The 72089-nt window shown below is 37.2% G+C and overlaps 3 protein-coding genes and 1 long non-coding RNA gene across 4 annotated transcripts; 2 read left to right on the top strand and 2 right to left on the bottom strand.

The window, feature by feature from the left end:
- Nucleotides 1-18318: 18318 nt before the first annotated feature.
- Nucleotides 18319-27219, bottom strand: LOC145766832 (microfibril-associated glycoprotein 4-like). The gene is made up of 8 exons (XM_082578535.1): nucleotides 27065-27219; nucleotides 26624-26775; nucleotides 25983-26051; nucleotides 23967-24103; nucleotides 22692-22788; nucleotides 20706-20802; nucleotides 19355-19422; nucleotides 18319-18941 (listed from the first exon to the last, which is right to left on the bottom strand). Exons 1-8 carry the CDS (start codon nucleotides 27217-27219, stop codon nucleotides 18691-18693), a joined length of 1026 nt encoding a protein of 341 aa, XP_082434661.1. The 3' UTR covers nucleotides 18319-18690.
- A 19451-nt stretch (nucleotides 27220-46670) lies between these two features.
- Nucleotides 46671-48152, bottom strand: LOC145767653 (uncharacterized). Its single transcript, XR_014288826.1, has 2 exons — nucleotides 48082-48152; nucleotides 46671-46862 (listed from the first exon to the last, which is right to left on the bottom strand). It is a non-coding gene; the product is annotated as an uncharacterized LOC145767653 (long non-coding RNA).
- A 17938-nt stretch (nucleotides 48153-66090) lies between these two features.
- LOC145766831 (uncharacterized) lies at nucleotides 66091-67284 on the top strand. Its single transcript, XM_082578534.1, has 2 exons — nucleotides 66091-66242; nucleotides 66543-67284. The coding sequence occupies exons 1-2, from the start codon at nucleotides 66091-66093 to the stop codon at nucleotides 67282-67284; spliced, it is 894 nt and encodes a 297-aa protein (XP_082434660.1).
- A 1266-nt stretch (nucleotides 67285-68550) lies between these two features.
- LOC145766829 (uncharacterized) lies at nucleotides 68551-69324 on the top strand. Its single transcript, XM_082578533.1, has one exon. The coding sequence runs from the start codon at nucleotides 68551-68553 to the stop codon at nucleotides 69322-69324; it is 774 nt and encodes a 257-aa protein (XP_082434659.1).
- The last annotated feature ends 2765 nt before the right edge of the window (nucleotides 69325-72089 follow it).

Genomic DNA, 72089 nt, shown 5'->3' with positions numbered 1-72089 from the left:
TGGATATAAAAACAAACTGAACTGAACAAAAATCCACTGATTGGAGACGTCAGCACCCCTCTTTTTTAACTCGCATTAGTATCACTATCAACCCCTTGATTTATGACACGTCCCTTCCTCTGGATACTTTTAACCTCAATTCTATCTCTTACACCCATGTTAATTCTCCTTCGACCTCTAAATTTACACAGACGGTTCGACTTACGAAGGCACCTCTAGCGGTTACGCCGATCTTGTAGTCCCACAAAATGATGAAGTAATTTACGAGTGGCACGCCCCAACGCGCATCCACATCAACTTCCTCCAGCTGAAAAAAGCTGCCATCTCTTAACCCTATCTGTCATCATCTTTAACATCTTTTACGCCTTTAACTAGCAATCGTATGACAACTGATCGCCCGCACATACTATCTGCGACTCCAAATTACTGGTCAAAGCAGTAAATAACTCACACCCGGATGATGCATCTATCATTGTCATGCAACAAACGGTAGCCACGCTCTCCACCTACAAAAAAACTATAATCACTATCTCCCTTCTTGGCCACTGCAACCTGTTAGGAAATGAGCGGGCAGAATCGGGCAGATACAGAGCGGTGCAAAATGTTCAGTTGCCTGCGATGATTCAACCACAGCAACAACCGCAGCGGTTTAGCTAAAAAGCAGCTTTAATGAGAGGATTTACAAAATACTACATAAAAAAAAAAATACTTTGCTTTGCGTGGACAGTCCGAGCACTTACATAACAAAGTAAGTCATACATCATACTGAAAAAGCATTGTTGTATGCAAAACGCAAATGATTTATGGAGGATGGAGTGTAATTACAACAAAGTTATGTACATAAAAAGAAACACATTGCGCCTGAAATTACACGTTTTAAGCAGAATTTGAGCGCTCAGAAAGGTTCTGGCTTGATTTATTTTCAACACAATAAAGGTTTGTCTGCTCATGTTGCGTCATCGTTGGGTGTCGTGTTGGTATCAACTCTCAGATATACAAAATGTCCAAAATTATATTTTCTATTGCTGCAAGGTAGAAATCCCTTTTGAAACTTGGACAACTAGTTGTTTTGGGATTTCTGAAGATGTTGCATAAAGAAGCAACTATCAGTTTCGGAGAAGAAATGCAAAAAATGATTACTCAAATCAGAAAAGGAAAATCTACCGTTAGAAGAGTCACTCATGCCGCGTCTAATGGTCATTAAAATACAAGCGAGAGTGGATTTCTTCAGATGCATTTTGTGCATTATCCCTGTTAAAATGCCAGCCTTTTAACCCTTAATTTCCGTCTTCATCCATTTGGACGCATATCCACATTCTTATTCAATTTGCAAATCTCATGATGTTTCTCCACGACGGAGGTAAAGAAGAAATCATGGCTGATCTTGCACCTTCATCATGCTGTGCTCAATGTTGGAGGAAATTGTTAGTTGCATCTACTACATGTTGCAATGCAGTAGTAGAAGCATTACATCTCCATTGAAATGAAAAGTTGTACAGAATGTTTGTAATTAAAAATAACAATATTATTAACCAACTTCTACTGAGAATGCTATTTTATTTGCTTTTTAGCACGAGACAGAAGTGAGTACAAATGCGTAAATAGACATTGACATCCTGCATATATTCCAGAAGAGATTGGCAGCAGCAAATAATCTTGCTGGTTTCAAGTCTCGGTGCTACCCGACATCAATTTAAAGCAATAATAATTTTATGTCAAATTGACGTACATTTTAATTAATGCAGACAAAAGTAAACAAATTGGTAATGCCAATGCTTTAGCTTTTACGCAACCAGATCATCAATTACGCAAACATCATCATATCGTTAAAATTGTATGTTATCTGTAAAAGTTAACAGAAAGCAATGATGTGTGCTCTAAAGAACATAAACAGCCTATCAACTTGTCAAGTGAATAAAGAAATAACAGTAACCTCTCAAGTACATGTAGCTCCACACAAAGGGAAATTTACATGACTTTAGACTCTTTTTTTTATTTGTTTAAAAATAATGTCTAAAAAGACATTTTGACTCTTTTATGTTTGTTTAAAAATAATGTGTAAAAAGACATTATTAAAAGTAACTACGGACAGTGGCCAGTGTTTCGATCTTCCGATCTCTTCAGCGTAGTAATTTATTTAATTTTAATGATGTAATTTATTGTCGCTCTATAACAGCTGAGGTCTTTTAGCGACAGGACTCATTTTTAATTTTGTATTGGGTTTACGATTTTACCACATTATCACCTGACTTACTCTCCCTGCCTTATGCAAGAAAGAACACAATCGGTACCGTTTTTAAAGTTTTCGGTTTGACCCGACCTGGAATCGATCTTAGATCTACCAGCACCAAAGCCGAAGGCGAAACCACTCTGCCACTGAGCTGGTTTGCGTTTTGTTACGTCGCTTTCAGTGTTTGCTGTTGTCGAAGTGTTTGAAATGCAATCGAGTAATCGGTCACACTTTTGCCGCCAGAGCATCGGTGTTTGCGTTGCCCTTCTGTTGTATGCCGCATTGCACCAATCAGTATTTGTTGTGCCTGAAAGTTCTAAGCAATGCCCTTGTAATCGAGATTGTGGCTGCCTTCCAGCGTTCTCTACCGGCGCACCCATCGTGTAGTCTTACATTTGTAACTAATATCGTCATTGTATGACATTTTCTTTACACTGCCTAAGTTCTTTGAAGTTCACGTGTTTACGAATGGCGATATATTGATAAATGTCCTTTTTGGCGGCATAGCAGCTTTCTCCTGACGATTCATCAACTGCAATTGATTAACTGGAAAGTTTTTTGGTTCGAAACAATATAGAAAAAACACTTTGTTTTGGAAAATATTTTGGTAATTTCATACGCCCTTGCAAAACATGGCGGTTTCAAGCTTTTGTGACCTAACAATTTACTGAAATCATAGCCCCTTGGGATTTAGTTTATTGCGTGCAGAAACAACACTCCATAATTTTATCGAAAATATTGTTTTTGATTTATTTCTTTTTTATTGTAACTTGGAAACTTCAAAACAAGTAAAAATTTATCTTAAATAAGCGCACTTGGGCCTGAAATATTATCAGAAAGTTTGTAGCCATATGTGGGGCAAGAGTTATGTTCATTTGTGAACTTGGTTTGTGACAAGCGTTTTGTCAGCCAGTTCGGACTTATTTACTATTTAGTAAGTCGAAATTTGTAGAATTCGGATAAGCAGCTTTAAAGAGATTGCTTCATGTGAGTACAAATTGATTGCTAGTTTGTAAATTTAGCTTTTGCTTTGTGTTAAACGTCCGACATATTTATCAGCTGTGTGCGCGCTGTGTCCACTTGGAAAAGGCTTACTTGATGACACAGTTTTATTGCGAATGATCTACCTATTTTAGACGTATCTTAGCGCGTTATTTTCATTTGTTATAGCTGAATTGCAGAGATGTACGTATACGCCACAGACTTGCGGCGTATACTTTTTGTTTACGCTAACGCTTGCGGCCACATTTTTTTGGATAGTTTGCGCTTGAGGCTACGCCGTAAAGTTTTCGCGGTTTTTTAGCGCATAGCGTCAACGCATACTTTTCAATGTCTTTTTTTCGCTACAACACGCCAATACCTTCCAGCGCTGCAGTTGAAAGAATGTTTTCAATGAGCAAAGACATATTGGAACCAAAACACAGCAAAATGTCAGATGAACACTTTCAGATGCTTGTGTTTCTTCGTGAAAATTCAAAATAAAACTTGTTTGTTTCAAGTGGTTTATACCGTGTAAATGTTTGGCACCTAGCAAACAAAATTACTTTACGCTAGTGTATGTGCTGACGCTGACGCCGCCAACTTTTTTTACAAGTTGCGTTGACGCATACGGCGTATGGTTTTTCGAACGTTTTGCGTTAACGCTGACGGCGTCAATATTTTTTGTATGCGCGCACATCACTGCTGAATTGTAACCGCATGGGAATCTTGTGTAAAGAATTTCACACTGTAGCTGTTGTCGAAATTCCACCGACTTACTTGGCAAAATTTGGTATGGACATTTTAATTATGTGAATTTTATTGCTGATTTAATGTTGTTCACGCAATCTGCTTCGTAAAGCGCTAAGATCGACGCATATTCACGATGGATGTAGCAATGTAAAAACTCACATTAATCATTATTGCCTTGTAGCAGGGGTCACCAAACTTTTTTCTCTGAGGGCCGGATTGCTGCGAGATCAACAGCTGCGGGCCGAATGCAAATTGCGAAAAGATATACAACTATTTAGAATCTCCATTGACTTGAATTGAGCACATATTAATAACAGTCAGCGGTGGAATAGCAAAGTTGTGATGAAAATCGAAAGGTTGCTGGAAAAGTTATCCCCTGCTGTGATACACTACAGGGCATCGTGTTCTTGAAAAAACATTACATCTTTCCAAATTTGGCCTTGGCTGTCCCCATTTGTGGTGGCTTAATGATAAACAGCAATGTCAGTCCTTTACAAAAACTTTGGTAACTTTTTTCCTTAACAGTTGTAGTGCGGCTGTTATTTCCGCAGTACGTGGCGGCCGCATGAAATCAGTTTGCGGGCCGGTTCCGGCCCGCGGGCCGTAGTTTGGTGACCCCTGCCTTGTAGTTTTAGGCAAAAACGTGATGTTGACAAAAACGTCAAGTGTCATTGCAATTTTGCTCCAATTCAATGAACCATTTACATCTATTTTTGACAACAGTCGGATTGCTCTTGGGGTCGAGCCTCGTGATATGGGATAATATCACAGTCATTTCGCAGCCTTGCTCTGCATTCAGTTGGAAACAGTATAAAAAGTTTAATTTTGGTGTAGGTATGTACCGGTGGACCTTTGCTTTTTACCTGATGATATCTTTACTTTGACAATAATTCTGTGGTTTTGTTATTTTTGGATTAAGCTGTGCTGCATCTCACGTGACTGCTTGGACTTGCAATAAACTCATATATGAAGGATTACAGGCTCTGAACTCAGATCATCCCCACCACCACTGTGCAAGGGATGTCTCAGTCATATTAAAGGGCAGCATAATTTTACAACAGTAACAGGCGGCATAGGTAAGTTGTACCTTCATGTATGTTGTATGTACATCAGCGTAGGTATAATTTTATTATGGTTTTTATTTGTTTGAACGTTTCAATATACTATTCACTATTCAGACATATTCTATTATGATTGTTGAAAGTTGCTATGTTTGCCGAGACCAGAAAAGGAAACAACGTAAAACTAGGAAAAGCTGTGTGGTTTGCGTCCAACCTGTTTGCGAAGAACATTCACATGCAAAGACAATAAGTGACATTTGTGAAAATGAATAAAAAAGCTTCCTAAAGCATCGTTGAAATTGTAAAAGTGTTTTGTATTTTTTTGTTATAACAAAAAAATTGTCCTTCAAATGTAAAAGTTAAGTATTTTTTTTGCATGAAAATTCCACACAAAATATGGGAAGTACAATTGTATCTAAGCCACCTGCTAAGGGTGTAGAAACAACTTTACCTCCTATCTCGAGAACGTGCAGAGATTTTTTTGTGAAATTCTGCCTAAGCATTCTAACTCAAAAATGTAGACATGCCAGATAATTTCAGGTGAATACACGGCTTGCAGTAAAAAAAAGTTGTCACAATTTAAAAACACAAAGTTACAATTGTACCTTTGCTGCCGGACAGAGGTTAAAGAAAATGCTCAATGTTAATGTAACGTTTTCATGGTTTGATCAATTTCAGTCCCAACTTTGGTTTTGTGCAAAACCTTTGACGTTTTTGAGAAAAAATAAAATAAACATCACAGATTGCAGCTTTGCTCGGTCTTTATTGAATCGATGTCTGTGAATGTTAAATCAACAAAATTATATTGATTTAACAAATTTAACATACAAAGATATAATTTTTTGGATGCAAAACGAGTATTTTTTTTTGTTCGTTTTTCTTTGATGAGGTCTGGGAGACTGACATAAAAAAAACGAAGTGCTTTCCCAGTTATTATAGAAAAGTATGTAGCGATCAATTCATAGTCATTTAATTTTGAAAAGTGCATCAATTTAATCTTTTTACTTCTTACATTTAGCAAAGTCAGGAAAACGCACTGTAGTAGAGTCGTATGGTGCGCAACTCCCTAAGATCAAAACAGTGAGTCTCTGTGCCTCTGTTTGCAGTTAGTGGGCTATTTAGTAAGCTAATCCTATTCGGCATTTTCTTTATAATCATAAGAAAATAGGCTTACGCTGCTGAAATCATGTAATTTTTACTCTGTGTGAAGCTAGATGTTCTTGGGGGTTGTTAATCTTTTTGTTTTAACACTAGGACTGTCTAGAATTACCCGGTTTTTCCACAACCGATTTTTACTGGGTGTCCAATAGAATGCCTTCTACTTTTCCTGATTTTGGATTTACATTACTACTAGATAATAATTTTAATTACTCAGCCTTTTCAAAAAACCTGCACAAATGCTATTTTTCATTTAACGTGGATTTATTCAACATTTACGTCAACAATAAATGCAGTAGTGCATTTGACATAGGTTAAATTGCTGCACTTTAGAATTATCTTCAGAGCAATTTTCACAATTTTTGCAACATACACAAATAAAGACAGTAGCATTGTTGCAATGATACGTAAAGCATTGTTTGCATTTTCATGTTTTATTTGCACATACATGCGCCACGACTACATTATCATAAATACAAGTTTGCACTTGATCAACAAGTAGACATTCAATCAACCGCAAAATAAATTTGCGTTTTCCTGTTTTCCTCCCTGTTGTGTTCATAAACAATATGCGAGCGTTGATTGCAGGTAGATTGCAGCTAGACCGGGCAAGATCTTTGATAAAATTGATAAATTTCATAACTTGTTGTAAAAGTGAGGGTTTGTGTTTCTAAAACTTGTTAAAGCTGTCAGCTACTTCTCATTAATATTCTGCTAAAAGTCCAAAACATTTGTGTACACTGTACAGTAACGTTAACAGGGGGGTCCAGGGGGTACTTTTGGGCCCGGGCCAGGAATAATTTCAGGGGCTTGTAACCTTTCTAAAGGGCCCAGTAACATGAAGAAACCACCGTGTATTTTTTGGATATAGTGTGTATTTCTTAGATGTGTCTTGATTTGAGACCCAAAGATCTCATTGGTGAAGGCCCAAATTATCCTTTCAAAGACTCTGTTCATGTGAATTGGATTTTAACCTCAAATGTTTTTTGCCTCAGGTAGAGGAGCTATTCTAACTTTCGATGCCACGGGAAAGGCCAACAACCATGGCTATTTGCGTACTCCAATGTTGATTGGCAATAGCAACTGCACGTGCGTCATGCAATTTCTATATCTTCTTTGTGGGCGATTCGTAAGTCACAGTTGTAATTGAAATGAATATAATCAGGCAGGTTCAGAAAGTTGTATAATAATTTGCTGATAAAGTTTTCAAATGGAAAAGATAAAAATTAACTGGTAAAATCGACCAAGCGCTGTGCCGAAGTGATTACAATAAGAAATTTTCTACAGTAGCAAGGGCTGCTTATAGCCTATTGGTAGCAGAAAATATTGTAAAACTGCTTAGAAATCAGACCCAGGGACGTTGACAGGGGGGTCTAGGTGGTACTTTTGGACCCGGGCCCAGAATATTTACAGGACCCGGATTTAAAAGATTCAATGCAACTTAAAACTTTATCAAGGTCTTAATATAATCCGATTTAAAGGAATTGCCATCAAAGGTTAAAACAGCCACTTCAGCCGTCAGATGGTAAAGTACCGAGCCCCCTTCCGGGTATAATGCTTTCCCCTAAGCACGATTTTTTTTTTAAAAACAGGAAATATTTTTCTTCACCCACTCTTTAATGCTGAATATATATACCGTATATTTTTGGTGGTAACAACTTTTAGCTACTTGAGTCGACTTCACAAAGAATTAATTTCAGCCGAAAACTCCGACAACTTTAAACGTACCGACGAAGATCGTGATTGAGAACAAGAATTTCGCGGTTTGCGGAGAAATCTCTAATGCGTAATTGCGCAATTGGAGAAATTCATGGATACTACAACAAATCTTTGAGAATATAATAATATAGCTTATATATAAATGATATTCCTCTTAATTTTCTACTTTGAACGGCAAGTGTCATCCTCATTTTAACAGCACATCAATAAAAGTTTGTACACAATTAATCTTTATATTCATAACATTGTCGCTGAAGGGGGCCCGAAAATAGATTGGTACTGGGCCCGAGAAATCCTGTCAACGGCCCTCATCAGACCTCGTCAAATATTGTGGGAAAATAGGTTGTTAAATTAGTAACAAAAAATAGCTCAATAAATCTGAGTGAAAAAACAATCCTAAATGTAGAAGCTTAATCATTTCTTAGCATTCGTTCCGCAAACCACACTCTCTCCACCTTTAGTATGGCGAAATGTAGGATGGAGTAGTTTGATTGGTTGAATCGGCAAGTAGAAATTTTGACTGTAAATTCGGCTGATGTCGCAGAGGTTAAGGCAACTAGCTTTTCAAACAACGAATTTACGGTGAGAGAAAAAGACGAAAAAAAATTGAAAATTTACAGTTATTTAACTACACTGTAACAGACATAACTAAGCAACAACACAACATTTCACGTTATAAAAACAAAACAGCAATATTATGTTAAATGTTATGTTGTTGCTTAGTTATGTCTGTTTATGGTTAGAAAAAGTAACTTTTCTACCCAAATTCGGTAACTTCGGTAACTTCTCTACCCAAAACCCAAGGGGGAAGTATAGGCTACAGTTAGAAGACAGCACATGACAACTTGCATGAAATTGAAATTGTAAAGCGTCAATAAAAAGTTTTAATTACTTTGTAGCCAAAACATTTATACAATACATTGTAATGATAACGAAATCGTAGAAATTATCCAACTAAAATAGTCGCAAAATCGTGATTGTGACATTCACTTAGTAAATCGTGATAAAACTGAAAGATAAATGAAAAAGAACTTACTAGAAAAATTCCAATTAGTTTTTCTGGTTGAATGGTTCAATTGTGATAGAAATACCGATCTACCTCGCTTTTTCGTCCTTTTTTTCTTTTGCTTTGTTATTGACTGGTTCTATTTGTTGACGCCAAAAGCTTGAAATCACGTTAGACGTTTTGACGTTTGACGTTCACGTTAGTTTGACAGACTTAAATTGCTATAGGAAACTGCTTTTATTCTGCAGCAAGTAGTTTTGGGCTGCTATATAGCTTACTTGATCTGAATGTTTATGTATGTTTTATTTTATGTGGATTCAAAATAGCGTTTATTATAAGACTGTAATGTGTAAATAATACCAATACAGTGCAATATGAGTATAACAAGTGATACTTGGGCTGATTCGTAATAACCACACATGAACAATTGTGTTTTACTTCCATGCACAATTGTGTTTTATTTGTAATCGTGGTTAATTTTTAGATTAAACTTTTTCTTGTGTCATTGACTATGAGGGTTGCTTTGTAGGCCCCTAGATTGCAAGTTAATCTTGTCTATGAAATAAAGCAATCGGATCCCCCTGCGTTTCGAGTGGAGCCACAATGGTCGTTGTTTGGTCATCAAAGCGATGAATGGATGATCTCCTCCGTTCCTTTGAATCTTCAGTCTGTAGAACCCTTTCAAGTTGAAGTTCGTGCAAAAGAAGTCAGGGACGGGATCGGAGATGTTCACATTGACGACATTTTCTTTCACGAATGCGGTAGGTGTGATTGTTCAGCTTAATCTTGCTATAGCTCCCTGCTAAAACACCAAAACAAGAAACCTCAACAAACACTTTGCATAATGAATTTTATTTTGTCGTCTTCAGGCTTGCAGGTAGGCCTATCCAGTCTTATGCACGGTAGTTGAAGATTTATATTATGTGGACGAAAAGACAAGGAAGTCAATCTTTGTTTTCATTTTCAGACGTGCCTAGCGTCCTACCAAAGACACAGACACATGCTCTTTATCAGTGACAAACCAGCGCTCTTTCTAACCCCAAACAAGGCTCTCACAGCTCTGCTCTAAACAACTGGCTTTAATTTTTAATATAACATATATCGATACAATGTAATATCGAAACAAATTTTTAACTTTTATGATGGACAAACGTATAACTTACTTGCCAGTGCCATGAACACAGAAGAAATCCTGAAAAATTTGGAAGTTTATCATTGATGAGATGTGTCCGCCCCGATACATTTCATCTGTTCGCTGCGATAGCTCAATTGGTTAGCGCGTGACTTCGTGAACGAAGAAGCTTCAAGATCAAGCGGCGCTGGTTCGACTCTCGGGGCGTGCGCTTGAGCAACGCATTTCAGGACTGCTCTCCATTCAGCGACACCTATTCCACTCTAGGACACGCTCCAGTAACACAACTCTAAAAACGAAGCATTATCTCAGTTGGCAAAATTGCTCCTGTTTAACGTCTAAAGACGTTGCATCAATGTAACAAAGACGGGTTTTTCTGAAGACATCAACCTAACAGTACTGATGTTTATTTCAGATTTTCGGCTCTACTCAACTTGAAGTTTGGTCGTCCTCAAAACAAGTTTTGTTTCCTGACGACATAATTGTAGCAAGGTGATACTTCTCGAATCTCTCGCCAGTCCTCATCTAGGAATGACTGACATCCTCATTACATCATTTGTATCATAAAAGAATCAATCAACAAAGTGGCATTGTCAGGGGCGCCGGAACGGTTTTTGACTGGCGGGGCAGGATTAAAAAAAAGGGCACTTTTGTTGCTGAAAGGGCAATTTGTTTTAAAGTTTTAAGCGATATAGCGATAATGCTTATCCATCAGCTCATCATCGAGTAATGATACAAGTGTCTGGTGGCACAGAAGAACAATGGCACAGAAGGGCATCATGCTGTGTTATAATGATGTAGGCTAACCCACTGTGATGCAGAATTTTGTGTCGTGAATATAATTTTGAGGCAGAAATGAAAGATTATAATTAGGCTAAAAGCGAATAGATGAAATTGTTATATCGTAGGCTATTGCAAAATGTGCAGTAGCTTATATGACTTAAAAGGGCATCATTGCCTCCCTCTTCCGACGCCCCTGGGCATTGTTGTTGTTATTGCGGTTTAAACAGTAATTTTTTTCTTTTCTAATGGTTGAGAGAATTATTTTTCTTGGACTGAGAAAGCCTTTACTGAAGCTTATCTTGAACGCTTCGCATATTCGTAGAGGCTTTCAACCACAGGCCCTGTCATGAGGATTGACAAAGTAAACTTGCCTTCGTTTTTAAAATATTGTTGTTTTTGAATTATTCCATCCACTAAACGCCGTTAACCGGAAAGCTGTCTTTAATGTGCGTTGCTCAAGGGCACACCCTGAGAGTTGAACCAGAGCCTCTTGATCATGTTGGTATTTCTTTGCTTACAAAGTCGAGCGCTCAACCTACTGTTCTATAGGGGGAAACGATAAGCAAAATCGTTGGACAACAACACATCCAGAACGAATTTGTTTTATTTTTTGTAACTTAAAATATTCAATGCAATAAACGTGTGAACAACCTTTTTGGTCAATTGTGGGATATTTTGTACGAAATATAGAGAATACTGTATTTGATAAAGTTGTACTTTAGTAACACAGATTTCTAGACTAGATATCTCTGTTCAGTAATATATTTGAAAACTAGTAGTACAGGCCTACCTGTTAGGGAGGGCCGTCGGAAACAGATCTCTTAGCAACTCGAGTTTCTTAGGAGGTTTGTCGAGTAAATGACGAAATCGAAAACCATTTTTAAATTGAACGCCAGAAAAACGGTGCACTACAGGTCCAACTAATCAGTAAATCACCCCATGCCATGCATATTGCAGTGGCGTATATTCAGGGTGTGTGCGCCGCACACCCATCAAACATGGTTGATTCATCAATCATCATACAGTTAATCTCAGTCAGTAATAAAGCTTGGAAGGCATGACAGTCCAGTTTTTCACTGTCTCTTGTTATATAACATAAAAATATATTGCGAAAAAATATATTGGAAACATGTGTGCTTAGATCTTAAAACACACATAGCTGGTAGCCACTTAAACATGTTAATTCCCAGTAAGACCCCAATTGCAGCTTTGACACCGCCAACTAATCAGAACATGTTGAAGTGGCCACTGTCCAATTATAACTCTCCTGGCAGGTAGGGTTGCCTGGATTCAGAGTAAGCTATAGGGCTAGGTAACTAGGTTAAATAAGCAGGGTATTTTATTTGGGTGATATTGGTAGCCTATATAAAAGGTGATAGCATGGGATACAAGCAAGTAGGCTATTTGGTAGCCTATATAAAAGGTGAAGGCATGATATTATGCAAGTAAGTAATCTACTAAAACCAGGGCTTTGGAGCCGGAGCCCCGGAACCGTGCATTTTCAACGGAGCTAGAGCTCTACGTGAAATTCAAGTGGAGCTGGAGCCAGTTGTTTGAAAAATAGCTTCGGCTACGCTGTATTTCATAAGATGCTACTACTCTTGGCTGAATTCATATAATTTAACGGCAACTCTTCACAAAATTATTTCCGTAATCAGACGTAGAATTTGCGCCATTTTTAGCAACAGTTGACTGCAAGCAATTTTAAGCTTTAGAAATTAAATTGATATGTCGTCATTATTTTAATGAAAGCACTTTTCGGAGCCTGGAACCGGAGCAGTGGTATCAATAAGCTTAGGAGCTGGAGCTAATTTATGATAAAAGAGAGCTCCGGAGCTGGAGCAACTTAACATTTACGCCTGCTCCAAAGCCCTGACTAAAACTTAGGTAGCCTATATAAAAGGTGAAAGCAGGGCATGGGTATTGCAAATAGGGTAGGTATAATATAAAAGTGAAGGCAGGGTATATGGACTACTCAGGTATCAGGTAAGTATCAGTGTTCAGAGAAGGCAGAACAGCCAGGTAGGGTGTTCGCCTACTGACTGAAGCAAGGATGATTTGGGTTCTGGTTTCAGTGAAAAAATTTATTCACAATAGTGAAGTGGAGGGAAATTTAAAACACAATTCGCAATTTATTACAGATATTCAGTAAGTTACAGTAATTCGTAATGGTAGTGGTAGCCTACCAGTCGTATTTACATTGATTAATTGAATACAAATAACCAGTACCGGTGGCAGTTTATCGATTAATTGCAGTTAATTGGTCTGTAATAGATATAACATGGCCGCATATACTCGATCTGCTGATCCGGTGTTCGCTTTGCCAAAAAAATGAATGAGCTGGTTTTTCCCACCAGTGGTGACTTTTTTCGATATTGCGCCCGAGTGAAAGAAGAATATAAAATCATGAAGAAGAATGACACCGGAGATTACAAGAAGGAAATGGGGCCGCGAAATGGCGGAAGCAGTAGCGACTAAGATAACAAGTATCTAAGGTTTCGCCACAGTGACTATCATCACGCGTGAGGCAGTGATCAAGAAGATTCTGAAGGAATGGGACATGGTTAAAACGAAGAATAAAATCCCCACGACGAGAAAGACGGTTGAATGGAAAGCTTCGATGAAGGCCAGTCTTTGCCTCGACACTCTTTTCGACGTCGTTGACGACAAATTACTGCATTCACGCGAGGTTGATTTCGTGAAGGACCAACGCGGAGCACGCATTGGTTTTATTGGAAGCATCGATTGGGAGGCGGTAAAATCTTAGAAGAAGAGGGACGAGCAGAAGGAGCAACTGCTTTCGAGAGAGAAGCGAGAAAACGAGCGGAAGGAACGCAAAGAATGTCTCGGATGACGACAATACAGAAGAATCTCCCAGAAGGCGCTTCCCTTCCGAGTGCTCGATCGACAGAGAAGAACTTGAAGAGCAGGAGCGATGTACTTTCGATCTGCAAACAGTTGTGCGTGAGGCAGAAAGGTGTGGAATTCCGAGTCGAGCAGCAGCTTTCCTCGCAACTGCAACATTACTGGACACAAAAGATGATTTCAATCCGACGATGATAGTCGACAAAAACAAGCTCGTTTGTGCACGAAAACGGCTCTGTTTAGAGGCGAATCACTTCGCTTCAAGTTTGCTCGGCACAATAGTTGAAGGCCTTTACTTCGATGGCAGAAAGAATAAAACCCTTCTTTGATTGTTTTTGACTGTTTAGCGTCGTTTTGTGTATTTTCTATTTTTTCATTACGTTTTTTTGGGGGGCGGCAAAAACGTTTTTTATTTTATTTGGGTGATATTGATTTTTTGTGCGGCGTCTTCCCGCGGTCCGATCTAAAAAGGTTTTCAGATTATTTGTTTGTGACTTAAGCCTCCTATCTGAGCCGAGTTGCTAAGTGATTTGACAAAAAAAGTGCATTGACGGCCCTCCCTACTACCTGTAGCCTATTCTAGAAAAGTAGTTCAGCACAATTATTTACTTTCAGCAGGCAATAAAACTAGTAATAAGTGCTGTAAATTTTAAAAATTGTATTGCAACAGTGCCAAATAGGCTATTACAAAACTGATTTTTGTGATTTGTGTCCATTTGTTTACAAAATCGAAAAACGTGTAGGCTACTGAGTGCAACAAAAATGTTTGTTTTACAGGATAGACTGCTCTAAGTACAGTATTCAGTGTCGGTTCTGGATGAATAATAGTAAGTAGCGTTAGCGTGGCTACTATCAATCTTTCCTGAGAAGAAATACAAAAATTATTAATGGAGAAACTTTTGGGCAAATATTTATTGTTTAGTTTGTAGATATTTCTTTTTCATTGAAAGAATGAGCTTTACTATTTTTACCTCTTTACAACCTTTCAAGTATTCAAATAGCCACACGAATGTGTTGACTTGTATAGTTTATTGTTGTACCGGACGTATTTTCATTTCACTTTTCTTCAATGAATAATATGGATGCTTCCAAGACCCCCATATCATTCCTGTGCTGTTTATGGTTCCATCCCTCAAGTACTGTCCATTCAAATTTGAGGCGTGGCAATTTTTATACCACCAACCGCCGAAGTATTCGGTGGAACAATGGCGTAAGGGATTGTTATCGTTGTCACGATCTTTTGTGGAAAATTGGAAACCAATGTCATAAAGCAATGCATTACCTGAGAATAAAGCGATGTAATGTTCATCAATCAATTTAATTCATATTCGATTATCACTCCAACAAATATAACACAGTTTGAGCTGTCATCAATATTGTTGCTTTTTTAGTAAAATGTTAATTTGTCAAAGCGCAAACGTATGAGATTAACTCAGTTGAGGTGCTTGCAAACTATATCGTAGTAGAAGATAAAGATTGCAATGCAATGTAACTATAGACTTTGAGTGTTTTGAAGATTTTCAAGTGGACCTTAAACAACCTGATCTTTTGTTTGTTTGTTTTGTTTGTTTATCTTTATCCTGCATTGCGGGAAAGCGGACTTGAGCGCTATGCATCGGTGTACGCCTTCCGACATACACCTGACCCACGCTGCAGCCGACGGCAATGTCTGTTTCCGGTTGTCTACTCTACTTATGACGTGAATTTGGTACTACCCATTACTCGAAATCGATCACTAGGTAGAGGCAATTATCGTAAAGTTTCTTGCCCAGAGAAACAACAGCAAGTGCGGGTGGCTGGAGTCGAACATGCAGGCTCTCGACTGCGAGCCCAACGCGCTAACCACTCGGCCACGGCTGCCGACGCTGATCGATAGAATTCTGGAATTTACTGAAGTCTATCAGAGGTCATAAAGAGGATTGGGTGAGGTAGGGACTGATGGGGCTGCAGCACCCACACCCAACAAACACATAGGCCAAAAAACTAATAAAGAGGAACTGACGTGGTCTTAATAGAAGAACTTTAGGGCTGGGACTTGGAAGCCCAGAAAACGTTGGCATTTTAACCTTATTTTTAAACTTTTTTTGGGATTCGTTTTATTCAGATTTGGGATTTCAAGTGTTTATTAATGAACGGCGAGAAGAAAACAATTCTTTTTATTTGCGGTTTTATTTTTATTCTGAAAAAGATAATCGGCAAGTCACGTGATACGGTTTTATATGGTAAACAAAGTCCTGTGGTAAAGCATAGAACAGGTTGAAAAACTAGAACTAAACCCAAACCACCGATGACAAAATAAAAAAGCAAACTAAAGTAACACCTTTCTGGATACATGGCTTTCAACCACCGTTATTTACTAATGATGAGTAAGTTGACAAATTGCATTTTATATGGAACAAAATAATGTAACCCTGCAAGATATATTGATATCCATCTTGAACTCTGAGCGTTGCGCGAAAGAAAAGTAAACAAAAAAATATTTTTCAAAACAAAACTTCGTCACTAAACTTTTCATCCAACTTTCTTAATGATCCTACTGATGATCCAATAGGATGCGCAGTGTGACAAAACATTTGAAATAAAGTAAACAATATCACACCAAATCAGAAAAATCAATTATTAATATATATATAAATTAAATTTTCTGATTTGGTGTGATATTGTTTACTTTATTAAAAAAATATTTGTATGTAAATTTAGATCGACGTTTCAAACACAAAAGTCTTAAACCTAACTGCACTCAATTCAAATAAACTTACACACACACACACACAGGCTACACACACACACACACACAAACACACATACAAACACACACACACAAACACACACACACACAAATTATCTAAAATTAAAATTTTACCAAGTCTTGACAGTTCTCGAGCTTGACCCGCCACTTCCTAGTCCGCTCCAACAGCAGCAAAAGGAAAGTTGAGACAGGTAGATAAGCTTGAGGCAGTCAATAACCTTTATTTTATATACCCACAGATTACCATCTATGGCAGTGGGTCCCTTCAGTCAGAATAAGTCCCTCGCCTCCCTGGTAGGTATTATTCATATAAATATGGTGTGCCTGCTGAATGTTTGGGTGTGTGGACGGCTCCCGGAGCGGACGCACTAATGATAAGTCAGGCAACACTTCCTTTTTATATGGCCACCTTGAACCCTGAGCGTTGCGCGAGGAAAAGAAAAAAAAGCCCAGCCTCATGGGCGAAACACGGCGTCTATCGCTGTCAATTGTTGCTACAATCGGCTACCGAGAAACATATAGCCTACTGTAGTTGAAGAGTTATTTCAAATCTTACAAAATAACCTTGTAGATTAAATTTTCAGATAAGCATATTGATATTGTACGTTATACCTTTAAAGCACTACTTTCAATATTGGAGCACATCTGATTAAGATATGCTTTTTAAAAATATTGTAAACATTTGGATAATTTCTGCACAAATTTATCCCAACTCTCAGCAAACCCACATTACACAATTGTTTCTGTTACAGTTTAAATAATGTCCGATTTCAGTGTGTTTTCCTAATTTGTTATAGCCGACTACTCAAATTCAATATTAAAAGATAAATTTAATTACACTAACAATAATCAACTACTCACCAGTTTGGATTGCTTGATCTATCTTAAACGATTAAATCTGGTCCTGAAATTTCCAATGTATTCTGGCACAGTTTTTAAGTTTATATTTGTATGTGACCTATTTCCTATCAGATAACTAAAAGTTTGAATTTCTGAAAACAAGTACATGGCCTAACTAAACACAAAATTCATCAAAAACATCTAAATAATTCATATAGGCCTGCAAATTGTCTAAAAAAACAAACATTGAAAAAGACAACTTTTTTTATGTAAGAATTCCTACATATCGCCTGTTGGTCACTTTATGAGAATGCTTTGTTTGTGTCAGTGCAGTGCTAATTTTAATTCTGATAATATGCATTTATAATAATGACAAATACTTTTATCATTTTTATTGGTAATTCATTTACCGCGTCGTAGTTATCGAAAGACCTCCGAGGGCTAAAGGAATGGTTCAAGAAAAGCTTTTATGATATCGTGCAATTTAACATCGTGTCTTCATTTCGATCCGAAAGGTCATAGCTGTAGTTTCTCCGCCATTTTTCATGCCACATCATGCCCATTCCGTCGAGTGCTGCGATGGAAAAACTTTTCCCCGCCGGGAAGATGTGTTAATTGTCGATGCAAGCAGGATCGAATAACTCACATTTGGAAACCTGGAACCCTTTTTAAATAAAGATAATAAAAATGTAGTGTAAGCGAGAGTGAGAGATTTCTTGGTACCGAACTTATTATTTGCAATCTGTTAGAAAAGAAATTTGAAACACCTTTGATACGCCGATCTCAAGGTAGTTGATTACAGCCTCTAATGTCAGCAGGGGAAAACGTAGCGCGTAGAGGTAGCGCTGGCTACTTTTTGTCTGAGTAGCGGAAGCGTCAATCGTTTTAGTAGATTGTAGCGACTAAAAGAACTTTCAAACTAACAGATGCCCAGTTGCTCACCTCTCCAGATTCTAACAGAAGCACACTATTGTTCATTACAGTTATTTACTTAGTTAATAGACCGATATTTATAGGTTTAATGTGATTGGTTAGGATACGTGATTATGCATGTAGGCTACATAAATTATTGAACGTTTATAACGATTTAAATAATTGTTAATTTAATTGTGCTTTAATATTATAGAAAGTTTTAAAAAGTACTTTTTTACGTTTTTTGAATTAGAATAAATATAAATTTGCAATTTACAATCATTAGCTCGAACCGCTTTCAGTTGACACTTGTAAGTACGTAATAAAGCAACTTCAACTCTTCTGCGATGGAACACTGACATTGTTATTAGAGAAACTTTTAGGTTCATTTTTAGCTCGTAAACATTTCTTTGACTTCAAAAGCTTTGGCATGCGGTATTATTTACAATTCCTTCATAATCTTTCAAATACTGTGATAGTCTCATGACTGTGTTCGTCTCGAGTTCATTGTTGTACTGGACGTATTTTCATTTCACTTTTCTTCAACGAATAAAATGAGCTTTTCCACTGAGTCCACGTCATTCCCATGTAGTTTATGGTTCCACCCCTCAAGTACCTTCCATTCAAGTTTGCGAAGGAGCAATGCTGATACCACCAACTACCCGAGTGTTCTCTAGAACAATGAAAAGAGGAAATATCGTTGTCGCGATCTTTTGTGGAAAACTGTTGATTATTCTGATAGGACAAAGAATCACCTAAAAATAAAATTATATAATACGTACGATGGGCTAAATCAATTTAATTAGTATTCGATATCACTGCACCACGAATACACAAAACGCAGTGCGACTGACATTATAGTAGCCTATTACTTTTCGAGATGGTATTCAATACTAAGCGTGCTGAGTCGTCAAGCACAATAGTATAACGCTTTTCAATCACGATTCTCTCAATCTATATTGAAAAAGATGCAGATCGCATTGCAATGCAACTATTGGAATTTTATAGACGCTTTTGAATTTTTCCGTGAAATTAAATCAATGCAATTGACACAACTCTAGTTTACACTGAAGTTCACCAGATGTGGTATATCGTCGAGTACTTCCTTTATAACTGTATAACAAATATTTTTTTTTATAATAAACAACCTTATAGTATCTACACCAACCTGCATTTCCACTGTAGCCTTCAATCGTTAAGGTATAATTTGTGGATTCATCTCCAATTGAAAACATTCTGCATGAACACACTGTATAAGCTTTATGTTAGAAAAGCTGTAAACACTGTATAGTCATTTTCAAATTATATTTGTATAATAAAAATTTTTTGAGCAATTCAACTGCAGCGATATTTTGCAGTTGAATAAAAATATGGACATTTTTCAAAATAAAACTTGTTTGACTCATCAGGGCAGTAAATATAAATTGTTGTGTTTTACTTAAATGCGTTTGGTGCCGAGTTATCACTGCACTGATGAGATCGTGATAATGGAAACAATGACTCCATTTACAGGAAACTTTTTTTTCAAAGACTTTACTTTTTATTACTTTAAAAAGATCAAGTTTCTGAATTAATCTCTCTGAATGTTCATCCATTTTTGAAGATTGCTATTACACGTTCAACAAAATCCTAATCCAAAAGAAGTGAATGTTTAATTTTGCTTGTGTGTAGGTGTGCTTCAATAAGGAAGCTTTGAAAGTTTTGCTTTGTTTTGTTGCGAATTGTAATTTTCACAATCCCTTGAAGTGGATTTGACTAAATGCCTCTTCCTATAAGATATTTCAGTTTTGAAGTCTACTCGAAGTAAATATACAGTTTTAAGGTAATCTGTAGTAAAATGATGACCAAGAAAATACTAAAAGTTGAATCCTCGTTTAAAATCAAAACGTTGCATTTTAAAAGTAAATACAAGCATCACGATAAACTTTAATGCAACAGATTTACAGAAATCTACCTGATTTTCATAATAAGCGAAAATGCGTTGTTTCCTTTTCTAAGTTTTTGTGTGGGTTCATGCATTGGAACAGAAAAAGCACCTTGAACGGAAATGATTTAATTTTGTTTTGTACAAGCCAGCAAAGAGAAACGCAAAGCAATATTTTTTGCTTGTCAATTCTTTGATTTGAGTCTCTTACTGTTACTATTTTACAGTATTCCAATGATGGCATAGAGTGACTTTATTAATGATATGACACAACAAAAAAGCTTTGAACACATTTTGCAGTTTTATAATTTCTAGAACCGTTTATAAGACTAGGTCATTGTCCTAACTAGCTACGTAATTTTGCATGAACGAGAGCATTAGAGTTTCATTCAAATATGTTTTGACTTTCTTTATTTCTTTGCAACTTATATGAAGATACAACTTCGACGTTTTGGAAACATTTTCCCTTCACATTCCTCCTTTTCAGCGGCATGGGCCTGAACAACATGCAAGCTGTACCTCCCCGCTTTAATTTCCACTATCAAACGAAAACCATTAGACGATTGATTTAAGACTCTGCCTGATGTTTACTTGCCTGTACTCAGCGTAGGCTGTGTTTCCTTCCCAGTCTTCGAGGTCAACTCTCAACATGTGGCGTCTTGTGCTTAATATCGAATGTAAATCTTTCAGTCCTTGAATATACAAATAATTAATTATCTTCATTGCAGGAAAGCTGTTTTACAGCAGCGTGTATGCTCCTGCTGATTGTGTCAGCATGTGACTATGCTAGAGTCTAGACCAGGGGTGACGAACCTTTTTTCGGTCACGGGCCACTTTGTCAATTACACATGAGTTATCGGGCCACACAATTTTTTAATCGTAACCTACTATGAAATCTTCTAGAAGTGACTCAAGATATTATTCATAAAAAGTAACAAATGGCAGATGAAAGTAATAAAACCCACACAGTTGAAATTATCTTACGCAGAATCGAAACAAGGAACAGTAAAAACTAAAAACAAATCAACTTGAGCAAAAAGGATAGAGCAACAGTACTTGTACTGATAATAACAACAGCTTAAATTTCGAAGCGTTTGCTTTCATTTGAGTATGATTTCTTCTTTTCTTGGCTCTATCCTTTTTGCTAAAGTTGACTAAATGTTTCGACCATTATGCTCCGAAACAACAAATCCGTTAATGAAATTTCTGTTTCAAACAACAAACAAAAGCCCGTGCGAATCATACAGCTGAAGCTATCTAATGCAGCATTGAAGCATAAAGTATTAAAAAATAACATTGAAGCATTGAATTTTTTTGCTTAGTGGGATTTTTAGAGAGTTTTTTTGCTTGACTAAGCGTTCAATATTAGGTCGAACAGACGATATGGCAACTCTCAACTGGATACTAAAATTTTCATCTGTCAGCCTCGACCTGTAACGACTTTTTGTAAAGTGCATTTCAGAAAAGAATTGTTCGCATAGGTACGTGCTGAAGATCATTTTAAAATTGGCTGAATAAATTTTAGTTGAATGAATTCATTTTTAATCAAACTCTAACAATACAAGCTTTCCCAACCAGGTAAGCTAATTTATGTTTAACAACCTCGGATGTGCAGTAATATGACAACAAACTTACCAATAGATCGCCTTAAGATGTTAGAAACAAGAACATTTTTTCAATTACAGTAGAAGACTAAAACAAGGAGTTTATTGACTTTTTTCAAACAATGCAACGAGGACCACAGAAATAGGTACGGCCTGCAGTCCGTAGTTTGCACGTCTCTGTGCTATTCACTTCTGGTTACATTAAACTTGAACAAGATAAATCACACCATGGCCACCAGGAGGTATGGTCTAATTTGTTACATTTTGCAGATTTTGAATACCACTACTGATACTAAAAGTAATTTGCGTTCTTCTGGTGACTATTTACTAGGTTACCTCCTGATGTTAAAGATGATAACTAGCTTTTGTATTTCCGACGTTTCGTCAGTCAGCACGACTGACTTTATCAAGGTGGCTAAAACAGGTTAACACAACCTGTTCAGCAACGATGGCACAACAGTGTTGTGCCATCGTTGCTGAACAGGTTGTGTTAACCTGTTTTAGCCACCTTGATAAAGTCAGTCGTGCTGACTGACGAAACGTCGGAAATACAAAAGCTAGTTATCATCTTTAACATCAGGAGGTAACCTAGTAAATAGTCACCAGAAGAACGCAAATTACTTTTATTATAAAATGCCTGGTGAACAGTCTCTCTCTGTTTTTACTACTGATACTGTTTGATTGAAATTTAAAAAAAAATTTCACTATTTTCTGTCTTGAAAAGATATAAAAGTCTTGTGTTGCCGGAAGCAGTAACAAATGAGTAAAAGTAACTTAAAAACGTTAAATCAGACTGCTAGCAAGTGGCTATCAATTAAACTGAATTTTTTTGAATTAAATTGTCTTTATTTTTTAAAGCCTGTTGAAACTCAATTGAAATTTTAATTTAAAAAAAATTCTTTCAAACAGTTAGTAACAGTTGGAAAATCTGGAAAAGTTGGAAAAGCCGAATCATTTCCAGGTGGCCATGATCATACCAAGCCAGAATTCTCCATATTTTTCACCAAACCCTTCGACATAGTCAGTCCAATTCCGATAGAAATCCACTTCACCGGAAAATCGTTTTTGAAAAATCTAAACAATTGAAGAAAATTTACGGACAATTATTTGAATACCTTTGTTTGGTGGAGTGGGCTGCAAGTGTAGCCTACTTTGGACGAATACGAAATAAGGTGATGTACTTTTTCATAAATGGCTCACGGGGCCTGCTTGCACTTCTAACGTGCTGTTAAGTTTCTATGATATGACGTAAAACATGCTTTGTAAAAAACTTGCTTTTAAAAAAATTTTGCCATAATTATTTTAGCATTACTTAAAGGTCAATTCTAATACGTCTGACCCATGAGCGACCTGATGGTATAAAATAAGATTAAGTGTCCATAACATTAACAAAAGTCATGACATCTAAACGTTTTAAGATCACTTTATCAGCCTGTTAAGTGCCTATCACGACAATTGTAGTTAGAGCCAATCGCTATCACTGTGGGCAACTCGACGATAATCGATTTTGTAAGGGGAGCTTTTCATGGCGCATTGATGCTTCGTGCATTTCACCTTTGTCTGAAAGAAGGGTTAGAATATCCGAATAAAGGTTAAGCGTTTATCCGCAACAAATTTTACTGTCTTATATCTGGATATAATTTTGTTGGTTCACCGGATTGCATAAAAGTAGCGCAACTAACGTGTTTTTACTTAGCTTACATTTTTGAATTGACTAAAGTTTAGAGATATTGAAATGGAATTAAAACATAGTAAAAATGAAAGCCCTGTATCTTGGGGCTATGTTTTTATGATCGGCAATTGAGAAGAATGTGAAAACACAATTTCTTGTTAAGTTGAATCCACAGAGACAAAACTCTTCGTGCAAGAGTTGCGCAAAACTGATTACGCACTTAATAGGCTAGTGGTAAGTAAGAAATCAAAATCTTTTTAATCAAAAAATAAGAAGTCTAAAATGTAGATACTAAACTCATGTTCAGCAAACAAACGTTTCGAAAACTAAACTGCCTTCATCTTCAGACTATAAATGTCTGGAAATGAAAGTCTATAAATGTCTAATGAATGCAATAAATGTCTGGAATGAAATGTCATTTATAGCACTGAAGATGAAGACAGTACATGCTTTGAAATGTTTGTTTGCTGAACATGAGTTTAGTAGCTACATTTGGGCTCTTTATTTTTTGATTAAAATCTCTTTATTTGAAAAACACGTGTTAATTGTGATGAACACTATTTAAATTACGATAACAAACCATCCAATTGCTGCCATTCCTTTGAAATTCACAGTAAACCTCCATCACTTGTCCATTTACAGAAATGTTGTAAGCACCGTCGGTTGTGAAGCCATCTTGGTAAAGATCATCGCAATTCTGGCTTTTCTTTGATATTTCTGTTAAAATTTTATCATAAAAACATTTTTATTTGAAAAAGAGAATGTTTTTTTAGTAAAGTAACGTAATAGTAGCTGTATCAAGAAAATGAAGTATCTTCCGACAGGTGTCAAACCCACAACAATGCTTGATATGAACGACTCGGTTACACGTCTTGTAATGCAAAGAAATTTATTCTCACACAAGTCAGTTCAATCATATACAGCTAAAAATCGATTTCGATCAGCTAGGAGCTAGATGATAAGCTAGATATAACTGAAGATGATCTAGCTCCAAGCTGATCGAAATCGATTTTTGGCTGTATATGATTGAACTGACTTGTGTGAGAATAAATTTCTTTGCAATAGTAGCTGTATAGTTTTTATATTTCTTGGCTAGGTATGAAGTTCGTTTATCAACTTTTGCTTTTTCAGCCCGAGTGGATCTGCACCTATTCAACAATAACCTGCAAAGTTTAATTCAGGATTTTCACAGTCGATTTAATTCTTGGTTACCACTGTTTATTGGAACTTGTAACAATCAGATCTGTGGAATCGGAGGGATTTTGACGCGTCTGGAGTCGGAGTCGTTAAAACAATGGCTAACTCCGACTCGGTTTGATACAAAATGATGAATAAAATTTTTCTGTGCAACTTTTTTTCAAAATGCTGTTTCTTGTTCTCCGCATTGTGCTCTGAAATTTTAACGGAAAATAGAAGTGTTTGTTCTTGTCTATTTTATTATATAAAAGTTGCCGCTTCAATTCGATCACAACTAAGTGAAATAAAGTTTAAAAAAATACAAAGAAAAAAAATTAAAACAACTCAGGCAATACTCAAATATCTGGCAACATTGAATCTGGATTCGGAGTCGGCCAGTTTTAAACTCAAAGTCTTATATTTTTCACCCGATTCCACAGCCCTGGTAACAATTGCACAGGTATTCATTATATTTGCACAAATGCATAAAAACGCTTCATTAGGTAAATTGTCCAGTCCAGCATATACGCTGTTATATGACGCAACAATAATTCCTTCAGTGATTTGTAATTGCAATAAGTTTTACTTGATTAGTGTTTGGCTTGGTGGATCTTGGGTTTCTTATCGAAGATTACAAAATATAACCTAGCACATACAAATTCGTTTCGGTAAAAATGAAAGCCCGTATTGAAATCGTCAGAACAAGATTGACACAAAATTTAAAAATACAAGACGTTTCATCTCATATTCTATTACCGCTGGGATAGGATAAATCAGTTATGAAGTTAATGCAGTTTCGTAAAGAAAGTTTTGTTGAAGAATAAAAACCTTTCATCCCCTTAAATCTGTGACTGACTTAAAACACGTGCACTTATTCTGTCGGTGTGAGCAATCTAATTTGGGAATAAAATCGAACATGACTAAAAACTACAAACAATTGCATTTTTTTCATTTTTATGTGAAAGCTTGACTAAAGGCTCTTCTTAGATTCGTTAATGCCTTTGAAGACTCTCAAAGTGAACAGTTCAGAAAACTTGTTACTTATTTAATTTCTTTTCAATTTTATTTTTCATTGCTTGGGCAAACTTTTAGTGAACGTGAAAGTAACAAAAAGGAAAGTGGAAAAATAAGTTAAACGTAATTTACCGATGCTTGACATTTGTCGCATTAAGAACAGGGAAGCAGATGACTCGATGACCGACATAGTCTTTCGCTACTTCCTGTATGTTGTGGTATCTAGACATGGTGCTATGTTATTCATACGGTATTGTTTATACTGTAGTTGTACCTTACTATTCTCGCAACAGACGAAATGAAACTTTTTTTTTTTTCTCTTTCTCTTTCAATGAAACCACTTGAAAGAACAATCAGCAAAATCTCATATGAATCATCGCAAATGTTTCAATAATCTACTACTCACCTGCTTGGATTGCTTGATCTATCTTCTCAGATAAACGATTAAGTGTGGTCGTAAAATTTCCGATGTATTCTAGAACAGTGTCTAAGTTTGTATTTATATGTGACCTATTGCCTATCAGATAACCAAAAGTTTTGATATCTAAAGTCAAGTAGGCCTACATGGGCCTATCTAAGCACGAAATTCATCAAAAACATCTCAATAATTCGTTTGGGCCTACAAATTAAAAAAAAAAACATTAAAAAAACAACTTCTTTTATGCTACAGTATTGCTGTTTATGATTTTTAAACCTCACGGTTTTCGCGTGATTGGTTATAGGAATAGTTTTCATTTAATTGAGAAAAAATAAACAAATTTGACCGCCACAACCTTTGGGTATGCAGTCTAGATAAACGTTTGCTTTCTCTGACGCTACATGATGAATACGAGCTGGTGTTGCAAAGTGACTCACAATTTTTTTCATAAGTTAATTGTGACTGTCCAAGTTTTATTCTTTTATTGATAATTAAAAAGACATTCATTGATGCATTTTCTGGGTATGCAGATATGGCAGCCTACAACATTTTTACCAAAGAAAAATTTGTGGATACCAATCACATCTTAATAAAAACTTTCATTGCAAAACAATAAAAAAGCAAGTTACCTTCAACAACTTGTTGAGCGATTTCCTTGATCTGCTCTTCCTTGGATTTATCGAGAGACTCAATACCACCATCTCGGCTGCCTGTATTAACTATTGTCACCGTCTCACCCTCGCATTTTGGTGGTCCAGATTCTGTATCAAGATTGTACGTTCTGCAAACAGTCACCTGATCTTCAGAACTTCCACAAATTGACATGCAAAGTGTAATAGCCAAAGCTAGAGCAACTGCTATAATGCCGTTCATTGTGAAACGTTTGCAAAATACTTTGCATTGAAAAACAGCAAGTTATGAAAATGATCAATTTTGTTGATTCTTGGCAAAATATATCGCCAGAAGATCGGAAGCTATGAAATTACGTCATCCAAGTGCATCTGTGAAAAACAAATGATGCGCATCAGTCGCTCTAATGAACGACAATCATGATTAAGATAAGTATTTACCGATGGCGGAGGGTTTTTAGAATGTAACCCGTTGCAACATTGGTGTAATTAAAAAGCATCTTGATCAGTTGAAACGTATTGTCTGTTTTCTTGTATGATTGCCAGTCTAAGATGTGATCTATGTCTTCTTGTTCTTTTAGTCTTGGACTTGACATGGTTGCAAATAGTAGTAGTATAAAGTAAACTTGACTTGTAAGCAGATCCAAATGACACCAATCATTAGCGATTCACAAGTTCATGCAGGGAGGGGAGTGCACAGGACTTCTTTTTATCGTGTATCACACGGCCGTAGCCCAGAGCATCACGCAAGCTCCTGCTCTATCGCTGAACTCGGCCGAATCCTGCGCAGAGCACCTTGTTTTTAGGTCAGGACTTCGAGGAGATGTTGCATCGTTTGCTTCTGTCCGCATTTGCAAATTTTGCTCCCCGTGGAATACCCCCAGTGTCTCATCCAGGGATAGTTATCCCTGGTCTCATCAAAGTTTTATACCTGCCAATGCCAGTTCCTTCTAGCAACACTTTTTCTTTGTGTACAAGTACGTCACCCGAGCTGAGGTGGTTAAGCGGTTGAGGCATCACCAATACTTCCACTGTTCATGCTTTCCTAGAAGAAGGCCCTCTGCGGGTGAGAGTTCCATGTTGGCCAATGTCGGTCCGGCCGGCACAGGACTTAAAGACGAAGATTTGAATTAAACCGATAGAGCTTTTATTTTTCATGTAATCTCTTTCTTACAGAGTCCATTTAACTGACAGAAGTGAAGTCGTTCATATTTCATGACACTACAAACAATTTTTGGTGCGAAGACGATCCATTGTCTTGCCAACTGTGACTGGTGGTGCAGCTAAACAATCTGCAACGTTATTTCTGCAATTTTCAAAATTCAGAAAGTTTTTCTCATCTGCAATATTACGTCATACATCGTGCAGCCATTAAGAGTTGAAGTTTTGTTAATGCTTTTGAGACTTGCGACCAGCTTGGACTGAGGTGACTCAATTCTTCAAAACATTCAAAGGCGAAATAATTCAAAAAATATTTAAAAAAAAACAATCGATAATCTTGCACTTTTTTAAAAAATATAGTAGGCTACCGGAAATTGAGTTTCCGATAAATTACGAAATACACGAATCATCTTTTTAAATTACCGCATGCGTGTTCCCTGAGCCGAGACCTTGCTTTGTTGTAAATGCTATGTTTTTTCGATATACTGTAAGTACCTGAAGAAGGAAAATATGATATTCACATCACAGTTTACTCATTGCGCGCAATAAGAGGTGTACTCAAGTGTATCAATCCACCTGCTATCGCAGATCAGTTGATAGGCCTACACCATGGAGGGTCAGCTGATACACTGCTTAAACTGCATGTATACATACTGTGCTAAATACAACTTTGAAAATACAATGTTACAACTTACAACCTGAAGTATCTGAAGAAGGATACAAATGTATTTGACAAAGGTTTGAAATATAATGAAGATTCAATCAGGAAGCACAGACTTGACGTGTATAACTTTTACTGTTTATTTGTCGGAAAAATAACTTTATAAGCTCACTGAGTAGTCCACCTGCAAAGAAGCCAAAAATTGGAACTTGTGTTTTCTGGTAAACCGATGCCGGATTGTATGGAAAAAAAATCCTTCGGACAATGTTGGCTTTTTTTTTTTTTTTTTTTTAAAAAAAATGTTGGCTAATAGCAGGTTAATGGAAAATGTTAAGAAAAAGAAAAGTTAACAAAAGAAAGTGTTGCATCTTAAAAATTTTATTCACATTTGTATTTTTAGTATCTAATTCCCTGTATTTTGGATCCATCTTGGTTGATTGTATTGTTTAGAAACAAGTTCTTGCCTCTTCTATATTATTTTATTTTCAAAATACTTGGATCATCTCTTGGCACAAATTTTGTAAAAAGCTGCAACTTTCCTTTTGACGATCAAGTTATGTTTCGACGGCGTTTAAATTTTTAAATTAAAACTTGTCTCATTTGGTGTTTGATCATTTACGTCAACTACGGCATCCAAAGTGGTTCTCTGTGACCTTTGTGCATTTGCAGTTTGTGTTTTATTTCGTTTGTAGCTGCCCTTACTTTACAAGTTTCGTTTGAACTGCATAACTATTTTCTAAATGAAAAAGCCCAAATTCATGATAAGACTATTGATTGAAAATATTCTTCAATTAAATGCTTTGTCTATACAAATGAAGTTGGTATCAGAAAAAAACAACTAACTGCTTTTAGACCTATTTTACCACCCTGATCAGTGATCATCTATTTGCAATCCAGATTACATATGGCCATCAGATTACATAAAACAATTATTGTTAGTCTGATTAAAAAAAAAAAAACTATTTAGTGACCTAGCTTGTAATTGAACCATCAAACAAACAAAGATGAATAGACACTTTTTATAAAATAAACTGAAAATCTCGCACTTCACAATCATCCTGTCTAGACAGCTGAAACCATAGGTGTCCTTACTGTCCAATAGGACACCATGCTAAAAATGGCGGTATGTGACCAAAATCGCTCAATAAATATAAAATGAAAAAGTACTTTCAATTTTTTGTTGATGACAAAGCATCTCGAATGATAGTCAAGAAGAATGAAGGAGCAAGTACAAACATTGAATGCGTTACAGCAAAAACAAAAATAACCGGTTTCCTATGAGACATCTTGGTAATCTTAGTATTAACTCAGCAAAAACACTGTTTTGATACGTTCTACTAGTGCAAACCAAGCTGAACTGCGTGAAGCAGCTCTACAACAGCTACTGTGTTTTAGCGACAGGGCTCATTTTATATCAGGTTTACGATGTCATCAGTGTTATACGTTGACGGCGTCAATTTGACGGCGTTATTTGACGGCGTCAACTTTTTGTTGACGCTGAGGCTAGCGCCGTCAATATATTTTTTAGTTGACGGAAGTGATAGCGCCGTCAACTATTTTGCCGATTTTAAGCGTCAAGCGCTATGCGTTATTTTTTGTTTCCATGGAAAATCTTTGCGTTGGTTGGAATAGCTACCTGGAATACAAGCAGTGATGGGCATTATCGGCGATAATTTATCGGCGATAATTATCGGCGATAATTATCGGCGATAAATTTTTATCGCTTATCGTTATCGCTCAATTATTTTTTCAGTTATCGTTTATCGTTATCGCCAAAGGCAATATTTAATTATCGCCGATAATTAATCTCCGATAAATTTTATTTCGGATCAACACACAAGTGGAAAAACCATGAAAAGTAATATTTTTACTAGCCACCTAGTTAATGAAACTAAAATTAAAACCAGTTCTTCTTCAGTGCCTGAAGTGTATGTGCACAGGTCGTTGTCAAGGGAAGGGGCACGCCCCCCTGCAGCGACGGCCCTGACAACACAATAATTTTTAGAGTTGCAAATTGCAATGCAATGAAATGCATGCAACAAGTCTCTTGCTGTTTTGCTGCAATCGGCAATCGCGAGTGAATTTTACAATTAAAATGTAAGCGCACAGACAGTATAGATTCCTTTGAAGCAAAGCGAAAGAAATTGGCAAGTGGTTTGTGAAAGTGTTGCAATACAATGTCGCAATTCCGCTTTTACATCGGAAACATGGTCTTTCGCGCCACCTCACGATCAACCATTTTATTCTTGTGTTTTCTTTTTTCGTTGGAAGTGTTAGTTTTTAGTAATTGTCGTAAAAAAATAAAATCCCTCTCGTCAAAACATGAAACTTACTGTTTTAAGCGCATTAAATCTTTAGATGAGTAGATTAACTAAAATTGCAAGAACTTGCCTTGAGACGTGCGGTTACGTCACAAACTCAGTTTAAAAGACAAAATTCACACACAATAACAACACAAGATCTGTTATAGACTATAAGATCGATTTTTTTCTAGCTTGGCGATATAACTTTAATCCAAAAATAATAACCAAATTCGTAAGTGCCATTTAACTTAAAAAGTTAACCCATTTGTTCCGAAAGTGAAAGTACTTAAAAAAAATTTCAGAAAAGTTAAATATTGCATAATTATGACTTAAAGAACATAGCCTATCACAATTATTTTTTTCCTAATTGTGTTTGTACTTTTTGAGAAAAAAACCGTCCTCCTATATAAGACGCTAGGCAAATCCGTTATCAAATTTCGCAAGTTTCTTGTGCGTAATGCTTAAGCGTTATTACATTTTACTTATCGCCCAAAGTGATAAATGGGAAATGTCTTGTTCATGTCTTGTCATGTCATTATTGTCATCAAGCATTTTATTAAAATGAAAGTTCAAAAAATATGAAGATGAAAATTAGCAAAGTAACACAATATCACTGAAACAAGTCATTGCGGAATATGATATTGCTTGAACCATTTGACATGCAGACCGACATCATATTTTTTGCATCTTGTAGTAGTTTTTGCATGACAATAGGCGCATCGAGTTGCGTGGTAAAATTATGCTAAATACAGTATAACCTTACTCATTTACCTATGCGACCTAGCCTACCTCAATCAAATATTTTTATTCCCACTAATACAGTGCCTATATTGTAATTTTTATCTCAACAACTCAGCGTTCTGCCATTGCTTTAAGATAGTGTTCACAAAGAAAACAAAAAAATTATCTGAAATTATCAGTAAATTAAGATAGTTATGTTATTGTTCTTAAACAAACACGACTAATTTGACAAGCTTGATGGATTTCACAGTATGCACATTTTTACTACCAATAACGCTTAAGATTACTGATAAATTTTCAAGCATTTTGCGTTTTTTGGAATTTTTTCAATTATTGCCGACTTTGCTGTAAACACCCCTTTAAGCAGAAAGCAAAATACAAAGTTTGGAATTTTTTATGGTATTTTCATTTGAGTTAATTATTTTTCCTACTGCACGTAAGCGGCAGTGTAACTCAATTGATAAAAGCATCCAACTGGTATTTGAAAGTTTGTTTTTTTTGTTTTTGTTTTTATTATCTTTATCCTGCATTGCGGGAAAGCGGACTTGAGCGCTATGCATCGGTGTACGCCTTCCGACGTACACCTGACCCACGCTGCAGCCGACTGCAATGTCTGTTTCCGATTGTCTACTCTACTTATGACTTCAGTTCAGTTCAGTTGTTTTTATTTCTGACCATCATATCAAAACAATACACGTCAGCATAGCAAAGGTCGAGAAAAAGGTAGAAGCGACAAAACGCGAACGTTAAAACGTGCTTGAGACCGAAGTAAGTTATTGAGTTGAAAGAAATTTGGCACGGTCGCAACACCTTCAGAAAAATTTAAGATATAAAGGGAAAATAAAAAAAAGAAGAAAATGTTACGAAAACAACATATATTTAGGCTATAGCTTTATTAGCCCACATAGCTTTAGCTGATATATTTAAGATTTGTATGGACAGTTGCTATGAAGATCGGCCATGGTGCGTTATCAAGAGTGCTGATGGTCATAAGGGGAACACGTCTTGATGCGTTTAGCTCATAGCAAAGAAGAGCAAGGCAGGCAAAGAAAACCCCACAAAGAAATCCTACCACGGGCAAAGCCATTTCAAGCGCAACGCACCATAGGCCTTGCACGACTCACAAAATAGATAGGCTATAACTTGACGACATGAAAACAATGACAAAAACAAGTAAAACAAACTAGCAAAAACAACATCATCATCTTGCGGAAATTTAATTATACCCAGGGAAGTTATGTCTTGAAGATATCAAGCGTGCTTTGATAAAAGTTGCGTTGATAAAGCGATAATTTTAGACCTCAGTCAGCTAAACTCGTCACCTCCACACTGATCCAACGTTAGCAAACGTTGAATCAATGCAAAAACAACAGGCATCGCCAGCTGGGATGTAGTAGTGGCATGACACAGTAATATGATAAATTTGGGTTACCATATGTTTTACACGTTAAACCATAACAAAAGTGAAAAAAAATTAATTAATTAAATTTGGTACTACCCGGGTGGCTGGAGTCGAACATGCAGGCTCTCGACTGCGAGCCCAACGCGCTAACCACTCGGCCACTGCTGCCTGGTAGTGGCCGATGACTTGGTATAATTATAAGCACGGCGGTTACCTCAGTGGTTTGATTCTGGATCAAGAGGTTGAAGATACGATACCTACTACCGCTGTTGCGATTCTATTCATGCATAACTTACAAAAAGTTTTGTCCCTTTACAGCATATTATGTTCGATCTTCGTCATGTTGATGAAAACAGTTCGTGCTGCATGGGACGGGGCAGCACTAATCAAGAAAAAAAATTATCGTTATCGGACATTATCGGCGATAATTTATCGCTTATCGTTATCGCTTAACTTTTTTTTGATTTATCGTTTATCGTTATCGCTTTAGGCATTTTTCGTTTATCGATTATCGTTATCGCTTAACTGAAAAATGAGTTATCGCGCCCAACACTGAATACAAGCGGAAGAAGTTCGCCAAATGGTGATCACTCATATCGTGAGCAGTATCGAAAACGAGGGATCAGAGAGAGAAAGCGAAAAATCAATGAATGTCCGAGGTTGAAGATACTTTATTTCAAGAGCTCTATGCTTCTGAAAAGAGCGATGTTAGTGCAGTGGACCTCGTTAAAAGATTTATATATGCTACACCATCACAGCACGCTTGGAACAGTGATGCCTTTCCGAGTAAACGTTTTCAAGGCTTGTTTTTGAAATACAACACACCAATACCATCCAGCGCTGCTGTGGAACGCATGTTTTCACTTGGAAAGGACATTATGCGTCCCAAACAGGCCCGCAACCAGGGGGGGGCATTGGGGGCATTTGCCCCCCCCGAAATTTTTTGAAAAATTTTTAAGCGTTCTATGCAGTATGAATTGTACTATACGTCGTACACGTACAGCCATACTGTAGAGTGTAGACTATCGAAACCGAAAGTAGGCTACGCTGGTTGGAAGCTATGCTAACGATTTTGTTCGATAAATTAGGCTGGCATCCTTATTATCTGTTTCGTTAGCGTATACATAATGTCAGCATCCATCATCACCATAAAAAGCGTTTAAAAACAACTAAATAATTCGAGATCAAAAGCAGCTGCGATAGCGTGGTGAATAAGCTACTCAGTTGGGCTTCGGCATTTGTAAATCTGATTTTAAATGAATTCTTGAAAGTGAAAGGCCAGCAAGTGCGATTGATGCGGTGTCAGCAATAGAATCCCAAAAAGAGTTTTATCCAAACATTTACAAACTCTTGATAATTTTGGCTACACTTCCAGTCACAATTGCTTGTGAAGAAAGAACATTTAGCTGTCTACGACGCTTGAAAAGTTACCATAGAAGCACTATGGCGCAGGACAGGCTTTCTGGACTAGCTCTCATGCAAATCCATCGTACTCAAATTCCAAGCGCGGAATTGGTGTTAAACGAACTTGCCAAATCAAGTAGAAAGTTAGACATTATGCTCTAAATTAAAATGTAATTTTGCATTTGCAAAGTCAATTTCTTTGGGCCTACAAACATAAAAACTTGTTGAGCCAACAAAATGTTTCAGGATTGTAATTTGTAATTACCGTGTTGAATTTATTCATATGTATCTGTTTGTTTATGTTGATGTAAATAGCCTATATGTTATTGATTAATTTATGACTCCAGTCGTGCCAATGCAGTTCGTAGCCTACAGATGTTGTATTTTATTTGTAATCGACCGAACACATTACTGTATTATCGTAATTTTCTTCCTTGGTTAGTCATAGCTAAATGAGAAAAGGTTACAAAGGTTAGTTTTCTTTAATGCTGTACTAAACAAAAACGTGATTGACATAAGTTATGACCACTGAACCGTAACATGGTAGTGCCACACACTCTATCAATGGGCGTGGACATTAACATAAAAATGTCACAATGCATCATTTTAATGTTTGTTCTTTGATAAAAATTAAATGCCCCCCCCGAAATTATTTGCTGGTTGCGGGCCTGGTCCCAAACGTAGTAGATTGTCGGACAAACATTTTGAAATGCTTGTGTTTCTACAAGGCAAAACTAATAGGCTAAGCAGCCAATTTCAATAGGCTACAGTCTCAAAACATAATACCTGCTCTTTATTTATAGCTATTGTTAGCCTAAACTTGGTTGCAATACTTCCGTTTTGTGAGACCCTTGGCTAAAATAGCGCTAGAAATTAACGCTGACGCCGTCAATTTCTTTAAGAGCTAACGCAGTACTTTACGCCGTGAAGTTTTTAGGCAATTCGCGCTGACGCTGACAGTTTATTTCATTGAAAACCAAGATTTGCTGTTTAACGATCCCTTGCGCTTCAGCTAACGGAACAGTATCATTAGCATAGCGCAAATTTGTTTAACCCTATTTCCTGTGACGTTTTTCGACCTGCGGACGGGGGGGGGGGGGTCGGTTCGACATTAACACTTTGAGCTCGTGTAACTTAAAAACTTCGCAAGATAGATCAATCAAATTTTCACATGATGCAGACATAATTTATCTGACAACACAGCATCGAAAATCTTTTGCAATTTGTGTTTAACAGCACAACTTGAAAAATCAAATTATTTGATGGTTGGTCATATTTTTTCTTTGACTTGAGAAATCGCTTCTTAATTAACACACTCAGCTTAGGCCTTCATGCACTCCAAAAACAAAAAGCGTCTAAAACTCCTGACCGATAAACTATGTCACAATGCATTACAAAAGTGATATGTTTCCATACTTACCAACAATGATCACTTTGAATGAAATAATTTTGCAAACAGTTTTGATAAAGTGTGGTGATAATAATCTTTTAGTCAAATCATATTGGTAGGCTATAGAAGAGGTTGTTTGTACGTTGCCAAATGAAAGTCCGGTTCGGTGTGGCAAACTCAAAGCCGTGTCATAACGATACGAAAAATAAATACATTTAGCAAGATATCGAATCTTGCAAAAAAAATGTTTTTAAGGCTGATTGCTATTGTCGTACAAAGAAAAATCAATAAAGTTTTGACTTTTTCCTTTTACAAAATTGAAGGGGATTATATTTTTAAAATGCACGTTTATGTCTAAATGATTGAAATGTCTTTTTTATGTTGTTAACTACATTTGCATGATAACATTTTCTACACTTTTTTCTAATTTGTTGGGAATGGATTTTGTGGCAAGTACGTATTAGAAGATTTCTCTCTCTTCAAATTTTGAAATAGCATTTTAGATCCAGTTTGCGGTTGACGGCGTTGCTGCAAAAGCCATCTGTTGTAATTGATATAGTCTACACCCAAGAACAAAAAGCACACAAACTATTGCTGACTGATAGACCACGTCACAATACATCATAAAGATGTTTTCGAACTGAAGACCTAGAAAATCAATTTTGTTTTATATTGGTCCAGACGTCTGCAGACGTTGAAGCAATGACAAAAAGTGATTTGCTGATTTGAAACAAAGTGATTGCTGCTCCCAATGTGCAAACATTTTGATGAAAAGTAATCAGATTTTGGTCACAGCTTTCTGGTTCACTTAGGCTACTCTATTCAATCGAGAATCGACTCACGTTGCCCGTAACTCATCGCCATGGGTACTAGGCTCACACTGAAGTTGTTTTGTGTAAAGTCTTGCTTGTGAAAAAGTCGAAGTAAATACACAAAAACGAAGTACATTGGCAAAGTATTATATTCTTGAATAAACCATAGTTTAAAAAAAAAAAGTAGTTTTAACAACTTCCATCTGATAAAAGCTATAACTGATACCATCGCGAAGGATCAAATAACTGTGAAAAACTTCGTTATGCAAACCAAGGTAAACCTCAATATACAAACTTTTGTGTCAAACGATGAAAATCGTTTTTCCCTTGAGCTTTATGAGACAAGGAAAAGGTTCCGTATCAAAATAATTCAATTGCGTATACTTCCCTTATTTTGTCAGATATGCATTTTGTGCAACAATGCTTTGGAAAAATTGCTGAGTATGGTATACTGGTAGCGTTTGAAATGCAGTCAGAGAATGCAACTTCGCGGTTGATGGCGTTATTACAAAAGCCAATCTTTTGTCACGGAAATGCATTCGAAAACAAAATGGCAGAAGAGCTGCTGACTGATAGATTACGTTACGATACATTACAAAAACGAGGCATTGCTTTCAGCTTTTTTCAAGCCAACAAACAACTCTGCTCTAAATGACAAAACGTCCAAATTTTTTAGAAAAAGATATAGGTCTACACCGTTTTGAGGTAAGCTTTTGTGAAAATACGCTTTTAAAGACCAACATTTGAATAGCGAGTGCTCAGCCTTGTGCTGATAGCCGGGAAGAACGCCCCTCTCTTCACATGTCCTCTGCCCTGGCGCCTGCTGGTTTTGTTGGCTCTTTCTTTGTTTCCACAAAGATAAGAGTTAAACTGACTGGTAAAGCGGTGGTCGAATAAATTTGTGGAAGAATACGGTGTAATACTGATAAACTCAGCCTCATGGGAGAAACTCGTGATTAAAGTAAAATTAGTATAGTAAAAGGAGATATATATGAAGAGCTTGTTTCCTAATCCGCTTACATCCACTTTCGGTGATTTCGAGAAAACCACGAAAAACGTTTATGACAGTTTCGCTTGGTAAATGTAATGCGCTTTTGATTTCTGACGATGTATAACTACCTACTGAATTGAGCCATGACGTTTGTCCAGATCTAAGGAATATTAGAATGCTTGGAATCGCCTTTTTATAAAATTAGAAATGTGGATATAAGCGGTTTTGGAAATAAACTGGAGAATAAAAATTGCCAGAATGAAAGAAACCAATTTTTGAAACCATTTTTCCAAGCTGACCACCACTAATTCATCACCACAACCCAAATCCACTTTAAACAATACAAAAAAACACAGTTATAAAGCTCAAGTAGGCTACTAAGCACCGTTGGTAACTGCAACAATAGGCTGCAAGCCTACAACACTGCTTATCAGTGTTGCCAGATAGTAAATGCTTCAAACTACCAAACACATTTCAAATTTTTCCAAACTGACCAGAGACTGACTGTCAACTCACCAAAAATGTTTTCCAAAATTTTGCCAACTCAAAATTTTACTGCCAAACAACGTAAAATTCTGCCAAATCTCGAATTTGGTAGTGAAATTTACCAAATGGTAACACTGCTGCTTATCACGAAACGATGACGAAAACGGTTTAACAATCAGCGATATGTCACGTGATACAATGGCTTAATATGATTGGTTAATTGTGGATACAAGTGGTTTTGGAAACAAAGTGTGATGGCGCGTAAGCGGTTTTGGAAGAAAACGCAATATTTAGTGTCGAATTTGAAGCAGAAAGAGAAGGTTTTGGAAAAAAAGGAATGGATAGTAGGTACCTATGGTAATACTCTACCTAATGACACTCTAAACTCAATTTTGGTAAAAGTGGCGCCTAAGCGGTTTTGGAACTGGGCTCTTCATATGTATGATCTTTGTGTTTTGTCTAGTTTAGCCTAGGATAGTAAATATATAGAAGTTAAGAGAGTAGCCTACGTCAGCTGGATCAGTGGACTCTGCCTTAGGCTCCACTGATCTAGAGTGTTTACTTATATTTTGCTTTTTTTTCCTTTTTGAGGCAATCAGCTGGCTTCTTTTCCCTGAGGCTTTCTGCTGATTTCTTCAAAAAGGAAAAACTTTTATTTTGTTGTTGTGAAGTTTGGCAGTTTTGCAGTTGTCGAAAAAGGTTGGCAGTTGTCGAAAAGGTTGGCAGTTTTTGTGTAACTAATTAGAGCGCCAGCAGCGTTCTCACTGCCAACGTGGCAAAACCTGCAAGTGCTAGTTTATAATACTACAAACTGTTTAACTTTTGCTTTAAAAATTTTAACAAATACTCGTACACACAATTGTGATCTGAGAATTAAAGCAGTAGGCTATAGTAGCTCGAAACAATGATACCAAGCGAGCCATACAACTTCCAAAGAAGACTGATAGTGAAAGCTGAATGCCAAGGTTGGCTGAGCATAGACAATTTTATTAGCTTCTTCATGGAAGATGGCTTTCTAAGAAAATATTCTAAAGGACTTGAAGGAGTGCGCACGTTGAACCTAAAAGAACACCAATTTGTGATTACACACACTAAAGAGGAAAAAGAAAACCTGGAACAACTAGCAAAAGACCACCAAACTCCCACTGCTTACCAATTCCAAGGAACTACAATAACAATCACAGCGTGGAAGCCAAAACCACCCTGTGACATTATCACACTGTATCCAGTTCCAGTAGAGTGGCCGGTAGAACTTTCAAGAGACATTGCGAACGACTGTAAGTGGGGAAAACCCGAAAAAATCTTCTTTGGGAGATTTAAAAAGTTCCCAAACATAAAAAACGAATATGTTCATATCCACCTGAGGGATATAAACCTGGAAAACATCCCAGACAAAATCAAAGTACACGGTATATGGATATATATAACAAAGCCAGGAGAGGAGCATCTCCCCCTGTGTAGAATATGTAAAAAGCGAGGTCATTGGGCAGCAGATTGCGCCCAGTGCGATATATGCAAAAAGAAGGGGCACACAACCCAACAATGCCGAACGACACAAAAAATGAACAATACACCCCAACGTCATCTTTGTCGCTTCTGCAAAGGACTGGGCCACCTCGATGCAACATGTCCCATGAGAATATTGTGTGGGTATTGCCAACACCGAGGACATCAAGGTACGGAATGCCCAAAACGTGCCCTCCTAACTCAACAAAGAAACGCCGAAACAGAAAGTGGTACTACAAGCCCTAACACAGAAGGACTATCTTCAGATAGAGAGTCCACTGACATAGCATCAAACCCATGGGAAAAGAAAAGCACACGAAGGAAGAAAAAGAAAAAGAAAAAGAAAACAACACACAATCAACAAAGACATCCGATATCTAAAACAAGAAATGCACCTGAAAGTCACCATTCACCAACATCCATCAGACCTAATAAGCGACCTCTTGAAGATAGTCCGCCCTTAGAAAACAAGACCCAAAAAATAGATCCAAACTACTCCAAAAACTCATCCTCCGATTCAGAACAAAGCATAATGCCTCTGATGATTGACACATCATCCCAGAATCAGACAGATGAAAACCCTCTCACGCCATCAGAAAACGATGAAAAATCTACCCTTGAACCAAACAAAGAAGAAGAGCTGCCAAGAGACAACGAAAATACTTACTAACTATAATATTTAAAACGAATTTTTATTGAATCCTTTTATCGCCTAAAAACCGAAAAAAACAAAAGGTAATAATAATCATAGTGTTAAATAGCCTATAATATAGCCTAATGTGATTGTGCATCATACTTTTGACACCTAGTGAAATGCTTTCTGAGGCAGAGAGTCAAACTTGTCACATGCAAGTTAAAAAGCTTAAAATTTGCTCAATCAATATAAATGGAATTTCCAAAAAATTTACCAACATTATAAAATTCTTTAAGCTTCATAGACTCTCTGCCTTAGCTATTCAGGAAACTCATCGACTTTTACCTAAACAATTAGAAAATTGGGAAAAATTTTATAACATAAAACTTTTCTCAAACATATTCCCTGATTCTCCAAGCTTTCGTGCAGGAACTATGATAATACTAAAAAATGAAATATATCAAAAGGGTCAACCCAGACATACTATTTTAAAGAACAACCACCTTCACCAACTACATATCAATATTAATGGTGAAAATATGCATATTATCAATGCATACTTTCCACAAAATCATAAAGACAAAACATCACTATCAGAAATACTATCCACAAACTTACAAAAATGGAATGATGACAAAATAATACTACTTGGTGACTTTAACCTGATCACAGACCCTCTAGATACTGCAAACCCTCAATCCTTCTCAAACACCTACGACAAAAAGACATTTAAAACACTAGTAAATAATTTTCAACTAATAGACATATTTCGATACAACCATCCACACAAAGCAATCTATACATATTCACACCCAAAAGCAAAAACAAGAATAGATAGAATATATATAAACAACAATACCTTGAAGCACTTTGAAAACATTACACATCACACAAATTTGTACTCAGACCATAATAATGCACCAACCTTATCATTAAGCTATCACACACACATAAAATGGGATCAACACACATATAAAGTAAATAACTCCATCTTTCAACATCAACATGTAATATCTGAAATAGAAACAACATGGACCAATTGGACAATAAGAAAACCAAACTTTCAAAATACTCTTGAATGGTGGGATAAAGGAAAAGAAATACTTAAAAATAAGCTGATAGAGCTCTCACAGCAACTTGCAACGATGCAACGAGAAGCATATGACACAGCAAACCAACAACTCCAGATCTTAAACTCTAAGATTGAAGACGAATTTCATCCAAACCTAGTATCTGATCGAGCAAAATTTACCGATGTTATTGAACAATTTCACAATAACACGCAAAGAGGAGCACAAATTCGCTGTAAAATACCTCAAAACGATTCAGAGAAAACAAGCAAAGGATTCTTTCATCTTGAAACGAAAAGAGGTAAAAACAATACTATCACCGAACTACATACAGAGGACAATAAAGTTGTAACCAACAAAAATGACATCTTAACAGAAACACACAATTTTTACCATAAGTTATGGGGAATTGATGGAAAAATTGATCCAACTGAACAAGATGAATATCTAAACATTTTGAACCACACCACAATACATGCAGATGAAGCACAAGAAAATGAAAGACTAATAACAAAAGATGAAATTAAGATCGCAATTGATACATTAAATAAAAATTCAGCCCCCGGCTCGGATGGCCTCAGCGCAATCTTTTATCAAAAATGTTGGCACATTTTGAAATATGATTTGCTTGAAATGTATACTAACTGTTTTCTAAAAAACACTATGACAGTAACGATGAGAGAAGCCATAGTTAAACTTTTTCACAAAAAAGGAGATAAATCATCGCTGAAAAATTGGAGACCAATCTCATTATTGAACACGGATTACAAAATTTTAAGCAAAATCCTAGCCAATAGAATCACCCCCTTAATGAAAACACTGATTCAACCCAACCAAAAATGTGGTCTACCGAACAGACGAATTGAACACGCTACAATGAATATTCAAGCAGCCATCGAAGCAGCAAAACTAAAAAACAGAAAATTATATATAATGGTAACAGACTTTGAAAAAGCGTTTGACAGAGTGGAACATTCTTTTCTGTACAAAATACTGCAAAAAATTGGATTTAAGCCAGTGATGATTTCATACTTAACTCTTATATACTCAAACATCTCTAGTCGAGTTGAAATGAATGGAGCACTAACAAAAAAAATCGACATTAGGCGAGGCATCCGACAAGGATGCCCTCTGAGCATGCTCTTTTTTATAATATGCGCCGATGTACTCACACGCCGCATAGAGAGCAATGCATCAATAAAAGGCTTCTCCATAAATAAAAAAGCAGTAAAAATCGAACAATACGCAGACGACACAACGTTTATCACAAATAACCTTAATTCTATTACTGAAATACTTAAAGAATTAAAACTTTACCAACAAATGTCAGGACAAAAAATTAACGAAAACAAAACACAAATGCTTGTATCACAACCTGAGTTACAAAGTGAAGTACAGCAACATTACCCACATATTCAAATTCAAAATGAAATAAAAATCCTTGGAATCTGGCTAGGAAACAACAACAAAAAACTAGACACTCTTAACTGGGAAAAAGTGATAAAACAAACTGAAACGACTGCCAACATTCATAAATTTCGACCACTCTCCCTTCTAGGAAAAATCACCATAATAAATACTCTCCTCGTGCCTATATCTCTTCACATGGGAAGGGTTCTTTACCCACAAAAAAAGCATATCCAATCCTTAAACAAAATCTTATACAATTTTCTATGGTATCCATCTCCAATTGAGCAATTAAGCAGAACAAAAATCATTGCAGAAGTTAAAAACGGAGGATTAAGAATGATTGACATAGAAACAAAATTTCAAACCAGTAGAGCTGACAGAATTAGACACCTGTCCACACTCGATAAAGCTACAGAACTATGGCATGAGTGGGCAAAGTACAATCTAAACTATAAAATAAGGCACATCAACCAAAAATTATATAACTTAAGTGAACCACACTCTGATTGCCCAAATTCGTTTTATTCTGATATTTTCCGCACTTTTCTCCAACTCCGAAAACACAATCTTGACTGGACTGATATATCATATAATACAATATACACAACCCTAAAAACACAAAAAGAAACTAAAACTGAAATTAAGAGCCAAAACAATGAACCAATAAGCTGGTCAGAAACGCTCCTTATGAAGAAAAATATCAAACCATACTTTTCAAACTCTGACATATCGATCTGCTATCGAATAGCACATTCAGCTTTTAAATGGGGCGATTTTTACAAACAATCTAACTCATGGCGTTGCAGCCAGAACAAAATTACTCAGTGCAAATTTTGCAAAATGGCTGTCGACAATATAAAACACCTGTTAACTGAATGTACCTTCACGAAATCAATTTGGAAAAAAATAGAAAAGCTATATCATTCAATAACAAAACAAAAGATTAAGCTTACAACTGATATAATCCTATACAACCTTTTTCCAAGCAGACAGGCAGACAACCTACTGATTCTGCTGATCCTAAATACAGTTAAGAGTACCATAATTAAAAAGAAAATTTCACTAGACATTGGAGATAAATATATGTGGGACAACAAAAAATTTACCAAAACAACCCTCTGGGTTATTAAAACAAAAATTAAAGAATATCTTCAAAGTGACACCTCTGTAATACCGACGCCCCTTACAAACTCCCCACACTGTAGCATAAGTCGAACATGACAACCAAGAACCCACTGTTCTCGAAAGAATTCTGCTATTAATTGTTATCATTTGCAGTGTATGTACCTGACTTGTGAATTTTATGAAATGCGCCATAGTAAATGATACTTATTCACACATACCATCTGCATGTAGCATCATTGCACTACAAGAGAGCAATGAGGCAACATGCAGATCCTTCTTCGTTTATGCAATTGCATGCATTACATTATATTCCTACTTATTGATTTGTTTATTTTTGGCTACAAATGTGCGTTGTGGGACGCACAGTAACATAGACACTTTTATTGTGACTGGTAATGTGTTACCTACCTGCCTGCGCAATGCATCTGATTTAATGTCGAACACAACAACGCCTTTTGGCATATGCATGATAAGAATATCTTTTGGGCTACTATTGTATGAACGTACTTGTTAGATGACCGTTATTGTGGAGATAAAACACTAGCCTCAAACATAAAAGTGATATCATAGCTACAATGAATTTCCAAATCTATCGCATGCCTTTGATCTCTTATTACAGGTATAACTTATACTGTGCAACAGATTGGTATCAGTGATATGATTGCATTCACCAATTGCTTCTTTTGTATTGTTTACTGTACAACTGTTTTTACTTTTCAATAATAAAAAGAAAAAAAAAAAAAAAAAAAAAAAAACCAGCCTCATGGGCGAAACACGTGTCTATCGCTGTCAATTCTTGCTACAAATCGGCTGCCGAGAAACATTTGAATAAAAGTTTGAATTTATTGAGGTGGTCCTAATAGTGTTTCTGCTGAGATATATCAAAACTTTTGAATCCTCGAAGAGAAAAAATAATTTTGTAATCTCTCGAGCATCTGCAAGATTATCATTTAGGTAAAGATTCAGTGCTGATACAATATGTGCAATGTTTTTCTAAGCACAATAATTTAGCTGCACGTGTTTTTTTTTCACAAAAACAGAGCAGTTTAGATAGCCGATATCACGTTCTTTTCAGTATCCTTCAATCTCTCGTTTTTATAAAACATTTCAACAACATCCATAAATATTTAAGTGTACCGGTACATGCAGAAGTTTATTGGCGGATCAAGAACTCACTCATTGTTGCTTTCCGATAAGAAATCAACAAAAAACTTGCCACATCAGTCGGTTTGTTTTATGAGATAAACTGGGTTTTGTCAAAAATTTTCCTACTGCTCTTTATAAGTTAAAAGCAAATGTAAAATAACATTTTTTCAGCATGGCTTATCGTATGCTCTGCTCTCTGATAATATCAAAGAATCGCAGATGTAATCAAAAGATTAATCAAAGCAACTCAAAACTCAAGTTTGCAAATAAAAATCGGAATCATTACTGTTGAATGCTTTACAACAAAGCCAACTCATGAGATATCTGCGTCGCAGTTCCACGCACGGCAGCGCTCAGTAATCATATTAATCCGTATAATTTGAAAACAGAAGGACTATAGCTAGTAGCAAGCTAAAATATCTGAGTATGTTATGAAAACTATGTCATATCTCTAAAACTATATAGATAGCGAGGAGCAAAGCAACGATTGGCTGGAGCAAGTTGATGAAGGTTTTTCGTGCTTTTTCAACTGTAGATTTGATATTTTTATGTTGAGAGGTCAGCGATTCGAGAAAAGCTTCACATAAGGTCTTATTAAATACCGTAAAAAATGTCACCAATGTCACGTAAAAACAATTTAGGGTGAAATGTTAGATGGTTTGTAAATATTTTTGTTTCCAAATGTGGTAGGAAAAAAAGAAATAGTAGGCTAGGACCTAATGGGGATTCCATAGCGACACCGTCGATTTGATTAAACAATTGGTTTTTGTATATAAATATGCCTTCAGTAGCTAAATGCATCAAGTTGACGATTACGTTACGCTTAAAAGCAGGGCTGTGGAGTCGGTCGGAGTTTGGCGTGTCTGGAGACGGAGTCGTTAAAGAAACGGCCGACTCTGACTCCGGTTTGATAAAAAACGATAAACAATAATTTTTTTTATTTTTTTGTAATCCACTTTTTTAAAATAGGCTATTGTTTCTTATTCTCTACATTACCTTTCAAACTTTTACCAAAAAATAAAAGTGTTGGTTCCTGTCAGTTGTGTGAAAGTTTGAACTTTGATTCAACTTTGATTCCAAATTAATGAAATTAATTTTTTTTTAAATGAAGGGACAAATTTCAGAAAAAAAATCTGGCTACGCTGAAGCTGGAGTCTGCCCATTATAAACCGAGGACTCAAAATCGTATATTTTGTCCGACTCCGCAGTCCTGCTTGAAAGGCACTTGAGTTAGTTGTGTTTCCGAATAAATGAAGTCAGCAATCATGTCAACAGTCTTTTTCAAAGATACATTGAACAAAGAAGAACATTGAATCAAAGGTACAGTGAACAGATGACTTAGTGACAGTGAACAGATGACAGTGAACAGACGGCACCTAGTGAATGGAATAATTTCTCGGCAACAAGACTTCAACAATCGGAAAACTTCACTCTGCCAATCTCGGTAACCGGCCCTGCGTCAAGTGCCTCTACAAGTATGCGAACAAGTACCAGGAATAACCTATCAAGGCTTTGTCAGTCCGAGGATAAAGATTCAAAACCAAACCAAACCAACCAACATCATAAATGACCATTATTTGTCCGGAAGATATTGTGCAGCAATATTTTTGAAACATTTTAAAAAGTGATTTTCTAAATATTTTTAATCTGAATATATTTTTATTTCAAAAAATCAGTTTTAGCTTGTGATGGTATTTTTACACCATCAAATCTTTTCAAATATTACATATGACTGTGTTCCTCTCGAGTTCATTATTTTATTGGAACTATTTTCATTTCACTTTTCTTCATCGCATAATCTGAGTGTTTCCAAAATTGCCACGTAATTCCTGTGCGGCTTATAGTTCCATTCCTCAAGTACTTTCCATTTAAGTTCGCCTCGCAGCAATCGCCATGCCACCAACCAGCCAAGTTGGAAATAGAACAACCATCGCGTTTATTGCCGGGGTGATCTTTTGTGGAAAATTGGTTACGGCTATGACAAGACAATGAATCACCTGAGAATAAAGCGATCGATCGATCAAGTTCGAATAAGTTCATATAATAAGTTCATCGATCAAGTGAAACTTATATTGGAAATCACAGCAACAAGTTCCATACAAAACGGAGTGAGACATCACATTTTTCGAGCTGCAATATAATTAATGTCCTTAATGTCCTTAACTCCGAAACAACTCCGATAAAAAAGTATACATAGAACTTCTGGAATGTCGATTTTGACATCTTATTTTCCAGCTTCTCCCATGCATAAAACAGCGTTTTTCCACAAGCCATTATTATTGATGATGTTTATAGCATGTGAAACACGACATTTAAAGCAACCGCCCCGATAGCTCAGTGGTTACGCGCCGGGCTCAAGATCACACGGCGCTGGTTCGACTCTCGGGGTGTGCGTTTGAGCAACGCATTTCAGGACTGCTCTCCATTCAGCGGCACCTAGTGAATGGAATAATTTCTCGGCAACAAGACTTCAACAATCGGAAAACTTCACTCTGCCAATCTCGGTAACCGGCCCTGCGTCAAGTGCCTCTACAAGTATGCGAACAAGTACCAGGAATAACCTATCAAGGCTTTGTCAGTCCGAGGATAAAGATTCAAAACCAAACCAAACGCTTGACTGAACAAGTGTCAGAATCAGTACAGAATGCCACCGGAATTCGGTCCTGCATCTGAAAGGCTAATCACGTAATCGACATTTTCGGGGTTCTAGTTAGGCTACAACTAAAAAAAAAACAAGCATTACATTTTCTAATGATTGAACTGAAAATAAACTTCACAAAGATTTGTTCGACAGCGTAAAATCTGAAAATCGTAAGCAAACAGCAATAGTTAAAAAAAAACGAATTAAATTTTGAAAAATGTCTAAATCGACATTGCGGAGTTTCAGTGTTATTCTTTTAGAAAATTTTAATGCGCCAAAACGCAAACACATTTCTGTTTGATCATTTCAGTTCAGCTATTTTCAATCTATATTGAAAAAGATGCAGATGGCAATGCAATTTAACTAATGGAATGTGATTGAAGCTTTTGGACATTTCAGTCAAACTAAATCAATGTAATCGATACACCTCTGCTTTCATTGAACTTCACCAGGTGTTATAATGTCGTCAAGTACTTCGTTTATACATAGCTTCAGACCAGGTAATTCTCATGTAATAAACTAATAATTAGCCCACAGGCCACAACTTAGATATTTTACGACCTACCCACACTGACCTGCGCCTCCTTCTTCAGTAAATCTTTGAATAGTTGAAATATAATTTGTGGATGCATCTCCGATTGAAAACGTTCTGCGTTTATATGGTGATTTTACTTGGTTTTATAGAAAGTTGTGAAACATTTTTATATAAATCACATTCTACACACCAAGGGCTTGTTGCTGATTACCAAAATTATGATCAGAGCCACCATCGAGTTGCACTCAAAAATAAGGACAACGACATGTTTTGGTTTGGCAAATGTGCGTTTCTTAAAACAAAAAGAAAGTTAAGAATGCCATTTTTAAGAAAAAATACTAAGCCCACTGTACGACGGTTTCGATACACTGTATAGGCCTACTGAACATTTAAACAATTTCAATTTTTGTATCTCGCCCAAAAACCTTTTAGTCTTTTACTGCTATGTTTCATTACCTTTTAGAAGTCATAGTGCAGCCTACTAAAAATATGTTGTCGCTATATGGGCACAAAGCATAGTCACAAAAGTAAAAACATGATCACTGTTATTTATAGTGGTCAATTTTTGCAACTGAAATACAGATCTATGGATATCTACAGTTTTAGAGACAATATTCTCTTTACATGGCCCCTTTGACATTTGTAGCCTAAGCTGAGAACTATGTGTTGTAAACTGAAACGAATTAAACAACTATGGTTCAATAAACTTGCTGCTTCATGTTTACTTGCCTGTATTCAGCGTAGGCTGTGTTTCCTTCCCAGTCTTCGATGTCAACTCTCAACATGTGACGTCCTGTGCTTAAAATCGAATATAAATCTTTCAGTCCTGAAAAGTACAAAAAATTATTCGCCCGCATCACAGCAAGGCTGTTTACAGCAGTCTGTACCCTACCGCAAATGTCTCCTGGAGGGAGATCGTGCCAGAATCCAGGCCATGTTATGTCAAGTTAACCTAACGATGTTTTCACCATTGCCCAACTTCGTTATTGAGAGCAATGAACACAAATTCTGCGTGAGCAAGGCTACTAGTTCAGCGTTTCTAGCAACAACAAGTAGCTACCAGTATTTTATCAAAGTTCTCTTAATGTGAGAATAGATTTGCCTAATAAAAACAAATTATAACTTTGCTATTTTGGCCAGTTTAGGTTTTATCAAAGCGTCAAAAGCTGACGAAAATTTGTCGCCCATAGTTCTATGTTGGTTTGTGTTTTAAATAAAGAGAAATGTATCATGTGCAGTTTATAACTAAGATCGTTTATTCAGCGCAAATAGATCTGGATTTGTTTGAGAACGATGGTACAACTAACAAACTAATCATTCTATTGCATTATGGTTAAATAAAAAGACAACAAGCATAATTAATTAATTATACCAAGCCAGAACTCTCCGTTTTTCATCCCAAACCCTTCGACAGAATCAGTTCAACTTCGATAAAAATCAACTTCACCAGAAAATCGCTTTTGAAAAATCTAAAGAATTAAATTAAAGAAAGTCATGGCCACCTGGAGATGCGGCCTGATTTGTCACATTTTGCAGATTTTGATTACAGCTACTGCTAGTGCTTGACTGACATTTTTTGAGATGTTTTTACTTTTTGCGGTTTCCTAACGACAAAAAACTTTTTTGTTGCCTTGGGGAAGCAGTAGCAAATGAGAAAAAGTAAGTTGAAAAACGCAAAATCAGACTGTTATTGAAAATTAACAGTCTGACTAAAATTTACAAAATCAAACTTTCTTTGTTTTTCAACATGTGAGGATGTTAAAACCTATTGTGTCATCTGGGGAAAAGAATAAAGAAAGCGTAAAAATCAAATTTTTAGAAAAATTTATTTAAACGTTTGCCCAAAGTTAGAAAAACATGGATATTTCTGCAAAATGTAACAAATCAGGCCGTATCTTTAGGTGACCATGAGAAAGTTTTATGACAAGTATTTGAATACAGTACCATCCTGTGCCAAGAAAGCAAATGCTCTTTTCTCAGCAAACTAGACACTTTACGGCAGCAACATTCAAATCACCACACACATTCGCTGCACACTTACGACCCTCTTGCGGCAAACTAGTGTACCGAGGCGCACAGTTTGGGAAGCTCTGATCTAGAGGTTTGTAGGCAACCAAATCTCTGTATTCGTAATGGTTTGAATAACATATTATTCAAATTGCAATAACAAACCATCCAATTGCTGCCATTCCTTTGAAATTCACAGTAAACCTCCATCACTTGTCCATTTACAGAAATGTTGTAAGCACCGTCGGTAGTGATGCCATATTTGTAAAGATCATCGCAGTTGTGGCTTTTCCTTGATATTTCTATAGTTTCTATAATGATTTTATCACTAAAACATGTTTATTTGAAAGATGAAATGCATTTTTTGTCAAGTGACGTAATAGTTGCATAATTTTGTTATTCCTTTGTTACGTGTAACTTTTCTTCAGCTTATTTAAGTCTGCTAGTAGACTTGCAACTTTTCAAAAATACTGTAAGATCACTATCTAATTCAGGATTTTCACAAACCGGTTAAATTCTGAGTTTCCACTAGAGTCCACAGATTCTTGGGGGATGCAACAATCACGCAAGTAGGCCTATTTGTCATATTTGCACAGATGCATGAAAATACCTGAATAGATAAATTGTGCAGCCTGACATGCACTATAACAATAAATAATTTCTTCAGTAATGTGTAGTTGCCATTTTTCTACTTTGGTTTCAAGTGATTTATTGTAGAATAATGATGGTTATTGAAACTTTTGAAAGTGGACACGAAGATTAGCTTTCTTAGCTTAATTTTGACTTAATCTAAATATTCCGTTGTATTTTGGAACACTTTCTAAGTTTACATTTATGTGTCACCTAAATTATTTGCTATCAGATAAACAAACGTTTAGATATCTGAAGTCTCACATATAGGCTAACACAAAATTTAGCGAAAACAAAAACATGTAAATAATTTATTTACAAATTTATTTCTGAAACATTGAAAAAAAAACTTATATGTAATGTTTTAATAATTTATAAATATGGCTGTTTGTAATTTTTATGATTTTATTGTCCGCTTGGTTAATAGTAAGCACAGAAATTAAACTATATACATGCTGGATACATGATTAGTACGAGCTGGTGGTTGTACAAAATGTCTTGCAACTTTCTTCATAATTGTGACTGGCTAAGTTTTAATCTTTTATTGATAATTAAAAAGACATTCATTGATGCATTTTGTGGGTAAGCAGATATGGCAGGCACAAGATTTCTATCTAAGAAAAATTTGTGAATACCAATCCAAAAGTTGTGTTCCAGACAATTGTTCACCTAATCAAACGTCATATAAAAACCGTTCAGGTCTACTGAATCTTAGCGTATTACGTCATGGAATTTTTCTTAAAAATGAGCCAAAATTGCACCATCGTTCGTAAGACTTGTGTCAAACCTGTTTAAACATGAAACATGGCATCACCACCTTTGAACACCTGTTTGAATTGCGTGACAATGTCTTTCATTATTGCGTCACAGTTACTGTTTACGTGAGTTTGAGATATCGCAAATTATTTTAGTCATTTTAAAATTGTTGCTTGAAGAGGTTGGTCGCATGTTTAACTGTTTTGCTTAGTGCTTGTCAGCTGGACGAAAATTTCCGTCTTTTATCCAAGTAATCTGTTCTGTAGTGACAAGTTTTTAGTGGTGTATCGCGTTGCACCCCATTTTCGACAGCTTTGAGGCTATTTTTACAGAAATACAATTCTCGAATAGACGTTTCCTGAAGAGTGTTTCTTTTCGGTCATTACATACAGACGAACGGATCTGGGAATCTTATGTTACAATTTTCCCACGAAGAGATTATGGTTTACCGCTGTGACCAAGTTGATACATTGTCGGTTACACTGAAATTAATGTTCAACTGAAAAAACAATAATTTTTAATTTGCTAACAAATCTGGTCATCAGCAATGATTATTATTCACATCTTAACTGTAGAAGCGATTTACGCAATGGAATAACGAGATTAAGATAAATTTGTAGAATAATTGTAATTATATACTGTGTAGGCAAATTATTTTATTTTCTCAAAAGCGTGAAAACTTACACCACCATTAGCTGCTAAATGGGATTCAAAGCTTTCGGCACCTACTTGACTATCTTACCATAGCCTGTAAAGAAGCAATTTGGGACATTAATCCAAGTAGTGTTCCAGCAACACCCTGCATCCTGACAAGAGGATTTATTGCTGAAAATAGAGTCGCTCGACGGGCAACCCTGGCGTTTAAAAGGATCTACGTTGGTGCAGTCTGAAATACGATTGCCTGAAGAATTTAGTAAAACTACATTAAGACAAGAATTTAGCAAAAACGCATCAATATAAAAATTTAGTAAAATTACAAGTAAATTACATCATACTAAGAGCAGGTATTATTTTGCATATTTTGATACAGTACACGATACATTCAGTATTACAGGTACAAATTATCGAAAACACAAAAACTATGTAGATAAGCTACGTAGCCTACGGTATTAAAATAGTTATTGATTAACGTTGAGGGAAACTTTATTTTCGGTCTGCAAAAGCTTCTTTAAGATATTAATCCTGGCTGTTTTGCTTGTAGACTAAAAGCTTATTACATAGGCTGCTTATTAAACTTATTATGGTAGGCTAATTATTGTTGCTTTGTGCTGGCAGAAAATATGACAAAACGTAAATCGAGAGAAAGGTTCTTTTCAATATCATTTCTACTGCACTTCCTTAAACTTTCTTGTGTGCTAAATATGTGCCTCAATGATGTGAAAACTTCAAGATCATTTTCATCAAAGAGTGTCCTTCCTTAGAGTGAAAATCAAAATTATGATAAAAATCGTTTTTGGAATGTCACTAAATGTTGGTAGAAACGTTAAAACGCTTTTTATACTTTTTCCAGAAAGGTCTTTACAGTTTCATTTATGCGAATTTATAGAAGAAAGCTTTTCGATTTAATATAAGTACAAATATGCTTTCAGTGTTGTATACCAGATGCATTCTAAATCAACTTGTTGACACGAAACAGTGAACAAGTTTTTATTTTTTGACTGAAAATCGACTAAGGAAAACTTTGGGTAAGTAATGTGTAATTTGCGTAAGGACCAAAGACCAAAAATTGTATTTTTTTGCGGTTGTCTTTTGTAAAGGACTCAACTATGAAGTCACCTGAAGGAAAGATTATTGAATATTCGTATAAGCTATTGACACTACTCACTTGTTAGGAGTACTTGCTCTATCTTCTCAGACAAACGATTAAGTCTAGCTGTGAAATTTTCTTTGTATTCTGGAAACATTTTATATGCTTGCATTTATGTGTGACCTATTTGCTACCAGATAAACAAACGTTTAGATATCTGAAGTCTCACATATAACACAAAATTTAGCGAAAACAAAAACATGTAAATAATTTATTTACAAATTTATTGCTGAAACATTGAAAAAAAAACTTATATATAATGTTTTAATAAATTATAAGAGTGTCCGACGTTTTTTTCGTAAACAGTTGTTCGTAAAACAATTGTTCGTAAACAATTGTTCGTAAAATTAATTCTTCGTAAAGCAATTCTTCGTAAAGCATTTCTTCGTGCATGCAATTGACCGTAATACTAATTATTCGTAAAACAGTTACAATTCTTTACGAACAATTAATTAGAGTAGCGTATATGTTAGAGATGTGCTAGATGTGACGTGCTGTAGACGAGCAGACAGAGTGTAGAGTCCCTGATTCAGAATGGCAGTGAAAAAGGAAAGCCAAAACTTTTGTATGGTGGCCAGCTTTATTACAAAGATTATAGTGCGCTTAACGCACAAAGGCAAGCAGAGGTGGGAAGTACCGAGTACAATTGTACCGCGGTACTTTTTGAAATTTGTACCGGTTGCCTAAATACCCAGTACTTTTTGGTCAAAATACCCGGTACTTTTATCGGTACTTTTTTTTTCAACAATGTTAACTCCGTAACGATTTAATCCGTGTTTACGGCATTGAAAAAGTTAGAAGAACTAAAATCTAACAATATCGTTGGTGTTTGCTTGCCGTTGCCCGTTAGTGACAGTTTTGATGGAAGCCATCCAAACAAGATTTCATCACGTACTCCACAGCACTGATCATCAACTCGCCATGGCGTTGCATCCACATTTTCAGCTCTCGTTGATCCCACAATCGAACATGGATGAACGATATTCATTTCTTTCGGAAAGCATAGCGAAAAGCATCAAGACTCGGTTGATCAGCAAGCTTGAATCTTTGCTTGAGCAAGAAGGTCAGAATGAAGCTGAAAGCAGCAGCGACGACTTAGAAGAAGTTGTTCAGCAAGACGAGTTTTTCGGTTTTTTGTTTGAGCAACCGAGAAGCCGACGACAAAGTGCATCTAAACTGGTTGATGAATTTCTCAAAATGAGTCCTCAGAGATGCATCACAGATGCATGCTTTAAGCATCCGACGGTAGAAAGATTGTTTATTAAAACAAACACTGCAATCCCTTCAAGTGCTTCTACTGAAAGAGTTTTTTCCACCGCTAAAGATATTTTGAGGCCGAAACGAGCTGGATTAAGTGACACTCATTTTGAGATGCTACTGTTTTTGAAAGCGAATGCCTAGAACAGGTTTGCCCCAAACTTTTACTAACTACCCAATTAGTTATAAAGTAATAGACCTATAACTTTAGGGTCTTATCAAATTTTTTTTGTAAAGTGTTGGGGACTGTAATTTCATCAAGTTTTGAATAAATTTTTCAAAATACCAATATTTTTAGTCATAAAATATCTCACTTAATAGTTTAATTTTTAATGAATCATTTTGGTTTTAGGAAGATAAACTTTTCATTTTTAACAATTTCTCTTTAAAATATTTTTTTATCTTAGAAATGATACCTTTTTAACAGATTTTTATCAAAGTTACAACTTTCTACTTGACAAAATATAAAATTACTCGAGTAACGCTACTTTGGCATAAAACTAAACAAGTGAAAGTAGAAAGTACAGTAATGAAAAATAAAACCAGCTTACTCAAAAAGTACTAGTTACTGAACATTGCTACTTAACATAAAAGTAAAAAGGAATTATAGTGTCACTGTCTTTTCTTTTTTGCAAGTTGCTTTTATGTTTATGCTAATTTTTATGCTAACTGCAAGCCAGTCCATTTTAGATGGATACCAGTTTTTTTTTGTTTTATTGCTACTTAAGTAACACTACTTTCATTACTTTGCACCTCTGATGTTGAATGGCCTTTACTTCCAATAGCTTTTTATACGGCATGTTGGGTTGGTCCTTAACTATTAAGTCTATAAACTAACAAGTATTAATATGCCTACCTTAAATTATGCATTTATACTGAGCAAAATCAAGAGACTTGTGACTTTATTTTCCGATCTGTTCCATTCAGCTTAGCGTGCCTACCAAAGGGCTGGTTGAGCAGTCTTTGTGTAGAATATGAACATCGTCATGGCGCGTTGCTGTTACTTGTTAATATAATTGGGATGGAGATGAATCGCATTTGTGGTTTTAAATGTAAGATTATTTCGATTACAACACAAAAAAAAATTCGTCATTCTAAGTCTTGTAACTTGTATTTAAAAAAGTACCGTACCGAGTACCGTACCGGTACCACGGTACTTTTTGAAAATAGTACCGGTACCGGTGCTGCGGTACTATTTTTGACCAGTACCGAGTACCGGTACCGCGGTACTTTTAAATTGTACCGTGCCCATCTCTGCTTCTAACTAAATTGAATCATTTGTCTAAAGTTTAAAATTGCATATTTTCAGATCTCCTTATGGAAATAATTAGAAAGTTTCGAGAAATTTAAACATAGCCTATTATTGCAGTATTATAGAACTCATTTAACTTCTACTTCTAGTCAGACAGACTCAAGTTTCAGCTCAAGCTTCAAATCACACGAATGCCTTGTGTAGGTCAGGCATAGGAATATAAATGTAGTAGCCTAACGATATATAGCTTTTCTTCAATTTACAGAAATAAAAGACAGTTAACAAAAACTGGCTTTTATTTTGCAACGATTACGTACTTTAATTTAAACTTTAGAAACGTTTGTACAAAGACAGTTGGTGTATGTCCATTACAATCTATTGAGTTTATTTTAGCAAGAAGGTATGTTTAGCTCGACTCTACAGTTATTTTCGTCTGACTCTCTTTGGGAGCTTGTCGTCAAAATAAAGTATAAAACTAAATGTGGTGAGGTATTTATAAAGTAGATAGAAGGAAGTAAAAAAAAATAATGTAAATTTTCGCTAATCAACATAGAAAATCTGCATTCAACAGCAAACTTGAAATATTTTCTATTCTTGCCAAACTTCGTTCTTCGTTTCACCTTGCGGCATTGCAAGCAATAATGTTTTATAAAACTTTTGATCCAAACTTATGGGAGGCATTAGGATTTGCCTCTCGTTTTAAGAAAAGTTTCAACAATTTAACAAAATTCAATACATTTTGGATAACACTATCAAAGCAAAGCCCTTCCCCCTCGGCGTACGCCGCTGCACAATCCAGTGAGGATTAGTCGGCAAAAAATGAGCCCTGTCGCTAAAAGAACTTAGCACATGCAGAGCGACAATGATTATATTAAGACAGTGGTTCCCAACCTTTTTTATCCGGTAGACCCTTTTAATCGATATTCAAATCTAACCCCCCCCCCCCCCTATAAATTTAGTTTGTTAAAAACTCGTTTACATTGGTATTTTATTCTAAGTCCTGGAAGATAAGCTAAACTTTCACTAGTAATAAGCTTTTTAGCCTGTAATATTTCTTTTCATACTTAAATAATTAAAGTAATGAAGAACATTCCTGAAAAGTATTTTATTCAAAGAATAGGCCTACATTTAAAATATAAGAGTTAATGGTTAATGCATTTAACAGCCTGCTGCGTGAAGCTTGTGATATTTTTGTTTCGACAACTCATGAATGTGGTGGAAGAGTATTGGAAAGAGCACAACGAATACTGTATCATTCTCCACGTCTAATCTGTTTCTCTGTTTTGTTTTCATTTGCAAGAGTTGAAAAACCTGATTCGCATAGATAAGTGGAAGCAAACGGAAGGATACTTCGAATAACTTTCTCTGCCACTTTGATAGGAATTGCACATTAATGGCAAAATCCAGTGATTGATTCTTCTCTGAATCAGTCTCTTGCAAGAATCCGTTTTGAGTTCTAAAAATTCATCCTGCAATTTATCGGGAAGTTTTCCATCAACAATGTAAATGAATTTCGTATTAAATCAAGCTCATCGTCATAAATTTCAGGAAAATATCGAATGAAATCCAGTTCCAATGCTGTGGGATGTTGCAAAATCAATTCTTTTTCCAACTCTAAAAGAACTTGTTCTTTGCCGTCAACCACCAGCACCGATGATAATTCTTTAAACATGTTCAATTGTTAATTGTAACTTTTCTCTTTCAACTATCAAGCTTGCTGGTGAAAGCTTCCAACGCATCTTTAAATGCTGAGCGGTACTGGACTCTGCTCCTGGAAAGGCCACCCAAGCCAGGCTGGTCGAACGGTAGAGGCCAGACAAAACGTAGTCCCCGGCGACCAAGACAACAGAGCCTTCTATAGTACTGCACTTAATAGTAATCTTACTAGTAATCGCAACACCTGTCTAAGACAATCTCTTAATGACAGTGGCATAAATCAATCACCCTCTTCCAACCTGCCTTGAGCCAGCATGGAAGTAGTACAGTTTGTAAAATCACATGGAATCAATATGTCAATGGATGAAACCGCCCGCTGCATTTAGTCAGGTTCACTATGTCAAAAAAAAGAGTTTCGTTCAAAATTTTTTGAGATTAGCAAACCTATGCATTTTTGGAAAGCTTAGATCATGATGAATCCGAAAAACGTTGATTACAGTTGCAGAGATGTCCCTCAAAGCCGCCATTTTGAATTTTCAAAATGGCCGCCGCAAAATATATATTTTGATATATCGTGGCTCCTAATAAACTTGGAAACTTTATCAAACATGCTAATTCTATGTTTTAAGGGTCAAGGAATCCATTAGAAGCATACTTAGATACCTAGCGTTAACCACTTTGCAATTATCCGCCATATCGGTTTTCAAAATGGCCGCCGATATTATATTTCGTTACATTACTACTTACTAGTTGAAACATAAACTTCATTCAACATGCTAGTGCTAAGTTATGTTGACTAAGGAATTCATTAGAAGCAAGCCTGCACGCCACTGTCACATGTTGGACAAACAATTCAATTTTCCAACAGCTGTCCTGAGTCTTGTTTCCAGCATTACAGTCAACGTCATTTTCGCAGTCTGTCCCACACAGGCACAAGTCGGTGCAGGTCAAGTTGTTCCTCCGACACGAACATCTCTGGGTTGAGCAGTTGGTTTTGCATTGGTATCGGCCTAGCTGAATAATGGCTTGTGGTGCAGGTAGAATCTTTGTGGTGATATTTGAAATCCCACTTTCTTGCTGATGGTAGCCATGCCGAAGTGGATCAAGGAGCTGTTGCCACATGACAGTGGCTTGGCACCAGACACGACTCTGAACTCGCACGCGTTCAACATGCTCCTCTAATGCACCAATTGTTGGAGGAAAGTTTTGATTCTCCGCTAAGTTCTTGCAAAACAGGTGCCATCTCAGTTCTGGAATGTTGTTTATGTGGACACCCTTCGGGCAGTAGATCGTGCAGACAAAGTTGGCCAGCATTTCTTTCACATTCTGAGATAGTGTGCTGTCCTCAGGTAACTGTATTAGTGCACTGATTGTTTCCATTCCTGCCTTCAAGTACTGTTGGAACCACTTGGTTTTATCCAATCCTGAAAACCTGCCAACATTATCAGCTCCACTGAAAGTATGGAATACGGGTAATGCTTTCGCCTTCTCTTGTCCTAGAGCTCTTCATATTGGTGCGATCACCAGTGTACTTGATTGCATGGAAATGGACGAGTGTTTGCAGAGTTGGTCGTAGTTTGCAACAGCAAGGACAAGAACGTCTGTGTCCAGACTGAAGAAGACTAACTGCGCACCAGGACTCCGCTGTGATGCTGATGCTGCGAGGCAGATCATTAAGGTGTCAGCTTCTTCGTGATTGTTCACTTCAAACGTAATGTTCCGATTGCTTCTGGTGTGGCCTGACGCTGAAGTTATCACCAGCTTTGGAGAATGCTTGTTGTATCCGATTACTTCTTCAGCAAGATACTGTATCAAATCTGCTTTCGTTTGGTCATGGGACAGGAACCTACTCAGTGGTATGTGCTTGATCCTGGTGTAATCCATGATTTGGTATTAGACGAGATCTTTGCCTTTTCGTCGTCTTGCTCTAGTTTTCTGTTTCAAAGAGTCAGACTTGTACGTGTCGAAAACCAGAATAATCTCGTCAAACTCTGCTGTCAACGTCATGAGCTTGTCATTGAAGTGTTGGCTAAGATCTTTGACTGTCGTGATGGCCCCGTATTCTTTGTCATCTTCTTGACGACCACCATGCTACTATTGACAATGGCAATTTTCTGACTCATGTGTGATGCCGATGGTAACAGTTCTGTATTAGCAGTGTCAACTCTCTTTCCACCCGATGCCTCTTCATGCGCATCATGCTCTGTTCTATCAGTTTCAACCAGATGCTGCAGGCAATGGATGAGCTTTGATTTATCAGTGCATGGTAGAACTGATCCATCTGGAGCGAATAGTGCTCTCGGTGTGAGGGTAAACTCATAGTTACCGATAGCGTTCTGGTCAATGTCTCGGCTTGGTCTGGATAGGACCATGAAGCGCCCGTAGAGATCTTTTGTTTCTTTCAGATCGACAGACTGGTCACGAACCTTGACTGTTTGCTTCTTGTTTCTTGACTTGTGCATGGGATTGCTCTGCTTCTTAACTAGTGCCCATAAGCTGACATCACCATTAATGCGTTCTGCAACATAGCCTACTCTTTGTAGAGCTGTTGTCCCTGCTCATTGACGGTCAGGATCTGTTTGACATTTTTTGTGGAACACATAGCGTGTGTGATGAAGTTATACAACTCATCACCTTCAACTGCGAATGGATTCCATGACTCAGTATGGCAGCTTTTATCTTGTCAACAGCTTCATGCTCTTTCCTAACAATGGCTGGCTGTACTTCAGGGTGACTTTTTTAAATTGGAAGAAGTGTCTCCAAACTGCTCTTTGAACTTTTCTAAGAGGCGCGACGTCTTTGATGCAGGCAGGAAAAACCGTTGCCGGGCATTCGTGTTGTTACAAATGCCAATTAGTCCAGAATGGACTTTCATCATCTTGTTGAACTGCTCGCATGCTCGATCTGCACCAATGGACACAAATGGGATCTCACCCTTGGTAACAGACACATTGCCTTCTTGAAGTTCACACCAAGTCTCTGGCTCGTTGATCTTCAGGTCATGCATATCTGCAATATACCGTGGCCAAAGGCGCTTGTACTTTATCCGATCTAGGGCTTATTCAGTTCCTCACCAGCTTGCAAATGGAGATTGAGATCTGCATTCCGGGATGCCTCGACAAACAATAAGATCGTTTCCACACGGTGAACATAGTTCATCATTGACTTGAACATCGCATTAGAGGATTTCTCCGTTTCCCATGCTTTCGATTGCTGCATCACATCTTCATCTATTCGATGAGGATTCGTTCCAGATAGTCATGAGCAGTTGAGATGGATTCAGGACTAATGTTTCTGTTATCAGATGGCGATGTACATGCCTCCTGGACCTTATCTGCTGATCTTGAGCAGATAATCTTCAGATGTGGCTTCTCTGTGAAAAACTGATCCAAGGCCAGTTCATACAAAGCTATGTAAGTGTGGATGTGTGCACGAAGAGTTCTCTTGTAGTGCGCACACTTGAGAATTTGTCTTCTGGTCGCAGATCCATGCACATCGGCTTCGATCCAGGCATCGTCAATCCCAGAGTTCTCTATGGAAGTTCGGAGAGCTCTTAGTGCAGCCATCACAGCATGCAGCTCACCCAGTCTGGAAACAATTTCTGTTTTCAGGTCGATCTGTGCGTCTAGCAACTGCACTGCCTTTTCGTAGAGGGCCATGTCGAAGGTTATCACAGTTGGGTACCCCTGACCAACGGCTAAGGTCTTCAGCTGGGATACTTGTAGAATCACAGTCAGTATAGTAGGCCACTCGTGAGCAACTTCAGGTAGCAGGGGCAGTGCACCAACGTGAGTGAGTGGTTGGCAAGATGAGATGAGTGACTTGTATCCTGCCCATCCGGGGATCTTGCTCTGTTCATCATTTTTTCTTGCTCTGGACAAAGTAGATGCTGTGACACACCCTAACTGAGTCAGTTCATATGACTGAGCACCACCTGTTGTGTTGGCCTCAAACCTCCGTACTCTGTTGTCAAGTTCTGGTTTTGGCATGGCACATGGCTTAATGGGCACATGATATGGAAGGATTGATAAGTTCTTAGCTGCAGTAAGTTCGAGCTTTGGTGCGACTAGTTCTCCTGAAACATTTGCTTTCTGATACACTGCAGTGCAGTGATTGTTCCATGTGTGGTGCCTTTCCAGTAGGCGGACAACAAATACGAATAAATACTTTTTTATTTCATTATTTTCATTATGCTTAATTACGGACAAATCCTTTTTTGTAGGCGGACAAATACGACGTAACACTGTATATAAGTAGTAATGTAACGAAATATAATTTCGGCGGCCATTTTGAAAACCATTATGGCGGATAATTGCAAAGTGGTTAACGCTTGGTATCTAGGTATGCTTCTAATGGATTTCTTGACCCTTATAACATAGAATTAGCATGTTTGATAAAGTTTCTAAGTTTAAGTTATTTTGGCAGCCGATTGTAGCATCGAATAGACAGCGATAGACACGTGTTTCGCCCATGAGGCTGGGCTCATCAGTATCGCACCGTATTCTTGCCACTTGTGAGTGGTTGGCAAACCGTGTCTATCGCTGTCTATTCGATGCTACAATCGGCTGCCAAAATAACTTAAACGTTTAATTGGAGGTCTCAATGGCTGGCGTGGAAGCTACACCGTTCTGGTTAGCGAAGCGTCACTGCAGCTTGCTGTGCTAGTGAGTAATCAGCCTTGTGCTGATAGCCGGGAAGAACGCCTTTCTTCACGTTTCTAAGTTTGTTAGGAGCCAAGATATATCAAAATATATATTTTGCGGCGGCCATTGGAAAATTCAAAATGGCGGCCATGGAGACATCTCTGCAAATGTAATCAACGTTTTTAGGATTCCTTATGGTCTAAGCTTTCCGAAAATGTATAGGTTTGCTAATCTCCAAAAATTTTGAACGAAATTACATAACGAACCTGACTAATTGCCGAGTGGTGAGAGCCCTGGAACGACGTTCGAAAGGGCGCCGGTTCGACTCCGCTCAAGAGCATGTGGCTGTGTCTGGTAAGACACATAAAGGCATGCTTGAAGGTGGTCACGAAGATTGGCTTCCTTGCCTTCCCGTCCACTTAATCTAAATCTTCAATCACCGGGCGTAAGCTTGGATACGATAAACAATGTATACAGATAACCCATTGTGAAGAAAGGGGCGTTCTTCCCGGCTATCAGCACAAGGCTGCTAAGTGAGCACTTACTAGTACAGCGAGCAGTTGCGATTCGCTAACCATAACGGTGTAGCTTCCACGCTTGTCTATCGCTGTTAATTCTTGCTACAATCGGCTGCGGAGAAACATGCAGATGCGCAATCTGCTTTAAACCTAGATGGCGATTGAATATATACCGTCGTATATTGGTGTTTTTCCCTTGCATTTTCAGATTTAGTTTATTGCACAGTTTCTTAAATAATCAAGAGTTAATTTAACAATAATTCACTCTAGTCTAGGCCAACTTATTGGGCTTGAAAAGGTTTACAATCCTAAAACGAAATTCCCCCCTGAAAATTGCAAAATTCCCTCCTAGTGGGGAATTCCCTCCCGGTTGGGAACCACTGTACTAAGATCTTGATCATGTTTGAAGTCACGGGAATATTCCGGACTTCAAACATATTCCGGGCTCGGGTCCAAAAGTACCACCTAGACCCTCTTGTCAACGCCCCTGATTAGTGGCGGTGCTACTGACAAAAATAAGTTTTGTACGGTTTTGTAGATTTTATAATTTAGGAAGAGAGTTCACTTTTTTGTATCACAGACTGGCAAGGGTCTACAACGCAGCAAGCCTGAGAGTTTTAAGAATATATTTCACATATTTACACTTTGCTATAGATACGTTTAAAATTTAGAACTTTCTGTGTTTTTTAGAAATATTCTTGAATTCCTGATGAGGGCACAGATTTAGCCAATAACGTTATTTCGACTATTCAAATTATTTGAAATACAAAGGTGAACAGCAGTGACACAGCAAAAAAATGAAAAAGGACGACATAGCAAAGCATTTGCGAACCATTGCATTGACATACAATCCTTTATCTCTAGCCCTCACAAAACATCAATTACAAGAACACTTGGCGAAACTCATGCAGAGTTTGATTTGCATGTCTTTCTTTCTGTCGGAAATGCGCTATTTAAGAAGGGGGTCATAAATTTTTTTTTTTTTTGATGCGGCTCTGTCTTAGACGTTTCAATCAAAACCTTCCATGATTTTTCAAAATTTATCTTGAAATCGGTTTTGGGTATTTTCATCAAAACAGTGTTTAATAATAGTCAGCTATGCATTCATAAAATTGCATGTGCTTATCCATAACTGCCATAGAAAAAATTGGAAGCAGTTATTATGTACTTTAACAAACAAGTCCATTTTCTAATCATGTGCTCGTCTTTTTAAGCTTATATCAGGCTTAGGCTAGCTAAGAGGTGAGTAGGAGCCTGTTATTTGCACCAGTTTGGCACTCGCGTTGCTAAGTTGCACAGCCTACCTTTGCAAATCAACCTGCACATGCGCCACTGGCTTATATGTAAAGTAACCTGGTGCTTTGCGATGAAATGTTTACAAATCTTCCATGAAGTACATCTGCGCTCCCTACTGAGTGGAGCTGTTTACCAGTTTTAAAGGAAGTGATGATGCAGTTTCACAGCATATCGTTTTTAGTTACTTATTTTTGAAATCATTTGCATCGAATTTACTGCATTTAAATCTTTTCTGAATATTTTTTTAGGCCTATCTAAACTCTCTTTACGTTTATGAAAAGTAAAAACTTGACAGACAGAATTGATCCTTGTTATCTGCATTGTCGCTTTTATCGCTTTCTGCTTCAGTCCAGACGCTGTGGTTCAAACGCTGTGGTTTGATTACTATTACAATTGCAGTTTGTGGGTTTTGTGGCCCTTTGGTTTCTTATTCCAAACGCACAATAAATATTTGACCAAATCTATTTAATTAAAACTTGATTGATGTAAAAGTTGCAAGCTGGTTGCCTAGAAAATTGGAAAGTCACTTTGCTACTCAAAGGGAGGCCAGATTTGGCCCCCCCTCATATTTCCTTTGATTACTTGAAGCACAGTAACGCCATGCACTTGGTTTTTCTTGACTTTTCCTAAAATTGCCTGGCGGATCTAATGATATTAAATTTGATGCTAAAAATTGTGTAGTTTTCTTATAAATTCAAGATTTTGGTGAATTTTTGCTATTTCTAGCTAACTTCCAGCAAAGCGTGAAATGGATTACATTGCGACAACAAGCCATAAGCTCATAAGTGCTTCGTGCATCGATATGCACGAGCAGAGAGGAACATCCTCTTGTTTTCAATTGTTTGGTTTGACCTCAATAACACAAAGCGCGTTATTTCTTATGCTACAAAAGAAAGTCAGTGATCACAAAGTTGTTAATTAGAGACAATAATAGCAAACGTTTTTTTGCGTTATCAGCTTTACGAAGAATAGCAATCCACGATCAAAATAGTAGGCAATGTAGGCCAAAAACTATTCAAAACAGTTGTTTCAACCAGATAATATTCATTGACGAATAAAAAACGTCACAATAAGAAATCTTCCCTTGTGTAAAGACACGAGAAATAAACATTCTATGGAAATGCTCATTCGTGTGTTGACAAAACTTGCAATTTGGGAAATGTATCACTGCAAATGCTTTTGGGAGAAACCGGAGAAATAGCGTTTTTGCAAACAGTAGTTGTGAGATACACTCAAAATTATGAGATAGGCTCCATTTACATGCAGCAGCTAACTCGACGACTACATGTCCCTTCACTGCATTATGTCGCCTACTTGTTGTTATGTCCTGCATTTTTGTTTCACTGTGCACTGTGTGTTGATAAAAGCATAAAGACGAGGCATAAAGCGAGGTTTCACACAAGACAAACAACAAATCAGCTTTCTTGATCATTGATTCAACATCTGATTACGTTGAGCCAATCTATAAGAGGCCAGCTATTGCGAAGACCCGCCATTTATAAAAGATCCGATTATACCAAAAGTAGGACAAACTAGTGGATCAAAGAATGAGCAAACAATGCTGAGAAAACTAAATCTAAGTGACGAACAATACAGATGTCTTCATTTATCTTGGAAAAATGCTGCCTAAACTTATCAACAATAAATGCTGTAAATAACGGCAGGGATCACGAAAGCAGAATTTGCTCGACTTTGGCATGAATTTAGTCAGACATCTAATAATTCCACACAAAATTTTTCGAGAATAATAACATGATGCAAATACCATCAACGCGTAGTTTGCATGCTACTCTAAGCTGGCCGGCAACCACAAAGATAGACAATGAAGGCAGTTTATAATTCGATAACAGCACAATAAACATTATAAATAAGTATACCGACAACTTTCTTTTACAAACGTTTTACGTCTAATAGTAAATGTGGTATTTACGTCTTGACAACATCTGCAATTTGTGTTTGGTAGTTATGCCATCTGCTGCTTGATTAAGAAGCGCGATGCCTCTGGCACCACAAGCATTCTTTCCTTTCAACTGCTTTTGCCAGAGCGTCGCAGTCTTGTGTGTTTGAAACTATATGTTACAGTAGAAGTTTGTGTTGTATGCCTACTACGTTACCTGTTGCTATCAGTTTGTCTTTAGTTCTTATTGTTTTGTATTTCTATATTTCAGTGAATAAAAGCCTCAATTGGTTATTAAATGTTTCATCACAATTTTATTCACTTGTATTAATGGATAAGTTGCTGCGACCCAACAGACTGGAACTCCTTCCAGAGGAGCCCGAAGCAAAGAAAATATACGATCACTGGAAAAAAACTTTTGAAACTTTTCTAACTGCGGTTGAAAGAAACGAAGGAAATCAAGAAAACATCGACAAGCTGGGGTTACTATAGGGACGGTACATTACGGGACGCGCAACTCCGTTGTTCCTTCAACATTAGAAGGGTCAATTGCCAATTTGACATTTTTTTTACGCTTTTCTGCAGGCTTGCTTTCAACTAAAAACCTTAAATTACTTTAAAACCAACTTAACTCTTCTTCTATAACCCATAAAAAGTAAAATATTTTGTAAATTAGAAAAAACGTAACCCTTCTAGTGTTGCGGATAAGCCAATAGCGGATGAAGTTTCGCATCCCTATGATCTACAATCCCTAGGTTACTAGCAAACTCACTCTCACACAGAACCTACGCCTTCATCGCAGATGCAAGGACCTTCGCCGCAGCAAGGACAGCGCTCGACAATGCTTATCATAAAAAGAAAAATGTTGTGTTTGCTAGACATTTATTAATGACCAGAGTTCAAACTCCTGAAGAGACCATCGATGAATACATTCACGCATTACGTCAACTAGCAAGAGAATGCGAATCCGAAAACGTAGACGCCGAGACCTACAAAGACGAAATTACAAGAGACGCTTTTATTAATGGCATCAACTCCAATACAATTCGACAGAGATTACTTGAAGAGCAAAAATTGGATTTAACAACTGCCATTAGAAAAGCTCAAATGCTGGATCAAGCCAAAAAACACTCAAATTCTTATTTAACTAATTCACCCCAGCGTGCTTCATCCATTTCTAAGCAATCCAGCAGCGATGTGAAAACGGCAACAATGAAACCTACAGTTTCTAACCGATGCACAAAGCGCAAGTGTTTTTTTTGTGGAGGTAATCTCCATACCGGTGGCAGATACTTCTGTCCAGCGAAAGACAAGCTTTGCAGTGCTTGTGGCAAGATCGGTCATTTTCAACGTGTTTGCCAAAACAACCTTCGGAAAGCAGCTGCAATACCATTTGCAGGCCAGAAGTCCCTACTTGACGATGACAACACAGCCCATGATGATGCTGAAAAATCTCACTTGTATTCTGTTCTTGGTACAGTCCCAGAATGCTTAAACAAAACCACACTACAGCCGAATTGTTGATTAAATCGATGAGACCATGGGAAAGACTTAGCATTGACTTTAAAGGACCGCTCGATGGCAGGAATAAGTATATGTTGATTGTTGTTGATGAATATAGTCGCTATCCTTTCGCATTTGCATGTGAAGACATGACTTCGCCCACTGTTATTCGATGCCTTGGTCTTGTAATGCTCTTTTCTTTATTTGGTCATCCCTTGTATATCCACAGCGACCGAGGCTCTTCATTCATGTCTCAAGATCTCAAGCAATATCTTTCAGACAGAGGAATTGCGAGTAGTCGGAGTACACCATACCACCCTACCGGCAACTCTCAATGTGAAAGAATTAACCAAACTGTTTGGAGAACTGTCAAACTCTTGTTAAGAACGTATGACCAGCCTGAGAGCTGCTGGGAGGCAGTTCTACCCGAAGCTCTGCACGCAGTACGATCTCTCTTATGCACTGCAACCAACACCACTCCCCACGAACGATTTCTGGGGTTTAGTCGTCGAAGTATGTTCGGTCAATCTCTTCCTAGCTGGCTTATCCAGCCAGGACCAGTCCTACTCCGACGTTTTGTTCGAAATAAACGCGATCCGCTTGTGGAAGAGGTCGAGCTATTGGACGCAAACCCGAGTTTCGCCAATGTGCGATTTCCCAATGGTCGGGAATCTTCCGTCTCAACCAACGATCTTACCCCAACACCTAGAAAAGGATCAAACAATGATAACATGATTTCTACTCCTTCTGAATCTCCCTCTCAAACTTCACTCACACAACAAAATCTTACATCAGAACCTCCATGTACACAACAAAACCCTTCACCAGAAACCGTAGGTACACAGCAAAATCTTACACCAGATATTGATGCAGATGCTCATACTTCTTCGGAATCTAATCATGAAATGACTAAATTTCCCTTAACCATTTCTACGCACCCGAGACGTTCTTCTAGAGTAACTAGACCACCTGAAAGATATGTGTTGTGAAATCTCTTTTGTTGTTACGTATGACGTTTTAGTTTGGTGCCCGCATTCACCTCAAGGCGGCGGCGCACTGCAAATACTTGTTTCTGTTCTTAAAGTTCTTTCATTTCACAATGCATAGTTGGTGTAAGGTAGCGGATGTTTGAGGTAGTGGCTCTTGTGTTTAGAACAGTACATTTAGAGTTGTATTAACTATTGATTTGTTTCTTATAGTTTCTTCGCATTCTTAGTTTGTTAAACCTTACAATAAGGTTTTGTTATGTAGTTTATAACATTTTAACAAACTAAATATTCAAAAGTAATGGACAAGTGTCTTAGACCTGAAAAGTTCGACGCAGATCCTGATCTAGTAGAGTCTCGAAAGAAGTGGCACCACTGGAACCGGACATTCACTAGCTACATACGCAGCCTTGGCGAAATATCTGAAGAAGATAAACTAAGCGTACTATTCAACCATGTTGATGCTTCCGTATTTGAAATTATCAGTGAAGCTGAAAGTTATACTGACGCTATCGCACTGCTACGGAATACCTATGTCAAGCCGTCGAACGAAGTGTTTGCTCGGTATTCGCTTGCAACCTGCAAACAACAGATAGGACAATCGTTGGAAGAGTTCATGCAACATTTAAGACGTCTGAGCAATGACTGCAACTTTCAGGCAGTCACAGCAATTCAGTATAGACAGGCAGCGATACGAGATGCTTTCATCGCGGGAATATACTCGACTTCGATTCGTCAAAGACTACTCGAGGGCGAAAACCTGGAGCTGCAACATTTGTTTGACAAGGCGCGAGCCTTAGAAAGTGCTCGTAAGAACGCCGAGCAAATCGACAGTAGTCTTCAATCAACAGCATCAATTGTAAGCAATCCTCATGCTCGTTCTACCGCAACTGGAAAGTCTACAACTAATAACAGCGAGATGAGTATTGGTAGCGACATTGCAACAGCAGTGGCCGTCATGAAGTGCTTTTTCTGCGGAAACAAGAAGCATGCGCGCCGAAACTGTCCTGCCAAAGATGTTACGTGCTTTAAATGCGCCAAAAAAAGGGCACTTTGCAAAAATGTGTCGCTCTAAGATCCCTGACACCGAAAGTACTTCAGCAGCATTGCTAGGTTCTAAAGTCATGGGAATTTCTTCCGGTCTCAAACTTGACAACAAAACTATACCTCGCATCAAGCTAAATGGTACACCTGTCAATGCTCTTTTGGATACTGGATCTACCAACAGTCATGTAAGTGAAAACATTGCAAAGCGGTTAAAACTAAAGATTTTTGAACAATCGAATTGTGTTGGTCTTGCTGTAAAAGGTTTCACTTCTAATAGCCTGGGAACATGTAGTTCTTCAATCGAGTTAGTAGGAAGAACATACGAAGGCGTGTTATTGTCCGTACTACCAGGACTGTTGACAGATGTTGTGTTGGGTCAGGATTTCATGCAACAGCATGCAAGCGTCAACATCCATTTTGGAGGCGTTGAACCAGCCCTAGATCTTGGGGCCTTGCAACCACTGAAAACCTTGTCACAGCCGATGCTATTTGAACATTTGTCTTCTGATTGCCATCCAGTAATCACAAAGTCAAGAAGATATTCCACCTCCGACCGTGCTTTCATTAAACAAGAAATTACACGCCTCCTGGAAGAAGGAATTATAGAGCCAAGTTTTTCTTCATGGAGAGCCCAAATCGTGGTAGCAAACAATCCAAACCAAAAGAAACGATTATGTGTTGACTATAGCCAAACGATTAACAAATTTACTCAGTTAGACGGATACCCTTTACCTCGGATGCAGGATATCATAAATCAAGTTTCACAGTATGACATCTATTCAACGTTGGACTTGAAAAGCGCATATCACCAAATAGATTTGCCAGCAGCCGATAGGGATTATACTGCTTTTGAAGCAGACGGTCAACTCTTCCAATTTACAAGAATGCCTTTCGGTTTGAAAAATGCAGTCCCTTGCTTTCAGCGAATCATCAATGACATTATTACAAAGAACGATTGCAAAGGAACGTTTGCGTACCTCGACAATGTTACGGTGGGAGGAAAAACGCAAGAAGAGCACGACAGAAACTTACAAAAGTTCCTCGATGTAGCAAAACAACACAATGTTACTTTTAATGAAAATAAATGCTCGTATTCCACAGATACTATAGACCTTAGGATACCGCATTTCAAAAGGAACTTTACAACCTGATCCGGACAGAGTGAAGCCACTCCTTGAACTTCCAGCTCCCCACAACACCAAGTCTTTGAAAAGAGCAATGGGTATGTTCGCATATTATGCACAGTGGGTACCTCAATTTTCTGATACTATAAAACCTCTTGTAGACACTAAAGTATTCCCGTTGTCTTCAACTGCTGTGCAAGCATTTATGCTTCTCAAAGAAAAGTTGGCAAAGGTCACGTTGGCGGTTATGGACGAAAATGCACCTTTTACTATCGAGACGGATGCGTCGAATATAGCGATTTCAGCAACGTTAAATCAAGACAAACGACCTGTTGCATTTTATTCACGAACCTTGAATCGTAGTGAAATTCGGCATTCCAGTGTGGAAAAGGAGGCAACCGCCATTATAGACGCCAGCAGACACTGGAGTCATTTTCTGCAGGGCCGGCATTTTAACTTAATTACAGATCAAAAATCTGTAGCCTTTATGTACGACAACAAAAAGCATAGCAAGATCAAGAATAGCAAAGTCTTGAGATGGCGCATGGAACTTGCTGAGTACGATTACGACATAATTTACCGTGCGGGAAAGTATAATGCTGCTGCGGACACTCTTTCTAGAGCTTATTGCGCAAGCTTAACTGGTGGAGCACTGAGTGAAATACATGCGTCTCTTTGTCACCCAGGAGTGACTCGGCTCAATCACTTTGTGAAAACTAAAAACTTGCCGTTTTCTTTGTCGGAAATACGACAAACAATCGCTAACTGCCGCGTCTGCGCCGAGCTTAAACCTAAGTTTTATAAACCCATGCAAGCACACATGATAAAAGCAACACAGCCGTTTGAACGGCTAAATATCGACTTTAAAGGACCTCTGCCGTCGTGCTCTAAAAACAACTATATGCTGACAGTCGTTGACGAATTTTCTCGGTTTCCCTTTGCCTTTGCATGTCCTAACATGGAAGCTAGAACTGTAATTCAGTGTTTAAATCAATTGTTCACTATCTTTGGTTTACCTTCCTATATCCACTCGGACCAAGGCAAAACTTTTCTATCTGCAGATTTAGTAAAATATCTGAACGATCGAGGAGTTTCAACTAGCAACACGTCAATATACAACCCTCGTGGCAACGGTCAGTGCGAGAGATACAACGGTATCATATGGAATGCAGTAAAACTCGCATTGAAATCTCGAGAACTCTCCATAAAACATTGGCATCAAATTCTCCCAGACGCTCTTCATTCTGTACGTTCATTATTATGTACATCCACAAATTGTACACCTCACGAGCGCATGTTCAACTTTCAACGCCGATCGTCCACTGGTACGGCTTTCACCACGTGGCTCAGTCAACCCGGCCCAGTTTTGTTGCGACGTCATGTGAGGTCCAGCAAAAATGACCCCATAGTTGAAGAAGTCGAGTTGATCCATGCAACGCCTAACTACGCTCAAGTTCGATTTCAAACAGGCAGAGAAGCCACAGTTTCTCTAAGAGACATTGCTCCTGCTGCTGCTGGAAATGAACAGAAACTGTATGAAAACTGTGTTGCTCCTGAAGACGTATCGGAGGAGGTCGTGGTTGACAGCGAACATTTCGACAACTCACCTATACAATCATCCTCACCAGATAAAAACAGTAACTTAGAACTTCAATCTCCTAAAAAGTGT

Source organism: Aplidium turbinatum, chromosome 3 (assembly GCF_918807975.1).
Source record: "Aplidium turbinatum chromosome 3, kaAplTurb1.1, whole genome shotgun sequence".
NCBI classification, from domain to species: domain Eukaryota; kingdom Metazoa; phylum Chordata; class Ascidiacea; order Aplousobranchia; family Polyclinidae; genus Aplidium; species Aplidium turbinatum.
The sequence above is the reverse complement of the archived record's forward strand: the minus strand, read 5'-3'. Positions and strand labels throughout refer to the sequence as shown.

Coding starts and splice junctions, on each gene's coding strand:
- LOC145766832 (XM_082578535.1), bottom strand. CDS start 27,219: ATGTCAAGTCCAAGACTAAAAGAACAAGAAGACATAGATCACATCTTA. Junction 20,803..22,691: donor ATATGGAGAATTCTGGCTTG/GTATGATCATGG, acceptor TGTATATTCAAG/GACTGAAAGATTTACATTCG. Junction 18,942..19,354: donor AGGCTACAGTGGAAATGCAG/GTTGGTGTAGAT, acceptor TTTTATTTTTAG/GTGATTCTTTGTCCTATCAG.
- LOC145766831 (XM_082578534.1), top strand. CDS start 66,091: ATGGATAAGTTGCTGCGACCCAACAGACTGGAACTCCTTCCAGAGGAG. Junction 66,243..66,542: donor GAAAACATCGACAAGCTGGG/GTTACTATAGGG, acceptor ACTCTCACACAG/AACCTACGCCTTCATCGCAG.
- LOC145766829 (XM_082578533.1), top strand. CDS start 68,551: ATGGACAAGTGTCTTAGACCTGAAAAGTTCGACGCAGATCCTGATCTA.